The following is a 72,089-nucleotide window of genomic DNA, read 5'->3' as shown; positions in this document are numbered from 1 at the left end:
TAATACTTTATTATATATTACTTTATAAAGTATATTAAACATCACACGTATACTATTTATTATTATACAATATGCTATAAACCATACCATTGACCGTCGCGTGAAAGGTACTAAGAGGCAATGCCAGCGAATGGACTGCGGTCTGAAAGTCACCGTAAAACACAATCAAGAATCGAAATGGTTTATCACGCCTTTCCAATGATTGCTGAGCCAGGGTCCATCTTCTTGGTTGAGATTGTCTCTGTGTTTGTGTGTGTGGATTGCCTCATGAGCGAATCTCTCATGGTGGCCGGATGGCTTGTGGAGGACCTCCGTCTTGGGGGGGGTCGGTGTCATGTGAGCCCACTGAATTGTGGCAGTGGTCTGCCGCGGCTGAGGTGTTCGTCCTGCCGTGTTTCGGGTCTGCTTTGTGTTAGCGTAGGCGGTCCGATACGTGTCGTTTGGTTTCTCCGGTTTAACTGCTACCACAGAGGCAACTTGGTTTGTGGACGCCCAGGTACTGTATGTCTGGAACCACATCTTTTGCAGACGGGACCAGATCACGGGTTCTGTGTATTGTGTTGAGTCGAACCTGGATCTTGTGTTTATTCAGGATTTTGGAGATCATTTTTGTGGCCCCCGCAATGTAGGGTAAGGTGATGGTTTTGAATGGCCCCTCAAGAGGATCGTTCTTGATGGTTGGAATTGGAGTTACATGCTAATTTCTGACTTTATCATCCTGCTAATCTCTCACATTAACACAGCTACTTCAATGCTAAATTCTTCTGTTGACATCTAAACTTCTTTGTCAAGGCGCTCTGCTCCTCCCACCCAGCTTAAAATACGCTGCCAAGCTTAGCAGTGTTCATTGGAGCGCTGTTGTCCCGACAGTTCTGTTTCTTCACCTGAGGACGGCTACTTGTGTTGTGGCTGAAACGTCGTGAGAATTTTATTGTGTTATTTTATTATTTTATTCTCATTCTACGTGACCTTACCGAAAGAACCAAAGAAGAAGACAATATTTGCTTGGTGGACGACGCGCACATTTGACCAGGTGTGGTGGTGGTGATGGTGTTTATGCACGTCTATTTTCCAGGGGCTTGGAAGGCGTGTTGGTGATTACAGCGAGATGGAGTGAACATGCGCTTGGGACATTCAATTTGCATAGGAACAAAGTGGTGTCTGTAAAATGCATGACACTCAATATATACCGTGACAGCAATTAGGGTATGATCGTTTCCTCTTGTACACGTGGTCTCCTGTGGGGCATCCTGGTTTCCTGTTACAAAGCACAATGTAATGCAAATATATAAACAACTAGACACCACACCATGTTAGTCATTAACGCTACATTAAAGAGGAAGCAATAAATATATAATGGCTAGCGTTTGTGGCAATGGCACTTCTTTAGAGCAGCAGTAGACTTTTAAAGTGTGCTCCAAGAGATTCCTGAAATGTCTTAACACATTGGCCAGTGTGTGGTTGTGAAGGCAGGAGTCAAAGACGTGGGAACATAGAAGTATACTACAACCATACATTTCGCATTGTTGACTACAACATACCCCCGATTATGATGAATGGAAAGAAAATGAGGCTGATCAGCGTGGAAGAGTAGGCCAATTACCCTCGAGGAGATCTTTAGAACTGCCTCTACTCGAGACCCTTCCACCAGCAGTGTCATGAGCAAGCACTTGCAGGGCTGCATCTTTACCATCATAATATATATAGATACGCAAACACTGTCTCTTATATAATTATGTCTATGTGCACAGTTAATTAAATACATTATTACACAATTCATCGCCTCCACGGCTTTGCGGAGCGCCACGGTGGCTATGAGATGTCAACTACCTCGCCTGGTATACAGGAGGTCTGTGTCTCTCTCATCATCACCACGGTGGCTATGAGATGTCAACTACCTCGCCTGGTCTACAGGAGGTCGTGGGTTCGATCCCGACCCTGACGCCTGCTGTATATTTGGAGTTTGCACGTCTCCCTGTGGTTGCGTGGGTTTTTCTCCGGGTGCCTCAGTGTTTTCCTCCACATTTGGAAACACACGTTTAGAGCATTTGGCTGCTATGAATTTCCACATGATAAGCCACTTCGTTGAACAATCATTGTGGCCAGGTCGCATCTGAAAAAGACCTATATAGCTCAGTGGGCCTTACTTGGTTAAAAAAATAATCAAGATAATATCAGCAGCATTGATTCTGTACAAGGAAACTCTGGACCGGTTTCGACACACTGTTTCGTCAGCAGAGGCAGGCTCACGTATTTTGAGTAGCGGAGAGAGAGCGAATCCGTTACTTTGCAACGGAAATACGAGGTAGCTGTCATTCGCATCGCCTGATCCCAGTCCTGTACGAAGCACGAAAAGGAATCTGTTATTATATATACAGTAATAATATGCCAAGATAATACGTACTGTGATGTTTTATATATATACATTCTTTAGGATTTAAATACTATTCTGGGGAAATAATTCGATTAATAGCACAAATAGAAAATTAGATAAATGTTTAATTAACTGTGTCAGTCTTCTGCATTCATCACTCCCGCCTCTTTCGAATTTATTCTACCGTTTTAATTCAATTCAAGTTTTTTTGTTCCACGAAAAAAAATCCCTTTCAGCCAGCTACCCCGCTAGCTTCGGTGGCAACGGCCCACAGCGACTAACAACAGGAACCCAGCCAGTAGCCAGCCAGGACACTCGAGGAATATCATCATCATCACGATCCATGGACAGAGAGCCCATAGTTATCCACTGCGCATTTATTTATTTGCTGTTTCCACTTTCCTCTCCGTCTCGTGCCAACATGCTCAAATAGTTGCACATATATCTCCCACGTCGTCAAGCCATTCTCCGTTAGCTCTCCCTCTCTTCCCGGCTCCTTCCACACACACACAAATATTATTGCCGTGATTAGATACTAACGGAGGCCTCTGGGGCCGTCTCTGAGCCACGTGTGCCCCCAGGGCTCCACCACGTCCGTGTCTCTGGGGGGGGGGGGGGTTGCTGCTCACGACTGATGCAAGGCGACGAGGCAGCGGCGAGCACGAACTTTCTACCGCGGCATCGACCGCGTGGCAGCAGAACGCGGCGCAGCGCGGCTCCTAAAAATAACAGCGGCGGTCGATAGCGCATCCTGGTCCTGCACGCACTCCACGCTGTCGCCCATGGACACGCCCGTGTCCCTGCGTGTGTGGCTGTGTGTGCCTGTGTGCAGGGAGAGTGAGTGCTGCAATACGAACCCGGCGACCCGAGTTCGATTGTCTCAATCGGTTCTGGGCCTCTCCTAGGTCGACTCAGCCTCAAATGAGTACCTGGTGCGGTGTGTAAAAAACGCCACGAGGGAGACAAAGGCGGCTGGGTGTGGTGCTGGCCACCCACACCCTCGTGTGCCGTGCCAGCTTTCATAGGCGCTCGCTAACAGCACTTGCCTCAACAGTCTGTTAAGGCTATACGGGGGTTCTTTGCCTTTGTGTGTTGGGGGGGAGCGGTGGTGCAGCGGTTAGCGCGCTGCGCTCACGAGCCCGGCGGCCCAAATTCGATTTCCGCTCACGACCAACACCAGTGATGATTATCTGTACTGGTTGTGGACCTCCGCCTAGGTCGACTCAACCTCAAATGAGTACCTGGTGCGGTGTATAAACACCACCAGGGAGACAAAGGCGGCCGGGTGTGGTGCTGACCACCCACCATCTCGTCTGCCGTACCGACCTTCATAGGTGCTCGCTAACAGCATTTTTCCTAAAAAGGATATGGATTTAACCGCAACTGCTCGGACTCCGCCATAACCTTTATAGGTGCTCACAAACAATAATTGCGGTCAGTCTATATAAGGCTACACGTTTATGTAGTTTGCAAACCGCGCCTACGACCCAGTGACCTGCGATCGATTGCCAGCAGTGACTCACAGCCTACGTGGGCTCCTGATATCTGATCGTGAACCTCTCGGTTAACTTGGTCAGATACGACCACCAGGCGATATCGTGACACGTTCACACAAGCGACGGGGGCAGACAAATACAGGTAGTCCCCGACTTACGACGGAGATGCGTTACGACGACCCCGTCGTAAGTCGGGGACTATCTGTACCGACGCCTCTGGCGCTTCCCGCAGTACGAGCGGTCGACGAGGAGGGTGACCCCCACTCGCCAAATCTAACACTAAACTCAACTAAGTATTCAGTTGAAGCTTTCGTGACTGCAGGAATCCATACTCTTTGGTTCTTTCGGTAAAGTCATGTAGGTAGAAAAATGAAATAAATAAATAAAATATCACGATGTTTCGATCGCAATACGAGCGGTCGTCCTCAGGTGGATAAAATAATCCAGCAGTGGTGCTGCGGAACCAGCGAGAGAGCTGTTACAACAACAAGGAGGTTATAGATGTAGTGAAGGGTGAACACAGCGAGAGAGCTGTTACAACAACAAGGAGGTTATAGAAGTGGTGAAGGAAGAACACAGCGAGAGAGCTGTTACAACAACAAGGAGGTTATAGATGTAGTGAAGGAAGAACACAGCGAGAGAGCTGTTACAACAACAAGGAGGTTATAGATGTAGTGAAGGGTGAACACAGCGAGAGAGCTGTTACAACAACAAGGAGGTTATAGATGTAGTGAAGGAAGATCACAGCGAGAGAGCTGTTACAACAACAAGACGTTATAGATGTAGTGAAGGAAGAACACAGCGAGAGAGCTGTTACAACAACAAGGAGGTTATAGATGTAGTGAAGGGTGAACACAGCGAGAGAGCTGTTACAACAACAAGGAGGTTATAGAAGTGGTGAAGGAAGAACACAGCGAGAGAGCTGTTACAACAACAAGACGTTATAGATGTAGTGAAGGAAGAACACAGCGAGAGAGCTGTTACAACAACAAGAGGTTATAGATGTAGTGAAGGGTGAACACAGCGAGAGAGCTGTTACAACAACAAGACGTTATAGATGTAGTGAAGGAAGAACAGCGAGAGAGCTGTTACAACAACAAGGAGGTTATAGATGTAGTGAAGGGTGAACACAGCGAGAGAGCTGTTACAACAACAAGGAGGTTATAGATGTAGTGAAGGAAGAACACAGCGAGAGAGCTGTTACAACAACAAGGAGGTTATAGATGTAGTGAAGGGTGAACACAGCGAGAGAGCTGTTACAACAACAAGACGTTATAGATGTAGTGAAGGAAGAACACAGCGAGAGAGCTGTTACAACAACAAGGAGGTTATAGATGTAGTGAAGGAAGAACACAGCGAGAGAGCTGTTACAACAACAAGACGTTATAGATGTAGTGAAGGATGAACACAGCGAGAGAGATGTTACAACAACAAGGAGGTTATAGATGTAGTGAAGGAAGAACACAGCGAGAGAGCTGTTACAACAACAAGACGTTATAGATGTAGTGAAGGAAGAACACAGCGAGAGAGCTGTTACAACAACAAGGAGGTTATAGATGTAGTGAAGGAAGAACACAGCGAGACAGCTGTTACAACAACAAGACGTTATAGATGTAGTGAAGGGTGAACACAGCGAGAGAGCTGTTACAACAACAAGGAGGTTATAGATGTAGTGAAGGGTGAACACAGCGAGAGAGCTGTTACAACAACAAGGAGGTTATAGATGTAGTGAAGGGTGAACACAGCGAGAGAGCTGTTACAACAACAAGACGTTATAGATGTAGTGAAGGAAGAACACAGCGAGAGAGCTGTTACAACAACAAGGAGGTTGTAGATGTAGTGAAGGGTGAACACAGCGAGAGAGCTGTTACAACAACAAGACGTTATAGATGTAGTGAAGGAAGAACACAGCGAGAGAGCTGTTACAACAACAAGGAGGTTATAGATGTAGTGAAGGGTGAACACAGCGAGAGAGCTGTTACAACAACAAGGAGGTTATAGAAGTGGTGAAGGAAGAACACAGCGAGAGAGCTGTTACAACAACAAGGAGGTTATAGATGTAGTGAAGGAAGAACACAGCGAGAGAGCTGTTACAACAACAAGGAGGTTATAGATGTAGTGAAGGGTGAACACAGCGAGAGAGCTGTTACAACAACAAGGAGGTTATAGATGTAGTGAAGGAAGATCACAGCGAGAGAGCTGTTACAACAACAAGACGTTATAGATGTGGTGAAGGAAGAACACAGCGAGAGAGCTGTTACAACAACAAGACGTTATAGATGTAGTGAAGGAGGAACACAGCGAGAGAGCTGTTACAACAACAAGACGTTATAGATGTAGTGAAGGAAGAACACAGCGAGAGAGCTGTTACAACAACAAGACGTTATAGATGTAGTGAAGGGTGAACACAGCGAGAGAGCTGTTACAACAACAAGACGTTATAGATGTAGTGAAGGAGGAACACAGCGAGAGAGCTGTTACAACAAGACGTTATAGATGTAGTGAAGGAAGAACACAGCGAGAGAGCTGTTACAACAACAAGACGTTATAGATGTAGTGAAGGAGGAACACAGCGAGAGAGCTGTTACAACAACAAGACGTTATAGATGTAGTGAAGGAAGAACACAGCGAGAGAGCTGTTACAACAACAAGACGTTATAGATGTAGTGAAGGAGGAACACAGCGAGAGAGCTGTTACAACAACAAGACGTTATACATGTAGTGAAGGAAGAACACAGCGAGAGAGCTGTTACAACAAGACGTTATAGATGTGGTGAAGGAAGAACACAGCGAGAGAGCTGTTACAACAACAAGACGTTATAGATGTAGTGATGGAAGAACACAGCGAGAGAGCTGTTACAACAACAAGACGTTATAGATGTAGTGATGGAAGAACACAGCGAGAGAGCTGTTACAACAACAAAACGTTATAGATGTAGTGAAGGAAGAACACAGCGAGAGAGCTGTTACAACAACAAGACGTTATAGATGTAGTGAAGGAGGAACACAGCGAGAGAGCTGTTACAACAACAAGACGTTATATATGTAGTGAAGGAAGAACACAGCGAGAGAGATGTTACAACAACAAGACGTTATAGATGTAGTGAAGGAAGAACACAGCGAGAGAGCTGTTACAACAACAAGACGTTATAGATGTAGTGAAGGAAGAACACAGCGAGAGAGCTGTTACAACAACAAGACGTTATATATGTAGTGAAGGAAGAACACAGCGAGAGAGATGTTACAACAACAAGACGTTATAGATGTAGTGAAGGAAGAACACAGCGAGAGAGCTGTTACAACAAGGAGGTTATAGATGTAGTGAAGGAAGAACACAGCGAGAGAGCTGTTACAACAACAAGACGTTATAGATGTGGTGAAGGAAGAACACAGCGAGAGAGCTGTTACAACAACAAGGACGTTATAGATGTGGTGAAGGAAGATCACAGCGAGAGAGCTGTTACAACAACAAGGAGGTTATAGATGTAGTGAAGGAAGATCACAGCGAGAGAGCTGTTACAACAACAAGGAGGTTATAGATGTGGTGAAGGAAGAACACAGCGAGAGAGCTGTTACAACAACAAGGACGTTATAGATGTGGTGAAGGAAGAACACAGCGAGAGAGCTGTTACAACAACAAGGACGTTATAGATGTGGTGAAGGAAGATCACAGCGAGAGAGCTGTTACAACAACAAGGAGGTTATAGATGTAGTGAAGGAAGATCACAGCGAGAGAGCTGTTACAACAACAAGGAGGTTATAGATGTGGTGAAGGAAGAACACAGCGAGAGAGCTGTTACAACAACAAGACGTTATAGATGTAGTGTAGGAAGAACACAGCGAGAGAGCTGTTACAACAACAAGGAGGTTATAGATGTAGTGAAGGATGAACACAGCGAGAGAGCTGTTACAACAACAAGACGTTATAGATGTAGTGTAGGAAGAACACAGCGAGAGAGCTGTTACAACAACAAGGAGGTTATAGATGTAGTGAAGGATGAACACAGCGAGAGAGCTGTTACAACAACAAGACGTTATAGATGTAGTGAAGGAAGAACACAGCGAGAGAGCTGTTACAACAACAAGGAGGTTATAGATGTAGTGAAGGAAAAACACAGCGAGAGAGCTGTTACAACAACAAAAGATTATAGATGTGGCAAAGGGCAAGCAGGCGGGGTCTGAGCTGGAAAGGAATTCCATCCCCACACGCAAGCACGTCAGTTGTGTTAATGGGGGAGAGAGAGATTAGGGAGAGAGAGATTAGGGAGAGAGGTTAGGGAGAGAGATTAGCATGAAATGAGCTTCTGTCGTCGCATGAGTATCGTCCCCGCATATGCGCACAGCAGCAGTGTTGATGGGAGATTAGCGCTATGTTGATGGGAGAGATTAGTCAGAGAGATTAGGGGGATTAGCAAGCTAATGTCATGTCTATGTGTAACACAAGCTGCTGCGGCGCTGCCAACTGCGCTGTGAGAGGCAAGCGCGTCCACGCAAGAGAACGACGCAACGGTGGTCGCGCCAGTGAGACACAGCCCATGTGTTCTACCTACGGTGGTCGCGCCAGTGAGACACAGCCCATGTGTTCTACCTACGGTGGTCGCGCCAGTGAGACACAGCCTATGTGTTCTACCTACGGTGGTCGCGCCAGTGAGACACAGCCCATGTGTTCTACCTACGGTGGTCGCGCCAGTGAGACACAGCCCATGTGTTCTACCTACGGTGGTCGCGCCAGTGAGACACAGCCCATGTGTTCTACCTACGGTGGTCGCGCCAGTGAGACACAGCCCATGTGTTCTACCTACGGTGGTCGCGCCAGTGAGACACAGCCCATGTGTTCTACCTACGGTGGTCGCGCCAGTGAGACACAGCCCATGTGTTCTACCTACGGTGGTCGCGCCAGTGAGACACAGCCCATGTGTTCTACCTACGGTGGTCGCGCCAGTGAGACACAGCCCATGTGTTCTACCTACGGTGGTCGCGCCAGTGAGACACAGCCCATGTGTTCTACCTACGGTGGTCGCGCCAGTGAGACACAGCCCATGTGTTCTACCTACGGTGGTCGCGCCAGTGAGACACAGCCCATGTGTTCTACCTACGGTGGTCGCGCCAGTGAGACACAGCCCATGTGTTCTACCTACGGTGGTCGCGCCAGTGAGACACAGCCCATGTGTTCTACCTACGGTGGTCGCGCCAGTGAGACACAGCCCATGTGTTCTACCTACGGTGGTCGCGCCAGTGAGACACAGCCCATGTGTTCTACCTACGGTGGTCGCGCCAGTGAGACACAGCCCATGTGTTCTACCTACGGTGTTCGCGCCAGTGAGACACAGCCCATGTGTTCTACCTACGGTGGTCGCGCCAGTGAGACACAGCCCATGTGTTCTACCTACGGTGGTCGCGCCAGTGAGACACAGCCCATGTTTCTACCTACGGTGGTCGCGCCAGTGAGACACAGCCCATGTGTTCTACCTACGGTGGTCGCGCCAGTGAGACACAGCCCATGTGTTCTACCTACGGTGGTCGCGCCAGTGAGACACAGCCCATGTGTTCTACCTACGGTGGTCGCGCCAGTGAGACAGAGCCCATGTGTTCTACCTACGGTGGTCGCGCCAGTGAGACACAGCCCATGTGTTCTACCTACGGTGGTCGCGCCAGTAAGACACAGCCCATGTGTTCTACCTACGGTGGTCGCGCCAGTGAGACACAGCCCATGTTTCTACCTACGGTGGTCGCGCCAGTGAGACACAGCCCATGTTTCTACCTACGGTGGTCACGCCAGTGAGACACAGCCCATGTTTCTACCTATGGTGGTCGCGCCAGTGAGACACAGCCCATGTGTTCTACCTACGGTGGTCGCGCCAGTGAGACACAGCCCAAGTGTTCTACATACGGTGGTCGCGCCAGTGAGACACAGCCCATGTGTTCTACCTACGGTGGTCGCGCCAGTGAGACACAGCCCATGTTTCTACCTACGGTGGTCGCGCCAGTGAGACACAGCCCATGTGTTCTACCTACGGTGGTCGCGCCAGTGAGACACAGCCCATGTGTTCTACCTACGGTGGTCGCGCCAGTGAGACACAGCCCATGTTTCTACCTACGGTGGTCGCGCCAGTGAGACACAGCCCATGTGTTCTACCTACGGTGGTCGCGCCAGTGAGACACAGCCCATGTTTCTACCTACGGTGGTCGCGCCAGTGAGACACAGCCCATGTTTCTACCTACGGTGGTCGCGCCAGTGAGACACAGCCCATGTGTTCTACCTACGGTGGTCGCGCCAGTGAGACACAGCCCATGTGTTCTACCTACGGTGGTCGCGCCAGTGAGACACAGCCCATGTTTCTACCTACGGTGGTCGCACCAGTGAGACACAGCCCATGTTTCTACCTACGGAGGTCGCGCCAGTGAGACACAGCCCATGTGTTCTACCTACGGTGGTCGCGCCAGTGAGACACAGCCCATGTTTCTACCTACGGTGGTCGCGCCAGTGAGACACAGCCCATGTTTCTCCCTACGGTGGTCGCGCCAGTGAGACACAGCCCATGTTTCTACCTACGGTGGTCGCGCCAGTGAGACACAGCCCATGTTTCTACCTACGGTGGTCGCGCCAGTGAGACACAGCCCATGTTTCTACCTACGGTGGTCGCGCCAGTGAGACACAGCCCATGTTTCTACCTACGGTGGTCGCGCCAGTGAGACACAGCCCATGTGTTCTACCTACGGTGGTCGCGCCAGTGAGACACAGCCCATGTGTTCTACCTACGGTGGTCGCGCCAGTGAGACACAGCCCATGTTTCTACCTACGGTGGTCGCGCCAGTGAGACACAGCCCATGTTTCTACCTACGGTGGTCGCGCCAGTGAGACACAGCCCATGTGTTCTACCTACGGTGGTCGCGCCAGTGAGACACAGCCCATGTTTCTACCTACGGTGGTCGCGCCAGTGAGACACAGCCCATGTTTCTACCTACGGTGGTCGCGCCAGTGAGACACAGCCCATGTGTTCTACCTACGGTGGTCGCGCCAGTGAGACACAGCCCATGTGTTCTACCTACGGTGGTCGCGCCAGTGAGACACAGCCCATGTTTCTACCTACGGTGGTCGCGCCAGTGAGACACAGCCCATGTTTCTACCTACGGTGGTCGCGCCAGTGAGACACAGCCCATGTTTCTACCTACGGTGGTCGCGCCAGTGAGACACAGCCCATGTGTTCTACCTACGGTGGTCGCGCCAGTGAGACACAGCCCATGTTTCTACCTACGGTGGTCGCGCCAGTGAGACACAGCCCATGTTTCTACCTATGGTGGTCGCGCCAGTGAGACACAGCCCATGTTTCTTCCTACGGTGGTCGCGCCAGTGAGACACAGCCCATGTTTCTACCTACGGTGGTCGCGCCAGTGAGACACAGCCCATGTTTCTACCTACGGTGGTCGCGCCAGTGAGACACAGCCCATGTTTCTACCTACGGTGGTCGCGCCAGTGAGACACAGCCCATGTGTTCTACCTACGGTGGTCGCGCCAGTGAGACACAGCCCATGTGTTCTACCTACGGTGGTCGCGCCAGTGAGACACAGCCCATGTTTCTACCTACGGTGGTCGTGCCAGTGAGACACAGCCCATGTTTCTACCTACGGTGGTCGCGCCAGTGAGACACAGCCCATGTGTTCTACCTACGGTGGTCGCGCCAGTGAGACACAGCCCATGTTTCTACCTACGGTGGTCGCGCCAGTGAGACACAGCCCATGTGTTCTACCTACGGTGGTCGCGCCAGTGAGACACAGCCCATGTGTTCTACCTACGGTGGTCGCGCCAGTGAGACACAGCCCATGTTTCTACCTACGGTGGTCGTGCCAGTGAGACACAGCCCATGTTTCTACCTACGGTGGTCGCGCCAGTGAGACACAGCCCATGTGTTCTACCTACGGTGGTCGCGCCAGTGAGACACAGCCCATGTGTTCTACCTACGGTGGTCGCGCCAGTGAGACACAGCCCATGTGTTCTACCTACGGTGGTCGCGCCAGTGAGACACAGCCCATGTGTTCTACCTACGGTGGTCGCGCCAGTGAGACACAGCCCATGTGTTCTACCTACGGTGGTCACGCCAGTGAGACACAGCCCATGTTTCTACCTACGGTGGTCGCGCCAGTGAGACACAGCCCATGTTTCTACCTACGGTGGTCGCGCCAGTGAGACACAGCCCATGTGTTCTACCTACGTGACTTTACCGAAAGACCCAAAGAGTGTCTACTAAGTATGTTAAGTATGTTACCAGGTAAGGCCCACTGAGCTAGAGAGCTTTTTTTCAGAAGCGACATGGCAATCAGGAACGATAGTTCAACGAAGTGGGCTTATCGTGGTGAAATTTATACCATCCAAATACTCGAAACGCGCGTTAATTCTAAACGATGACGATACACTCTTTGTCTGAATACTTCGTCAAGAACTTGTTTCGTGTTGAACCAATGCGACCGCAGTGATGCACTCCTAAGAAGGCCGTGTGGCGGATGTGATGTGTACAAATACAATGTGTGGAGGTACATATGTGTAATGAATGTATGTAATTGTCTGCCGATTGATTTCGTGAACCCATGAAGATTGTCTCACCCAAAACCCGCACCTCATTGCGCCACCGCATCCACCTCCACGGCCTTCTCGGGGCTCGCTTCGACACCCCCGTGGGGGTCACAGACCGAAGTGCCACAACCTGGCGGGGTGACACTGAATAAGAGGCATGAGGAGTGGCGGCGAAGGATGAAGGATGAAGAGTATGAAGGATGAAGGATGAAGAGCATGAAGGATGAAGAGTATGAAGAGTATGAAGGACGAAGAGTATGAAGAATGAAGGATGAAGAGTATGAAGAATGAAGAGGATGAAGGATGAAGAGTATGAAGAGTATGAAGGATGAAGAATGAAGAGTATGAAGGATGAAGAATGAAGAGTATGAAGAATGAAGGATGAAGAGTATGAAGGATGAAGAGTATGAAGAATGAAGAGTATGAAGAATGAAGAGTATGATGGATGAAGAGTATGAAGGATGAAGAATGAAGAGTATGAAGGATGAAAAGTATGAAGGATGAAGAGTATGAAGAATGAAGGATGTAGAGTATGAAGAGTATGAATAGTATGAAGAGGATGAAGAGTATGAAGAGTTTGAAGAGTATGAAGAGTTTGAAGAGTATGAAGAGTATGAATAGTATGAAGAGGATGAAGAGTTTGAAGAGTATGAAGAGTTTGAAGAGTATGAAGAGTATGAAGAAGATGAAGAGGATGAAGAGGATGAAGAGTATGAATAGGATGAATAGGATGAAGAGTATGAATAGGATGAAGAGTATGAAGAGTTTGAAGAGTATGAAGAGGATGAATAGGATGAAGAGTATGAATAGTTTGAAGAGTATGAAGAGTTTGAAGAGTATGAAGAGGATGAATAGGATGAAGAGTATGAATAGTTTGAAGAGTATGAAGAGTTTGAAGAGTATGAAGAGGATGAATAGGATGAAGAGTATGAATAGTATGAAGAGTATGAAGAGGATGAAGAGGATGAAGAGTATGAATAGTATGAATAGTATGAAGAGTATTAATAGTATGAAGAGGATGAATAGTATTAATAGTATGAAGAGGATGAAGAGTATGAAGAGGATGAATGTTGCGGAGTGCCCCCGTTTCGCTGCGATATCATTCTCTGCTGGGGGTGCTGTCCACGCCTCAGGGTTAGCGCTCTGCTCTTGCAATGCAGTACTATGGAGAAGGGCCATTGCCCGGACCGTCACCTACATGGGTATATATAGATATGTCTTGGTGTAAGAACACGGCCTTATTGACAAACGTGTGGAGATGTTTTTGTTATTGCAATGACGAGGTGCGCCGGTTCGAGTCCGTCTCCTGGCACGGCAGTGGAAAAACGTCGACCGCGACTTTCCAGCAGCAGCAATGGGCGCACGCTCGCAGTTCGTCGATGTGAGAGGGTCGGTCAGGTACCCTGCAGGCGGCCTGCTCTGCGCACTCTCTCTCTCTCTCGCTTCCACCACAGTAGTGGCGTGAGAAAGCAATTGCAGGGCTGCACCTTTAGCATTGCCGCGGACTGCTTGACGGCGTGAACAATCGACGACTGTCACTGCTCTGTGTGAGCCGAAGAATGGAACGCGCCCGAGAGGGCGTGACACGAGGAGACGGAGCGCCGTGTTCACGAGCGAGGTGGACTATTACATCATGCTCGGGCGAGTTTACAACGTTAATATTTATAATCGATAGGTAACAGGTCAATTTCATAGTTCATAGTTTCATTTATTTGGTATAGCCCTGTGAGCCATTCGGCTCTTGAATCGGGTGCAACCGCAACAAACAAAAAAACAAAAACATGAACAAGAAAACATCTTAAAGTGACTTTGTGCATGTGCAAACAGAAATTCCAGGAAAAAACATCAAAATATTCCTGAAATAGCACCGTACACCAACGCTGTGTGCAAAAATCCCAGTGGGATGCAAGTCAAACAACAACAACAACAAGAAAACTTAGATTAAGGCCATCAGTCTAACTCCGTACTACAATAAACAAAAACATGGTCAAACCAAAAAACTTTTAGAAATCACCAAAATAAAGCCATAAATGCAATGTAACAATGATCATAGGAACTGTGACCGAATTTTTAACAATAAACTACATAAATAACATGTAACACCAAACCCAAGAGCCATAGCTGGCTGCATGAGTCACTCCACAAACAACAGGAGCATCAGTCGGAGTATCACATTTTTCAATGCACCTTTAAGATCAGCACACTAAATCAAAATACAGATAATCCTTTGCAGCGGTCATCCGGAGCGAAACATTTTATTTTATTTTAGGCCACTGAATAGCAGCGGCAGCTAGGGGTGTACAACTCCTCTGGAGCAGTTTTGAGTGAAGATCTCATAGGTAGTGATTCAAGTTGCAGTTTATTGGCAATAGCATTCCAGACCCTGGGGGCATCAATAGCAAAGGCCCTTCCTCCGGTTTTTGTACGGCAATAGGGAATGTGAAGCTGGTAGATGAGCGAAGACCTGAGGTCAAATTTGTTCTTTGAAACAGAGAGGAGATCCAGCAGGTAGTCTGCGGATTTTTTTGTAAGTACATCGTGAATAAATAAGATCTGGTGTACAAGCCGTCGAACATTAAGAGATGTTAAGTTTGACCCAATGTAGAGATCACAGTGGTGAGTCCTATATGGGCAGTTCAATGCAAATCTTAAGGCCGAGTGATAGATGGAATCAGAATTCTTCAGTACAGTACTTGGGGCTGATTTATACACGATATCACAGTAATCAAGTAGAGGCAGTATGGTAGCTTTTATCAATTCCAAACGGAACATAGGGGGGAAGCAGTGCTTGTGTCGATACAGAAAACCAATTTTTATTTTTGTCTTTTTACCAATATTATCAATGTGATCTTCAAAATTCAGTTTTGAATCCAGGATGACCCCAAGATACTTATCGAACTTGACTTGCTCTATTTGATCATTATTTAAGGAATGTAATTTGGGAAAAATAACTTCCTGCTTTAGTCCCGGTGAGAAGCATAGCACCTTGGTTTTGGAGGTATTTAGGACTAGTTTAAGAGCAACTAGCTGATGTTGTAGTTTGTTGAAATCACCCTGGAGCTTAGCAATCACGTCATCCGGAGAGCGGCCAGCAGTAATCAGTATCGTGTCATCTGCAAAAAGATTTACCTTGGAATGATCCAGGTCAGTGCCCAAGTCATTGACATAAAGAGAGAACAAGAGGGGGCCGAGGATGGAACCCTGTGGAACCCCTTTTGTTATCTTAACACTGTTTGACCTCCAACCATCTGTGAATACAGTTTGGGTGCAAGAAAAGAGGTAATTTTTTTTACCATTTTACTGTGTTTTTGGAAAAACCGAGGCAACTTAGTTTACCAAGCAGGGTGTTGTGGTCTACTGTATCAAAAGCTTTGGACAGGTCAAGAAAAAGACAGGCACAGTACTGCTTATTATCAAGGCTACTGTAAATTTGATTCAGAGAGTCTAATGCAGCAGATGTGGTGCTGCATTTTTTTCGGAACCCAGATTGTTTTAGATGTAGTAGATTGTTGGTGGACAGGAAACTGCTAATTTGGTAGTTCAATAATTTTTCAAAAATTTTCATCAATGGGGACAAAATTGAGATAGGTCGGTAGTTATTGGGATCATCTTTAGGGCCCCCTTTGTGAAGTGGACGGACATAGGAATGTTTCCATTCTAGAGGAACTGATGCTTCTTTGATGGACAGGTTGAAAATATGGGCTATAGGTTTGTATATTAGTTGACCAACAGTTAGTAGAGCAAAGACGGGAAAACTATCTGCTCCGGTAGAGGAGGACCCTTTGAGGTAGAAGAGCTGTTTCAGAACACTACTTTCGTGGATTGGCTGGAAACTAAATTCGTTTAATGTTTGGACAGGGGTGTAGGAATTTGCATGAGCAGCGGTGACTCCCAATACATTATCAAAAAGATTACCAGCTTCAGAAAAATGAAGGTTAAAATTGTCAACTATTTTTTGGGGATCTGAAAAATATTCCCCATTTCGGTTTAGCTCAACGGGCAGATTGTCTGTTTTGGATGCCTTTTCGATACATTTGATTGTTTTCCAAAAAATCCTGGCATTTCCATGTGATTCCAGGAGAGTGGAGGAAAAGTAGGAATTTTTTGCATGCCGTATTTTTTTGACGCATCTATTCCTTAAAATCCTGTACTCTAGCCAGTCATTTACCAAATTACTTTTCTGAGCACATGCCCAAGCCTTGTCCCTAGTTTTCATGAGCTTTGTAATCAAAGGATCATACCATGGTAGACGGTTGCCTTTAGTTTTAAATTTATCCAACGGAGCATGGTTGTTAAGAATTTGGAGAAACGTGTACCTGAAAGTCTCCCAAGCCGTAGTCAGGTTGGGGATATCACAGACCTTGTCAATATACGAGTGAAGCAAATCATTAGTAAATGCCTGAGTGCTGAAGTGCCTCAAAGAGTGCTTCTCAACAATTTTAGGGGGGGCTTTGAGTCTGGCTGATGATCTCACCCCAAAAATGAAGGAGTGATCAGTAAGGTTATTTCCCAGAACACCAGTCAGTGCGAAATTGTGAGGGGCATTTGTCAATAGGAAGTCAAGCAGAGTTGACTGTCCCGGATTTTTTAGGTTGGGTCTTGTGGGGACATTTAATAATTGAAACAGGTTAAATTCATCTGTAAAATTTGTGGCCACGGCCGGCGGATTTAGCCAATTCCAATTTAGATCACCCACTAAAACTATTTCACCTTTTGGGAGGCCCTCAAAAAGCTCTCTCAGTGCAGATGCAGCTTCAACATCCTTCCCACTAGGCGGTCTATAGCAGCACATTACCAATATCTGTTGATTATTTGGGAGAGTTATTCTGAGAGCTAAACCTTCAAAGCAACATTTTTTAAACAAGGAGTGAGCTGGTGAACATGCAATAGTATTACGAACATATATGGCAATTCCACCTCCTTTAGATCCTCGGTCAAGCCGAAAAAGGTTGTAGTTGTCAATCGTAATCTGCAAGTCATTGACGGCAGGAGTGAGAAATGTTTCTGTTAAGCAAAAAATGTCCAGGTCAAGATTTGCCACTTCTAGTTATAGTTGACTTAATTTAGTCACAAGCCCTCTGATGTTGACATGTAGAACACCAACACCTTTTCTGCCAGAAAAATCTGCAGAATTATACGAGTTCTTTACATTTGGGCCAGCATAAAGTTCAATACCACCCAGAAATAAGAAAAGTGGAATTAATAGTTTGCACAAGTATTTTCTGTGAAAGGATGAAGAGCGGCGAACCTTGGACGAATAGTAAGCAGCTCGCAGATGGTGTTATTTTTAAGAGCAGAATGAAGTTTGGAAGGAGTGCTGGTGAAGTAATGGGCAAAGATAGGGTTTAAAAGGATACAAAGATGGAGTGTAGAAGTGTCTATGAGCTGTTTCATTTGCAGGTGTAGTGGCAAATAGAGCAACAAGTATGGACGCAAAGTAATGAGGGTAGCTGTTTGTAGAGTTGAGTGTAGCACTAGATATGGCCGGGAGGGACAGCAGTCGTAATTTAAGGGTACGGGTGTTTAACTAACCCTATTTTTTTACGAGGTTGGCCTGTAATGGGTGGCGTAATGGGTGGCGTGATGGGAGTGTGGAGGGTGGCGGCACGTGTCTCGAACACCGCTTTGTGAATCCAGCCACGCGACTTCAGTTTCTGCCCACGGCTGACGCCAGTGGCGAGTTGTATTCGAGCTGGTCCCGCTTCTCATGTCTCCAGAAAGTAATAAGTAATGATGCACTCCACCGAGAATAGTATGACTGAATCTCAAGACTGTTTTGAGAAGGGTCCTTCTGGTATTATTGGGATGTTAGTCCGTCGCGGGAGGTCAAAAACCTTGTCATTCGGTTTAACCAACCATATTCCTTCGAGGCACATGTTTCTAAGGTGGATAAACGTCATTTTTCTACCTAAAAAATATTGCATCGCTTCCTGTCACCTGCTGACTTGGAAAGACTGGTCAATGCTTTGTGTTGTCCCGACTCGACTACTGCAACGCCTCACTGGCTGGGATATCGAGCAAAGTAGTGGGCAGACTCCAGCTTGCTCAGTATGCAGCTGCTAGAGTGCTCACACCACGTACACCATTCCGTGAACACATTACACGAGTCTTCTTATCTCTTCATGGGCTGCCAGTCAAATTCCGAGTGGATTTTAAGACACTGCTATGAACTTATGAGGTTGTAAAAGAGCTCACCCCACATTACTTGCAGGAACTAATACATTTATATATTCCATCAAGGTCCTTAAGATCTTCTGATCTCCAGCTGCTCAGCACTCCCAAGGTGTAGGTTGTGCTCTTTTGGTGATCGGCCTTTTGTTAGCGTGGCACCCACAAGCTGTGGAAGGCAATCGGAGTCGGCAGATAGATTCAAAGTCCGCTTTGAAACCCCATCGCTTTAAAGTGGCCTTCCCTCGTCAGTTTTGTCGGTTGTCCTGGTTCTGTTCTTGTTTCCTGCTGTTCATGCATTGCGCATTGAGATCCTAGGATGGAATTCGCATTATACATTTGAATTAGAAAATGTTTACATATTTACATTTTTAAAAAAATTATTGAAAAAAGCCTACGTGTTAAATTGAATTATTATTTTACTGTTTGTCATTTACATTGATGATGACTGTTTGGCACGTGAAAATAATCTGGAGTACCCGGAGAAAACTGACCGAACAGACGAGGGGATAACACTCACACAGATAGATGCCAACATCAATTGTATCCGAATTCTCATCTTCTGGCCACCTCGCAGCACAAGTTTACAAAACCTCGTTTCCCCAAGAAGTCACCCGTACAGATGCAGGACAGTGCTAAAGCAGCCTCCACCCCGATGAGCTTCTGAGATTCGACAAGAACGGGAACATTCCTGCCAAAGTGATTCTCCCTGCTCAAAGGAGTAAACTAAGTGGCGCTCCTCTGTTGAGCCAGAGGTGGAAATTCCACATTCCCATGGCGGGTGGTGGAAGTGCAGCCATCCTTCTACAAGACTACTGTCGGGCTTCCCCTAAAGTGTTAGTTCTTACCTTATCGACCCTGAGGGAATGATGGCATATGGGCCATTCCACGGTTATGGAATTACAGGGCAATGTAGGTGCGTGAAATTCCATTACCTTTTTTCGCACCAACCTCGTTGTGCGAGATCATTCAACCATCAAGATCATCACCTGTCATCAATTTACGGCTGAATGAAAGCCTCTCGAAGTAATGTCATTGATAATGACATACAAGAGGCCACACACGTGTGTGATTTACACACACGTGTGATATACACACGTGTTTGGTGATTTACACACACACGTGTGTGTAATATACACGTGTGTGTGTGATTGACCAGATGTACTGTCCAGTGCTCTAATTACGTAACCACAGCTGCAACATTAGCAGGAAACAAACACCATTAAATGAATTAGCTTTGAGACGACAGCTCACTTTTGCCCTGAATCTTTGTCAGGGTTTAGTCAGTCGTCTCGTCTCTACGGCTGTGTTTAAGGAACAGCCGTAGCCAGGATATGAGTACTTCAACGCCTCCTCGTCTCGACTTTAACTTATTTACACATTCACATCGGTGCCGTGCCTGTCACGGGATATTCCCCACGAAGCTGCGTCGGGGCTTCTGGCTGCTCCTGTGTGTGTGTGAGTGCGTGGAGAGCCGTATTAGCTACTACATAGTAGCTGCTACATGTGTAGCTACATGTGTAGCTACTTGTTCTACATATGTACTACATGTGTACCTACTTGTTCTACATATACATATGTAGAACAAGTAGCTACACATGTAGTAGCTACGGGCCCCGCACTTTCAAGAGTCCCGCGCTAAATAATTTCAAGCAATCAATTCCGGTTCAGTGATTCTGCACTTGCTCTATTACTATAGTACTATACTGCCTTCAACTTTTATGAACGACTGGGTGTTTAGAGTTAGCGATTTGTCGTATTATCTGGCTGTATAGCAAATGAAAAAATACAATTAAATTTTGATTTAAAGCTTTCGTGACTGCAGGGATTCATGTTCTTGGTTCTTTCGGTAAACTCACGTAGAAAGGAAACAATAAAATAATAAAAATATAAAGCAATATTGTTTTATATTTTTTTATTATTTTATTGTTTCCCTTCTACGTGACTTTACCGAAAGAACCAAGAGTAAAAATACAATTACTTTACTATGCAAGTAAAACATGTATTTTTAATGTGTATGTGTTTTTTTTTAATTGTAGGGCCCCTTCATAAAATATGCTACGACAGTCCAGTCTAGTACTCAGCCCTCTACTCGCAGACTAATGCCACAGGTGACTCCCGCAAACGTGGATATCCTGGTTTGTGTGAGTTTTCAGCAGGTTAAACTAAAATAAATGCCACACACTCGATAGCCCCTCCCTGGGTTAGATTCCCGACCCGGGCTATCGGCCGGTGACATTGAGCGATGACATCAGCGCGTTGCGCTCAGCCTCTCGTGGTGCCGTGGGTGATTGCAGGAAATCAGAGGCGACCAGGCGGGTGTGTTAGCGACATTCGCCCATTCGCTAATATTCCCACTTACAGTTTTACACGTGTGTGGGGAGGGGGTTGCAGATTGAGATTACAGGGGGTGAACATGCCAACGTAACCGACAGGGCAGCCGAAGTTCAGCCGTGGAAGGCAAAATATTTTTTGTGAATGAGTCACCACCGCATGAGGCTGGGCTAGATTCAGGTTTTGCCTTCGGGCCCCCCAATGTAGGAAATACGCCGCTTACAATCTCACTTGACTGTCTCACTTCTTACTATCTCACTCTTACTATCTCACTCTTACTATTTCACTCTTACTATATCATCTTACTATATCGTCTTACTATCTCACTCTTACTATCTCATTCTTACTATCTCACTCTTACTATCTCACTTGACTGTCTCATTTCTTACTATCTCACTCTTACTATCTCACTTGACTGTCTCATTTCTTACTATCTCACTCTTACTATCTCACTCTTACTATCTCACTCTTACTATCTCACTCTTACTATCTCACTCTTACTATCTCACTCTTACTATCTCACTTCTTACTATATCGTCTTACTATATCATCTTACTATCTCACTCTTACTATCTCACTCTTACTATCTCACTCTTACTATCTCACCTCTTACTATCTCACTTTTACTATATCACTCTTACTATCTCACTTCTTACTATCTCACTCTTACTATCTTACTATCTCACTCTTACTATATCGTCTTACTATTTCACTTCTTACTATCTCACTCTTACTATATCATCTTACTATCTCACTCTTACTATATCATCTTACTATCTCACTCTTACTATCTCACTCTTACTATATCGTCTTACTATCTCACTCTTACTATTTCACTCTTACTATATCTCACTCTTACTATATCTCACTTGACTGTCTCACCTCTTACTATCTCACTCTTACTATCTCACTCTTACTATCTCATCTTAGTATCTCACTTCTTACTATATCATCTTACTATATCACTCTTACTATCTCACTCTTACTATCTCACTCTTACTATTTCACTCTTACTATCTCACACTTACTATCTCACTCTTACTATATCACTCTTACTATATCACTCTTACTATATCACTCTTACTATTTCACTCTTACTATCTCACTCTTACTATCTCACTCTTACTATCTCACTCTTACTATCTCACTCTTACTATATCACTCTTACTATATCACTCTTACTATATCACTCTTACTATTTCACTCTTACTATCTCACTCTTACTATATCACTCTTACTATTTCACTCTTACTATCTCACTCTTACTATTTCACTTCTTACTATATCGTCTTACTATCTCACTCTTACTATCTCACCTCTTACTATCTCACTCTTACTATCTCACTCTTACTATCTCACTCTTACTATATCGTCTTACTATCTCACTCTTACTATATCGTCTTACTATCTCACTCTTACTATCTCACTCTTACTATATCATCTTACTATATCATCTTACTATATCATCTTACTATTTCACTCTTACTATCTCACTCTTACTATCTCACTCTTACTATTTCACTCTTACTATCTCACTCTTACTATCTCACTCTTACTATATCATCTTACTATATCACTCTTACTATCTCACTCTTACTATTTCACTCTTACTATCTCACTCTTACTATTTCACTCTTACTATCTCACTCTTACTATCTCACTCTTACTATCTCACTCTTACTATCTCACTCTTACTATCTCACTCTTACTATTTCACTTCCTACTATATCGTCTTACTATCTCACTTCTTACTATATCATCTTACTATCTCACTCTTACTATCTCACTCTTACTATCTCACTCTTACTATCTCACTCTTACTATCTCACTCTTACTATCTCACTCTTACTATCTCACTCCTACTATATCATCTTACTATCTCACTCTTACTATCTCACTTCTTACTATATCATCTTACTATCTCACTCTTACTATCTCACTCTTACTATATCGTCTTACTATCTCACTCTTACTATCTCACTTCTTACTATATCATCTTACTATATCATCTTACTAACTCACTCTTACTATCTCACCTCTTACTATCTCACTCTTACTATCTCACTCTTACTATATCATCTTACTATCTCACTCTTACTATTTCACTCTTACTATCTCACTCTTACTATCTCACTCTTACTATCTCACTCTTACTATATAGTCTTACTATCTCACTCTTACTATCTCACTCTTACTATCTCACTCTTACTATATCATCTTACTATCTCACTCTTACTATCTCACTCTTACTATATCGTCTTACTATCTCACTCTTACTATCTCACTCTTACTATCTCACTCTTACTATATCATCTTACTATCTCACTCTTACTATCTCACTCTTACTATATCTCACCTTACTATCTCACTCTTACTATCTCACTCTTACTATTTCACTTCCTACTATATCGTCTTACTATCTCACTTCTTACTATATCATCTTACTATCTCACTCTTACTATCTCACTCTTACTATCTCACTCTTACTATTTCGTCTTACTATCTCACTTCTTACTATATCATCTTACTATCTCACTCTTACTATCTCACTCTTACTATCTCACTCTTACTATCTCACTCTTACTATCTCACTCTTACTATATCGTCTTACTATCTCACTTCTTACTATATCATCTTACTATCTCACTCTTACTATCTCACTCTTACTATCTCACCTCTTACTATCTCACTCTTACTATCTCACTCTTACTATATCATCTTACTATCTCACTCTTACTATCTCACTCTTACTATCTCACTCTTACTATCTCACTCTTACTATATCGTCTTACTATCTCACTCTTACTATCTCACTCTTACTATCTCACTCTTACTATATCATCTTACTATCTCACTCTTACTATCTCACTCTTACTATATCGTCTTACTATCTCACTCTTACTATCTCACTCTTACTATCTCACTCTTACTATATCATCTTACTATCTCACTCTTACTATCTCACTCTTACTATATCTCACCTTACTATCTCACTCTTACTATCTCACTTCTTACTATATCATCTTACTATATCGTCTTACTATCTCACTCTTACTATCTCACTCTTACTATCTCACTCTTACTATATCTCACTCTTACTATCTCACTCCTACTATCTCACTCTTACTATCTCACTCTTACTATATCATCTTACTATATCTCACCTCTTACTATCTCACTCTTACTATCTCACTCTTACTATCTCACTCTTACTATCTCACTCTTACTATATCTCACCTTACTCACACAACCACAATCCCACGTGGAGTTTACACCGACTGGGGCACGTGTCGCTAACGATCCACGCGGCACATAAACAGACAAAGGTCCCCCGTACAAGGGCTGCTCGCGAGGAGCACCTGTGAAGGCCGGATCGGCAAACGATGACGGCGGGTGGCCAATACAACACCCGGCCGCCTTTGTCTCTCTAATGGCGATGTTTATAAACATCGCACGGAGTACTTATTTGAGGTTGAATCGACTTAGGGGAGGCCTAGGGCCGGTTCAGATAATTGTCACTGGTGTTGGCGGCCGGGATATTTGTATTCATATTTTATATTACAGGAGTTACAAAGCTAGAACGCCTGTAATCGGTGTCCGTGCTAGGTGCACGGTCGAGTTGGACATGGCAGGGTCGTGAGAGATAATGACGCCTTGGAGGCCTTCCTTCATCCAGCAGTGGATTGATCATGGCTGCTGCTGATGATGATAATGATGGGAAGAGTGTCTTTAACACCAAGCGTAGCCAACTATCATGAATCATAACAGATGCCATCGTTAATATTTAATTTATTTTCATTATTGTCATAAAATCTTCTCCATTTCAAGGTGGCATTTAAAAATTGATAGAAAATTGACTAAAGATGGACGAGCACAATTAGCTTGTATGTATGCTAAAGATGGCAGTTGTAATCTATATAAAACAGGTCTACATTAATTGGAAAAGGAAATTCATGGATCATGCATTCATGTTAATTAACGTTCGTTAAAATAAATGAAATAACCTTATGCGATTTGTTACAATATATAATAACCCTTTATGTTCTGGATTTTACGTAGCCAACCGTGCAAATTGAAGGTACGGGTGAAGGACAACAAACTAAACACAAAAGCAGTTTATAAACAAATTATTTTTCAACCGAGATTATTTAAAAGTGCAAAGCTCCGGCGGCTGTCTAATATCGGACGCAAGAGCGTTCCAGACGGCCTCCGCATCGCGCGTGGAAGCTCCGCGCGATGCGGAGGCCGCCTGCAGGGAGTCTCGCGTGCAAGGGGCCGGGCGCGGCACGGACCAATCAGAGGGGCGGATCGAACCCCCCTGAGCGTCCCCCTCCCTCCCCCTCGCGGTCCCTTCTACCCCCTTACTCGTGCTGCTGCTGCTTCGTCTTCGCCCGTCTTCCCCCCTTCCTCCCATACAAATCCCCGCTCCCGTTGGCGGGCCCCACCTGGTTGGGGCCAGGGCCACAGAGTCCGTGGAGTTTCTGTGCCCCCCCCCCCACCCCCCTTTGTGGTCCGTGCCGCGCTCGTGTTAGAATTCTAACACGACACATGGAGAGTGGCAGATCGAAACATTTCCAAACGCAGGGGATGGGGTCCAAAAATGTGAAGCTTTTTAGAATCAGGGCTCCGACTCAAAGACAAACCCCCATTCAATGCATGATCTATTGTAAATACATGCTGTGTATATATAATTAATATCCGGCGTGTAAGGGTCGTGTGGGTGGGGTTGAGGACAGGCATGCGTCACAAACCACTGGATCTTGAAGGGTTGGTAGTGGTGGTGATGATGCAAGGATTGCTCTCGGTTTGCGTGGAACAGGCATCGCACACGCGGAGCGAAACTCATTTTCTGCATTTGCCCAACTTTAGAAAATGGCCAGCATCACGCAGCAAAAGCAAAGTTTTAACATTTATGTTGGAGTAGAAAGTAGGAGTCGCAGACGATTCCCTTGCTACGTGGTCGTTGCGTAACTGAATCAGTTGGTGATGTGTGTAAGTGTGGGGTGTGCCATGGGGAGCGGTGGAGCAATGGTTAGCGCGCTGCGCTACGACACGCCAACAACACCCGTGACGATGATCTGAACCGGTCCTGAGCCTCCCCTACGTCGACTCAGCCTCAGATGAGTACTTGGTGTGATGTGAAAATGTCGCAACGAGGGAGACAAAGGCGGCTGGGCGTGGTGCTGGCCACCCACTCCCAAGTGTGCCGTGCCTGCCTTAACAGGTGCTCGCGAACAGCACTTGCCCCAACTGTCTGCCAATGGCTATATGGGGGATCTCTGTGTTGGGTTTCCCCCCCAAGTTTTTTGTATTATTCTTAAACATGACTACGTATATTTTTGGGGTATTTCCCTAAAGCCACGTAGATAGAAAAAATAATACAGAAATCGGTGTGGAAACCCTCCCCGTAGAGGTGGTTAAATCTTTACCTAAAGCTTTCGTGACTGCAGACCCAAAGAATGTGAATTCCTGCAGTCGCGAAATCTTTAAGTTAAGATATGACTACGGATGTTTTACCTTTGCCACATGAAACAGCTATATTAATGTATATATATAAACCCGATACAGTACATATGACTTAACACATTCGTCAATAACAGTGGTCTTAAATAAATATAATAGGCGACATTTCGGGCAATGGTCCTTCATATAGCATAGAGAATGAAGGGCAGTGTTAATGACGAACTTTGGTGAGTTTGCTACTTGTACTGTCAACGCAGCTGCATCACGGACTAATGTCAACAAGAGGCGGGCGGGCGGGCGGGCGCGCGCCAGTCCCAATAGCCTTGCAATGTTACATCACACGTAATGACGGACGCTTACAGGTGACGGGATGAAGGTGCTTCTCTGCCCACTCTCTACCTACGCATCAGTCATAATTAATATGCCACCTCGTCATTACATTGTCACGGGGGAGTCGTGATTATGTTAAATAATCGATTTATATTTTTTTCCACCGTGATGATCGTAGCGGATTCTAGTGACGGAAGGCGTAATGCTGGCCCATTAGCAGGTGGGTGGCTCTGTAGGTGGCAGCCTGTGATCCATGCAGCACTGTGGAGGCAGCGGCGAGGGTTGTTGGATCACACACGTGTCGTGAAACTCCCTTCCAGTGGGTGTCGAGGTGCCAGCCCCCTGGCTCGCCAGGAGAAGGCGATACAGCATGTGGACTAATCGCCATCGGTTTCCATCTGTACTAGGGGATAGAGCGTTGTCCCCTCGCACTTATATACACAAACAACTTAAAATAAAAAAACAAATGCAGGGCCCTCCTGCAAAAGGGTTCTAGAACTCAGTGTGCCTCTCCTGCATAAATAAATAAAGCAATGTAATAACATCTGCAATCATCCATTTGTTCTCGAGCATGTGTCGTGAGCGTTAGCATTTACTTTAATTGATGAATCCATTCAGTGTAATACACATCATTGTGTAAAGTTAACCAAATCTAGCACTGCAAGCAATAGAGTGAACGCATGAAGAGCGTTCTTTATTCCATGTGGTCATAAATTACGAGGTTTTTTTACTCATGGATTTGATTTTTTAATGGGCAAACGGGGCTCTCATTATCAGGGCTAAATTTCATCCGGAGCTGTCTGGGGCTGAACTACAGAAAACATTACATGTGACATTAAGCCTCGTATATTTATATCTTCATGTAAGTCTTCTTAAATTAATTAATTGATTAATCAATTACATGTACGGTATATATTTTGCTGAAATTTTAGCTTTCGGTGGAATGAAGTTGCATTGGCTCACAATCGGCAGCAGCTGCTGCATCAGTAGTACAACCACCACCATTTCCACAATCACCATCATCGCCTCGCATTATAAATAACATCAATCGTGTCATCTTCAGCGGCAGCAGTAGCAGCACACCCACAACCAACACAATCATCATCATTAGCTCCAGCAACAGCAGCAATAATCCTGTATTATTATGAATGGGCCTCTAGCGAGCGTGTTAATTGTTGAACGTGACATCAGTATAGTGATGAAATCGTGCAGACATCCACGTAAGCCGAGTGTGGGAGCGCGATGCTGGCCCGCCTGCGTGACTGCGCTGCCGCTGCTGCTCCTGCAAGGGCGGATCGGGTGACCGGGCACGTGGCTGTCACCTGAGAACTCGGCTTGAAAGCACGAGACTGGCTGCGCCACCACGTCCACCTCATCCACGTGCCTTTTGTTGCACTCTTCTTTTTTTTATACGGGTCTGCGTGGAAGGGCAGTGGGAATGGGGTCAGGCTGCAAATACTCGTATGAATTCCCTGTATCGCACGCACAACCGCATAGATAACGATGGCAAATCGTGGCGATGACAAGTCATTATCAGCAGCAGCCGTAGTCAATCTACTGCTGTTATAATGCCGTCACCACGATCCGACCATGTAACAAAAACACAGATTCCCCCGTATAGCCTTGAAATACTGTTGGGGCAATGGCTGTTAGCAAGCACAATGTCACAATCCACCTGCACACCGGCTGATCTCATGGCTCCATCTCATTGGCGGACTGCCTCTGGGACGCGTTCCATTTCTCATAGCTGCCACTCTGTCGGGTTTCTTAACCAGAGCCCTAACTTGCCCAGACGTGCCCTGCCCAAGCACGCTTATGTTTATGAACGGTTTGAATTGCCATTTACCTGCCTGCGTATGTTCTCGAAGTCACGTGTTCCTCTCCTTGTCTCTCAACCAGAAAAAAATGTATTTCATAAAACAAACATCTCAATAATAAATCGTATCAACAATGAAACACATCGTATTATCATCCGCTGTGATGTCTTCACACTGAAACGCATTGTTGTATGATTGTTTTTGTCAATTATAATCGCAATAACCATTATACATAGTAATCGCGACCGCTGCCTGCCACCATCTAAACAGGGCATTAATCAATCTGAGTGGCGTGGCACGCCGCCTGCCATGCGGCTCGGAGAAGGCTCGGGCCGGTGGATCATATCAAGATTTGTGAAACTCCCAGACCTGCTTGACTACTGACTATCCAGGAGATGGCAGTACAGCAAGCGAGTTCCTGAAAATACTTTCGCAGAAGTTTGTAATTTATAACGTTTGTTTTCGTTTGTGTTTTTATTTACCATTATATAGAGAGATTTGTATTAATTTGCATCGCACAATCACCAGAGACAAGTTGAAAAGCAGCCAGGCGGTGAGCTGGCGATAAACGTTTGCCCAGGCTCTGCAGTCCTCTATATTAAGATGTTTCATACAGTACTAGGCTGTTTTCAGTCAATTAATCTCAGTTTACACGTGCCCGCGTTTGCGTAGGGTTTCTTCTGGTAAATATAATCACAGGCGTGATCTTTATCATGTAAACATTATCGACAGCATTCTCACCTCCAAGAATGACTGGCGTTGCCGTATTCTCTGTAAATGTTAAAAGCAACCTCCACCCCTGCATTTTAAAGCAAAAGTTAGAGGTGCCTCTTATCATCCGGTAACTGTGTGTGGCCAGACTTGTATAGCTGTATTGACACAGGGCGTACTCTAACCGTGCGTCTTACTTTCCAGAGCGTCTTTAAATCCGGAGATTAAGACAGCTTCTCGAGTGTACGTCTCATCGTCTCACACGCACATGGGAAGTCGTTTTGTTTGCTCTGACGTCGCAACGTCTGGCTTCTTCACCGGCCCACGGGCTTGACGTGGCGTCAGAAGCTCCCGTGCCCCGGGTCAGGGCACCAGTTCCGAACCAGGTGGCAGGACAGACGACAGCGTGGCGAAGTATGCGCAGAACAACCGCAACTCCGCCACGACTAACAACGTCTTCATCCAACAGTGGATTGATCGTGGCTGCTGTTGCTGATGGTAAAGGGCAAGTGGTGATTCTACAGCTATGGCTGGGGGAGGCAGGAGAGGGTTTCGCGGTCTTTGTTGATGATCGGTGCGGTCGCAGCTGACCTCCGGCTCTGCGGCGCCTGTAACGTAGCTGGAGGATTCGCGCGCCATGTGTCCACGTTTCATCGTCCACGTTTTAGTTTGTTAACTCGGTGGGAACTCAGGGAGACCAGGACAAGAAGTCTCAACCCGCAAGAGTGATCCGGGTCACGGTCACGCGGAAAACGGAAAATCAAAGTGCACAAACGTCAACGAACATCGAATAACTCTTGCCCTGAAGCGTAAGTCGGCTCGGCCAGACATGTTTTTTTTTGTTTTACTTAATCACAGTACAACTACAAATTAAGTCACAGAAACATTAAACGGATGTATTGTGATGACAACACAAGCCTCCCGTGCAAGAAGGCCCCTCTCGTGTTAAGCTGCTGGCAGGTCCGAAATAATGAGCGGAGAATTTTTTTTTCGCATTCTGTAAAAATAAAAAGGAAACCGTCCACATGTGCGGAGCCGCGATGGCACCCGTGAATGAGGCCGGTGGCCCTCGAGGAATCAGACGGCACGAAGCGGTCCTTCGAGAGGCGCGGGTTGGCGATCCCTGAGCCAACCGCTATCCCACCACGAGTGCTGGAGCTGGCGTCGCTCCAAAGACAAAGATCCCCCGTGTAGCCTTTACAGCCTGCTGGGGGCAAGTGCTGTTAGCGAGCAGCACACGAGGCGGGGGTTGGATAAAGCCAGCAACCACGCCCGGCCGCCTTCGTCTCCCCCCCCCCCCACCCCCAGTGGCGACGTTTACACACCGCACCAGGTACAGCAACTAATTTGAGGCTGAGTAGACCTAAGCGAGTCCCGGGACTAGGCTCAGTTCATCATCAGCGGTCCACCCCCACCACCCTCAGCGGGCGACGGCTCCTCCCCTGGCCCTCCCCTCCCCTCCTCCTCCCTCTGCCGAGGCTATAAGAGCAGAAACGAGAATGCCAATTCGCGTACAGCGCATCACTGCGACAGTAGCCGCGAGCAAGCGAACGGCGTCCCCTGTCTCTGCCGCTCTCTCTCTCTCTCTGTGCGCGCACCACAGCTGCGAATTCAGGACGAGCGAATACAGGGAGCTGTTGGCATTTAGAGATAGTGTAAAGCAGCATTGTTCCAAACGAGCACTGTGAGTTAATTACAAAGTGCCAGCTTTGAATTGCCTTTGCGTGGCATCTTAGTCGTGGATGCTATCAGTTCGTCTGTGCTGTCGGCTGTATCGTCGCACGCGAATCCAGCCGATAGCTTGGCGAAGTTCGAAAGAAGGTTACATTTTAGGGTCTGTAAGACAAGTAATCGTACGATAGAAGAAGAAACGCAAGTAGGCTCCGAAGACCGGGCAGCTTTAAAGAAGTAACGACAGAAGATTTACAAATACAGAAGACTTTCAATGTGTGAAGATCGCTGCTGGGAGCACGCAGGATTCTAACCGCGGTAATCAATGTTATCCTTGGAGGGTCATCATAATCACAGCTACCAGCAGCAGCAGCAACAACAACAACACCATCACCACCATCATCACCACCCGGAGGGACACGTGCTGTCGGAAGGGAACATGCAGGCGACGCGGTTCGTGCTCTTCCTCGTCGTGTACGTCACGCCGGTGTTGCAGGTGAGGAGAGGCCCCAGCGGGGCTGCTGTGCGGAGTTCGCGCGGCCTCACTGCCGCTCGTCGAACGGCATCCGCTCGTCACTGCCAGCGGCATTCGTTTAACAAGACCGACTCGTGCCGATGAGACCCAGGAGGTCGAAACCGGCGCGGAGTTTGCGCGCTTAAACACGTGCTGCTGGATAATGTGCGTGGTGTGGAAAGCTTCTGCATGGGGCTAAATGATGAACGCAGAAGGAAATTCGGTTCGTCTATGATCTTGTACAATATGCGATGTATACAGCGTCTAAAACCAGGGTGATCAATTAATATACCGTATACTGTATAGTATACATACCCCACTAAAGTAACCTAAATGTCGCTAAGCCTCTACGTGTCTCCAACCAATCACAATACAGGAATACGCGAATTCAAATTGATAAAACTCTAAGATATGGAGCCAACCGCTTTCATATTAACCTAATTGAACTACGTGTTCTAAAGAGAGTCACGAGAAACCGGTCGGGTATGTATACATAGACCACGTTGTACAATAGCACTCGGTGATTGTTAAGCCGTTCACTTTGTACCTGCGACTCAGAATTGCCATTGGAGGCTAAGCGATCCGACTCGCTAAAGACAAGAGCAGACGTAGACAAATCTGTTTCGCAGCTGGAATGGTGGGCCCCACGTCATGATTCTGTAGCACGTATCGGTGGGAGATCGTGACTTGGTGAGTGCATGAGTGACTAATGCAGAGTTTAATGATGTCGACAGGGCCAGGGAACTGAAATGTGGCACTTGTAGCGGAGCCATTTGTTGTAACTAGAAACAACCAAATACAGTTTTGGCGTTTCCCAATTTGGGTCACCCAAAAACTGTGGTCTAGAGGTTGACTGCTTTCACACTTTTGAGGCAGCCTTGAGCGCTGCATGACTCTAAACCCCGTGCTAAACACACACCTGCAAATATAGATGCGGTCCCACTTAATCGGTCATCGGTACCCATGATCAATCCACTGCTGGATGGAGGCCTCCCCAAGCCGCCGCCACATCTTACGATCTTGCGATGCAACAATCCATCCGACACCTGCACGTAAACCGATTTCATCGCTCCATCATCATCATCATCTCTTCATCGGTCCACCAACATCATCTCCTCCCCGTCATCCTCGGTGGGTGTCCCCTCGTACGCGTGGCATAATCGGTGAACTGAGTAATTCGTCTCCTTTGGAGTGTAACCTACACAAGGTTGGCTGGCGAATCCCATTGCCGGTGAATTTGTTGAGTAATACAGAGACGATGGTTCGATGTGACTCCCAGCTGCATCTCGCAGTGTCAGTTGGGACTCCACCACAGAGTGGATGGAGTGTGCTGTGCTGAACTGGAGTCGTTTTAGTCGGTTGCTCTGCCATCCATAGTCCACAGGCAAAAGCAGAAATCGGTACCACCTAAGGTATCGACAACATCTTTAGAAGCATCCATTTATTTACACGGCTGATAAGAGCGAATTACTTGACAATCCCACTTGTTTTGAACTGTCCTTACGTTAATTCATTGTTAATGTCCACATCGAGAAATTGTAACCGCCACAATTAATGCAAGCTTCATGTGGTACCAACAAGTGAAATATCAAGTCTGGGCTCACAGGACATTCATATTCTCCACCATCATAACCCAGTTTCCAAGATTAGACCGGGTTTTTTTTTATTCTCACAGCAACCACGGGATATTGAACAAAGTGACGACAAAAAATATCTTTGCTGATGCTAGGTCGATAAAAAAAATTGTCTCTCAGGACTCCCACAGTGAAAAAAAACGAGATCATGTAATTAATTGGGTTGCGTGTGAGTCCTTCATTGGCGTGGATTCATGCCGGCGTTTGTCAAATAAATTAATAATTTAGTGTTTTACTGCTTCTTATCACGCGTTATCACGTGCTATTTAAATCAATGTCAACTTCCAATTCAACCGTGGGTTGAGTGAAGGTTCTATTCGGCTCCCAGTTACATCACACTTCATGGGCAGCAGAAGCCGCAGCCATGATCAATCCACCGCTGGATGAAGGTCTCCCCAATCCCGTCCCTGTCATCTCTCACGGTCCTGAGATGTCACAATCCCACAATTACATGTTCTAAAATTGCATACCCTGAAAAGGGCCCAGCATACCGAAACGTCTATAGATTTTCCATTTTGAAAAGAATAAGCATGGAACCTCAATCGATATACCATCACTGGACAATCCACATAGTAACCAATGTGTATATATATCCACACACACATATACATAATGGGGAGCGGTAGTGCAGTGGTTAGTGCACTGGCTGACGAGCCCGGCCCTCCCAAGTTCGATTCCCGCTCACGGCTACCAATACGAGTGGCGTTTATCTGAACCTGTCCTGAGCCTCCCCTAGGTCGACTCGGCTTCAAATGAGTACCTGGTGTGATATGTAAACATCGCCACTGGGGAGACAAATGCGGATGGGCGTGGTGCTGGCCACCCACCCCCTCGTGTGCCGTGCCGGCCTTCATAGGTGCTCGCTAACAGCACTTACCCCAACAGTCTGTTCAAGCTCTAAACAGAGCTTTTATAATTGATTGATTTGATAGGAAACACATTGGCATTTGACTTTAACCCAGACAACATCCATCATGTATCATTGTGTATATGTGTATTTAAAAGTGGTAAGTTGTTATCGGCTCAAAAGGAACTTTAAACAGCGCTGTTGAGGGTTTTATGATTGTGTGAGTGTGCCCAGGGGCTACGTGCCTGCAGGAACGTAGCGTCTGAACACCGCACAACGTGGCGTGCAGTGCCTCACCCGCTCTTACCCGCGGTCAATGCGGGAACTACAGTGCAGTTCCCGTGCTCTCCGCCAGGCGGAGATTCACGTAAAGCCATTACAGGAGATGCATTGATCGCTCTGGTGTGAGTGACTCAGCCTCAAATCAGTACCTGGCGCGGTCTTTTAAATATTGACACTCGGGAGACAAGGGCGGCCGGGCATGGTGCTGACCACCCACACACTCCTCGTCGTGTGCCGTGCTGGCCTGCATAGGCACTCGCTGACAGCACTTGCCCCAACAGTCTGTTAAAGGCTATAGGGGGATATTTGTCTTTGCTCTGCTATGAATAAAGGCCATTACCTGAAATGTTGCCAGATACTTTATGTGAATATATTTTTTCGAAGACTTTGTGTGTTTTTATCGTGTGCACTGCTGCCAATGCAGTTATATCGTTTTTTATATGTAATTTAAGAGATATATAACATTTAATAACCAGGGAATTGTCCCCAAGCCTTTAAGTGGCTAGCTAGTAGGCATTGGGCTGTACGATGCATGTGTTATTAGTGCCCTGCGACTCTGTGTTGCAAAGTTCACGGCAATACAACTTATAAGTGCTGATCGATTAAACACTTTTTTTTACAACTTTGATTGTAAAGATATCTCTCAAGATCTAAACGTTTAACCCATCATTAACCTACTTGCTGTACTGACCTGTGCAAGCACAATCCCCCTATGACAATCAAAGTCTACAGACAGTGTAATTGCTGCGAGAAGCTTTGTGTGTGGGTTTTTTTTTTACACCGCTTGGGAGTGGCAGGAACTGCTTGGGAAAGTATTGTGTGCACGTATGTAGAACTTCTTTCGCACCGTACATAGTAGCCAACGGCGCGAATCGGGGGTGCGGGGTAAAGGCAACACACTCGACACAAACGGCAGCTCGAAAGAAATGGATTTTCAATCTCGATTTTAAAAAAGATTTTTCCATGAGCGGTGTTCAGCCACACCTGGTGTTGATTTTTCCATTGGGGCGCTCAGCCACACCTGGTGTGTTGGGAAATGCTTTGCGACTATAAGATAAAGGTGCAGCCCTGAAATCTCTTGCTCAGCAGGACCTTCACCTCGAGGAGACTGTAGGGTGCCCCCTCTACGGGGGACCTTGCCTTCGGCTCCGCGCTGGCCAAGATGTCTCGGAAGAGGTGGGAGGACCCACACTTTTAAGTTCGAAGGAAAACAAATAAATGAACTCGCTTTGGTAGACAGAGGTGTTAATCACGCGGTGACGTAAATGTTTCTCCTAATCGTCATTTTAGATAGAATGTGCACCCACAGTGGGAATTTGGAATTTCCACCGCTGGCTCAGGGCCACTAACGGAAATGAGCGTCACCCCTTTGCTCGGTTCGCCAGAAGACACTTTCGCTTAATTCATGAGAAGCGTCTTTTATAATAATAATAATAAATCGCACGACAGGTCTCCAACGTGGTTTTGGGTGGTACCGCGCCCCGTTCGGCATGATGTCCGACGTTTTGTTCCACGCACCGGGAGCTTCTTGAGGATCCAAAAACGCGGGACATCCTGCCGAACGGGGGACGTGAACGCACGCCGGTGGAGCCGCGCGGTATCACAACTGCGCAAACTTGCGCGGTAACGCGAGAGATGTTGAACAATGCATCGCGTGCCAGAGGGGCCGGGTTGTGGGTGGGGGGCCGCGGGGGTGGGGGGGGGGGATTGCAACGGCGACGTGTCACGGACAAGCCCAACCACGGCGAGGCAGGGAGACGGTTCACCGTGGCGAGTGCGGTGTCGGGGCTGCCTGCATTGGTGACCGCAACTGTGAAATTTAAACAGATTGGGGAGGATGTAGTTGTCACTGAGTTCAGAACATCGCGCTGACCGAGTTGGAAATGTGGAAGGTGGCTGAAAAGACTTCTGCTTGGGTATTTTTTTTTCCTTCCGCCGAATTTCATTCCCAGAACCGGTGTGTAGACAAAGCGGGCGTAATCAAATAACGCCCCACACGGTCTTTATTTTCGCCAGACACAATAGCGAGCGCCCTGTAATCACCTGCGTTGGCCTCCGCGAGCTGTGGAAATTTACCAAACCCCTGCAGGCCGACCGCTTGCCACCACTCTCTCGCACGCCGCTCAACCCCCAGCCCGACCACGTCGCGTTTCCTGGGCCGTGCCGTGCCTGACCACAGCCCCCTTCTTCACAGCCCGGCCATTTCCCCGTTGCCTTATCTGCCATTCACGCATAGATCGGGAGTCAGCCAGAGTGAGAGACGACGCTCGGATAACGCCTCTCGATTAACGGGGAAAATACGGCGCATCGTGGCAGAGCGTTTCACATTGCCCAGTGCTCATTTGAGCCGAGAGAAATGTTGGTTTTTACTGTGCATTCTTTATATTTTTACGTCATTTTGTTTAGCTTTTAGGTACTCAAAAGTCCCTCTTTCCTAATTCAAAATGCATTTTTCCTTTATAAACCACTGCCAAACATTTCAGGATTTGGGTTCGACAAGATGTCGGTTGCGGTTGCCGTCAGTGGCATAGCGTGGTTGGCATGGGACCTGGTGGTGGTGGTGCAATAAATGAATGAAATGGGAGGGAGGGGGATGAGGGGGGTAGAAGGGGGGGGGCATGTCTAATTCTCCCCCCACCCACCCACCCAGCTACCCAGCCACCTCAGGCTCTTGGTAGCCCGGTGGCTGGGCCCCCTCTAGCCGTGTGGCCCAGGGCAGTTGCACCGTCTCCATGCTCTCGATGGCTATGCCGCTCGTTGCCTTGCAGAGCATTTTGCAAGCCTTTGTCGATTTGCTGCGTGAATACAATTGTGTGGGGGGAGGTGTTTAAAGTGCTACGATTTCGCCTGTGCGCGATATGCTGCAGACGGGAAAATGAAATGCAGGGCAGACGTTTTGTGATTGGAGGTGGTTTAAGTGATCCATTTTTTTTCTCTCTCTGTACTTTTCAGGCCAAGAGCCTCGCATCTCGCCGTTCAGTAGAAGGTAAATCTCTCCACATTACCCGCCGTGTTGTGATACAGCCCTCTGCCTATTCACCGCAAGATGAAATACCTCGCCAACACTCCCACTACATGGGAGGGGAGTTAGTCGTTTGACCAAACCTCGCCACGCTGGTCGGTGCATACTGGTAAAGGTGGGGGAGGCCGGAACTGTTGAACATCACCGTTCATCGGAGTCGCCCACCTGTAAGATGCCAAACGGCGCCGGTCTGTTTGGGCACCAGGGTGACCGTAATCGCCGAGACGAACAGCAGTAGCTTCAAGTGGAAAAATCTACTTTTGATGTTAAATAAACCGTGGATATTGGAATTGTAAACATTCGAAACGCACTTTTAAGGAGGGTTGGGTGTGCCTCAACGTGTCCCAAGCGCCCCCGGTTGGGCGAATTGAATATCGTTTTGTAATTTTTAAAACCTGGCAAAACACGTTTCTTGCACGCAAACAATGTCGCATACAAACGAACACATGCACATCTAAAACAAACGACGAACAGCAACAGCAGCAGGTTAGCGATAGTGACGGTGTGGTGTAAAAAATATATAATGCTCATTCACTATACTGGCATGTGTCAACATTTTCTTTAGGGGTAACGCAGAGGGTCAGGGACGTGCAGTGTACCTTTGACCTCAACGTCACGTGCTCAACCCGTGTGTAAGTTGGTAGGCTGAACTCCTGTAAGAAGGTTATTGAGCCAGTTGGGGCTGTGGACCACACCGGTGGAGAACTTGATTTGGTGCTTTCGTGACTTCAGGAATTACTCTTGGGTTTTTTCTGTAAAGTCACGTATAAATAAGAAATAATAATAATTAAATACAATTCTTATTTCTACGTGACTTTACCGAAAAAACCAAAGAGTAACACCGGTGGAGGTCGGTATATGCCCGGTCATCTCATAGGTTCATTCTATTCAGTGCAGTCGAGCAGGGGGAGCCAATGCCTGTGAAGTCATCAGTCGACTCGGGGCCCCGTCGTCCCTCAAGGGTCAATAACATGAGCAGCACCTGGTGAGGTGCACTCAGCGGGGTCACGCCGGCAGTGGCTCTCCTCATGAGAGCTGGAGCCTCTGATCCATCATCGCCATCGTCATTATCAACCGTCATCAGTAGCCATTACTACCCATCACCATCAGCAACCATTATCTCTCTGGGGTTTGTCACATGAGCTCCCCTGGATAAACAGATCGCCACCGTAGGACCATGGAAGTCTGGGCCACCAACAGAGCGGGGCTCGGCCCAATTGCTGCGTTACACACAGACACGCTTGCACTGCTGACCACGTTTGAGCACGAGCACCCACACGCGCCCGCACGTACACAACACGTACGCACGCGTTTTGACGCACACATTAACGTCCACGTGCGTGCCCTGTGGCGTGGAAAGCAGTGGTGCCGCTGGAGCGGGTGATGGAGCGAAGCGCGTGCATGCCCCGCGAGACGCTCGTGAGCGTCGCTGCGGAGTACCCGGGGGACACGGACATCCGCTACCACCCGTCCTGCGTCGCCATCATGCGCTGCTCTGGCTGCTGCAATGACGAGACGCGCGAGTGCCTTCCCACGGCCAAGTCCAACGTCACACTCGAGGTGAGCCTCGTCAGCGCTTGGCGCTGCGCTACAAACCCGGCGGACGCGAATTCTATTCCTGCTCGCGACCGGCACCAGGGACGATTGTCTGAACCGTTCCTGGGCCTCCCCTAGGTAGATCATCATAGGTCCTCACTTACAGCACTTGCCCCAACAGTCTGTTTAGGCTATACGGGGGATATTTGTCTTAGTCTTTGTCGTCTCTCGCATCTTTCTCCTCCTCCTTTGCCACCCACCACTCGCCCTGCCAAACGCCGCTCTAAGCTATTTAAACTAAACTAGTTTTTTTATTGTCGCCAGGGTAAGACCTACTGAGCTATATCGCTCTTTGTCAGAAGCGACCTGGCGATCACAAACGATAGCCATCGCCACAGACGCACGGCCACCTTTGTATCTCCAGGATTCGATCTTGAAACCCTCTGCCGTCGAGCCACGTGACCGATGAGTCAATTTCCTGGAGAGCAACAACGGAGGGAGTCGCCGAGATGGTGCAGCGCGATTGGCCGCCAGGCCGGAGGCTAGAGACGTGTGAAACGTGCATTCCCACACCCTCGCCGCCAACCTTGAACTCTGCCCACGAGTGGAAGGTTCCCAGTGGCACACGACAGCTATTTATGGCCCAGACAAGCAAATATTGGTCCTGGTCCCAGTGTTTGAAATTCCAAAGTAGCACGCGCTCGCACACACAGCGGCGTTCTAGAGGCCGTCGTTCCAACGGCGCGGTAGCGTCGTCGGGTTCGTCGTGTCCCCGATGGCGCCAGGGCACGTGTCTGGATACGCCGCCTTGCAGACCACGTTGCGGCACCGCGGTGTCTCCACAAGCACGACGATTGTAATCTTCTACGCGAAGCGAATTGTTTTTATTGACATTATACCACGGGTACAGTGGAAGGTGAATTCTGAGCGCATCCCTGACCTGAGCAGCGTGTCATCACGTCAACGCCGGCGGGGTGATACAAAGGGAAATTCTGAACGCTACTTTGCATAGAAGCACACACCACGGCTGTGCCCCCAGCTCACTATTTCATAAATACTCCATCTACTCTCCTGGAGTGAAAATACTGCTCTTTGAAGTGCGTTTTTATGTAAATAAATCACCTCTACGGTTATAATTACTCGAGGTAAACCTCCTGGACTGGTAATGGTATATTGCATTTCACATGACCGTGATCTTTGACCTGCATTGGCATAACCATGCCATATAAACCTGTTAAGCATTACATCTGAGCAATATGAGAGTAATGGTACGAATAATAATACTACTTTCAAGGAAAGTCCGATGACAATCCACTGCTGGATGAAAGCCTCCCAATGGCATGTTAGTCGTGGTAATTGTCTGACTATAAATTTTGATTTAAAGCTTTCGTGACTGCAGTAATTCATATTCTTAGTTTTTTCGGTAAAGTCACGTTGAAGAGAAACAACAAAATAATAACAAAATATATATAAAACAATAAAAAATTCTCACGACGTTTCGACCATAACTCAAACGGTCATCATCAGGTGTGTCGGTTTGCATAAATTTATTTTGAAAACGGCATATTTATTTATTTGTTTCTCTTCAACGTGACTTTACCGAAAAAACTAAGAATATGTCTGACTATACTTCACCCCGCTGGTCAGTGGTGGGGAGGGGGTGGGGGTGGCTCAGGCCCGGTTCAGCTGTAACTCGCCAATGATGGTGGGCATGGCCGGTCATCAATTTGGGGTCATTGGGTTCTCCGCGCAGCAGCACGCTAACCACTGTGCCAATGTTTCACTCCAGCCTATTAATAGCGGAAAATGTCCTCTGCGCCCACCACGTGAGGTTTAAACGAACCTAATAAAAATCATGACCTTACATCCGTCTAAACAAACAAATGTTAAAATACTTCCGCACCCAAGCTCAAACTTTTTGGCTCATCGGCATGGGTTTCACGAGTTTGGCAGCCAAGGGGGAAGATCCAGGAGCAGATGATGGGAAGAACTCTTAGGGAAGATTTTGGAGGTCGCGCGTCGACTGCGCAGAAGGTCGACAACGATGCACCAGCGAGGTTTGGTGCCGTTAATGGATTTGGCCATGACGTAATTTTGATCTTTGGACGCTCCGTAGCAGGGCACGTTTCAAGCCTACTTTGTTCAACCAGGCGAGAACTCCGGACGTAGTGAGAGCCTCATTTGCAAGAGTGACGTGGGTCACCAAAATGGCAAAACCAATCGCTTAAAATAAATTGGTTCCGTTCCTGAGACCCGTTCCTAATTTGAACGGTTCGTAAGTCGGAACAGAATAATCTGCTATATTTAAATGCACATACGGTCAGTGTTATGAAATGTGTCAAGTCGAGGACTATAAAATACAATAAAATAAGCGAATACACATCAGAGCAAAGGACTACCAAATAGAAATGAGAGTTGCAAATGAGCTAAACGCAGCTGAGTAGAGTTGCCCCATATCAAGAATGCAAAGAACAGTGATTTTTTTTCATGGCTGTGGCAGCAATAATGCGTTGTCCTCGCTTCGTGGTGACAAGCGGCCGTGCCCGCTGTGTGTTTCTTGCCTTTTGCAGGTATTTAAATTGAACGTTTTCCACAGCGGAGGCAAAGAGCAGATGTCCTTCGCCCAACACGACAGTTGCAAGTGCGGGTGAGTAGTCAGCACCGCCGTCGCTACGCTAGACACAACACAGCGTGCCCGCTACCTCACGGCCATTGTGCTTCTATAACGAGAGAAATTATTATACAGGGTGACCGATTCACAGAGGCCCTAGTGATTTCGAATCACCCTCTTACCCTCTTTCTTATGGACAGATGGTTGAATATTGTGAAAGCGATAACTAGATCTTGTAGAGGTGGCATTGATAAAAGATTTAATGGGTGTATTATTGCAAGTTTGTGGGGGAGATGTCGAGGCTTTGAAATTAAATCTTGTTTTTCTCTCTGATATTATCACTGGTATTTTAGTGGGGCATCTATGAATGGATCACCATGCACACTCTCTCCGACAAGTATTAATACTCTCTCAATGCTCGTCACAGTGCCATTTGCAAAACTGCTTTCGTTTCCATGACTCAAAAGCCCCCAGGCCATGCTAGTGCTAGGCACTGTAATAGGTACACTTACACATTAACTAAAGATTGAACGTAAGCTAACGAAGGCAATAAACTTAAGTAAAAAGTTAAAGGTGCAGCCCTGCAATTGCTTAGTCACCGCCACTGTTGGCAGAAGAGCCTCCTCTACAGGGAGCTCGAGAGAAGCCCCTCTGGATAATATTTGGCCTAATCTTCCGCAACGGTCAGAAGTCTTGTAATAGGTGGGCGTTACCCACACTTCATCCCACCACACGCTACCTGCCGATCGACTAACTGCGGCTGTGCCCATTTACATTGCTGGGTGACAGAGGCGGTGGTCGGGGGATCTAAGAAACTTTAACCATCGCTTCAACAGCTGCGCCAGGGGGGATGGGTCCGATGTCTGGGCCGCTAGCCCAGTGTGCCGACTATTAGAACCCCGGCAGCGTCCCGAATACGTCACGGACCACACCGCTGAGGGGGGAAAGCCGCCATCTAGCAGTGGATAAAGCATGGCTGGTTTTCGAGTTTCACTTTATTTTAATTAAGTGCAGTCAGTGTGAAAGCAGCTGATGACAGCAGCTGTGAAGACGACGACGATGATGATGATGATGATTATTATTTGTGAACCGTGACCCCCCCCCCCCATGCGAGAGATTATTTTCGAGCGTTTGAGCTCACGTCTTTTTGCCGTCCGTCTGCTCCGTGCTTTGTAGGTGCAGGCCCTGCTCGGGACCGCGGTTACAACAGGACCCCGACACCTGCAGGTGCAGCTGCCGCATGGTGTGCAAACACAAGCTCCTGCTCAATAAACACACCTGCAAGTGAGTGTCTGCGTGGGAGGCAGAGCCGTTTTTGTGAGCAGCATCTCCTTACCAAGTTCTGCATTCTCGTCAGAGCCAGGCGATTCCTAGGGAAACAATATTAGTCTCCTGGAAATTCCCATGTCAAAATCTTTACATTCGTGTGAATGGAATGCCACAGTCGATTCAACAATACCAAGCCCCTGACCCCGGCATCTGCAATGCATCGTCAGCATCATAATCATCATTAGCCATGGTTAATGCACTGCTGGATGAAGGCCTCTCCAGGCCACCGCCAGTGTGACTCAATTCACGCTGAAGCTCTTGTTTAAAGGATTCGTGCAATAGAATGGTATTCTTTTGCAAGCTTAGCTAAGCTCTGCCTGCAAAGCTTAGCTTAGCTTAAAAAAGGTCTGTGCTCGGCAACTGATTAAAAAGAAAAACACCACAACAACAAGAGTAGTATTATGAATGAACATTCGTCATCGTTACACTCGAATAGCACCAATCACTCCCCCAGGACTCCACCTCCCAGCGCACCTTGGCATGATGTCAACATTACTTCACGGGTTTTCTCCGCGTAACTTTTCATCCTTGGCAGCGAGGTCCATGTAAGGCTCGGATTGGCGCAAAAAATTTTCATGTATATAACAAAATGCATTCCTACATTGCTGAAGAGACAAAAATAGTTATTTTTCTTTGTGAAGTCCCCAGATGGTTTGTTGGTGCTACCTGGAACTCTTCTCGTTCATTGGCCATTGTTGCTGACAGTTTATTAACACTGCTCAAGGCCACGTAGCCTCTTTTCAACCAAACACAACGCATATACATTAATTCACTTTGAGATTATTACCTACACTGTTATATTAACTACACTAATAGGAAGATCGCGTCCATGCCAGTATGGTTATTAATATACCTCTCTCACCTGAAGACGATTGCCTGTGTTGCGATCGAAAAGTCGTGATCTATTATTTGTCTATCTACGTGACTTTACCGAAAGACACAAAGAGTATAATATGCTGTAGTTAACCATATGAAAGTTGCTCCAATGAAAGTGTGCATTATAGTGCTTTCAAGCTATTTCGTTTGTGAACAAGTCACTTTATTCACAATTCAATCGCAAACAAATTAAAGATCATGTCTCTCCGTGACAGGGCCTAACCTTCATTGCTCCCTCTCTCCCAGGTGTGAAAAGCCACGGAGGTGATGGATGCTCAACACGGAGCTTCTGAAAGCGTTTGGCTCAACGGCATCTGCAACACATCGTTAGCATCATCATCGTCATCTTTAGCCATGGTTAATCCACTGCTGGATGAAGGCCTCCCCCAGGCCGCCGCCAGTGCGACTTAATTCATGCCGGAGCTTAGAGAAGATGAGGCCACTTGGATGCTTCCCCAGTCTCGGCGCTGCTGCAGGCCAGCGGGCTCCAGATTACTCTTGTTTACAGCCCAGCACGGTGGCCACAGACATGATCACAGAAAAGCATTGTCAAAAGTTACGTGTATGTATCTGCAAATGAGGTGTGCCCTCGTGGATTCTTTGGACAGGACCATGTGAATTGAAGAACGTAATTTTTACGACAACCTTGAAGCCTGGAATTGATTGGAGAGATGTGTAAGTGTGGTTGGCTCCTTACGTTGCGAAAGAAGTTCAACGTACATACGTACATACAACTGGTTAAAGGTTTCTGCTTTTCGACATCCCTGAACACATTGGAATCGAAGGAACCAAAATGTAAAACTACGTTGTCGTCGGTGGGAAGTTAACTCGTGTTGTGGCTTTCGAACGTGTTGTGGACACAGACGTGACGTGGGAGTGTGTGTTTCGTGTGGAGCGAGTCGTATCAGTGGTTGAGTGCAGAAAAATGAGACATCGGGGTGGGGGGAAGTTGCACAGCAGCAGCACATCTTTTAGAGTTTAAACGCTTCAATAAAAATAATGTTTGACAACTAACAAAATAACCCACTTAGGCATTTTTGTTTATCTGTCAGCGCAATGAGAAATACATTTTAACAGTATTTTAATAAATAAAAACTAAAAGAAAGAACTTGGAAAAGAAGCAATAATAAAATGTATACGAGTTTTTTTGTTACGATACAGAAAATCGAATCTACGATTGATAGTGTTCAGCAAAATGCGTGACAAGGTGACCAATGCCACGCTTGAGACCAGTCTCGCCAGAGACCATTACTGTGTCGAAACACCTTGAGACAAGGCCTTTGAATAAAAAGCTGAAGTCGAGAGCAATTGCATTCCTTTCAGCGGGCTGGGCTTACAGATGCAATCTGTAAAAGTTGCTTCAACCAATACACTTGTTACTGAAAAAGAATAATCCATGCATCACAAAAGTAATGATTGATGCATTCAAATTATACAACAAAAAATGTCTCTTGTATATACTCTACTGCAGAATACGAGACGAGGAATGTCACCCAAAAAGTGCGTAGTTGTGTGGGGCAACTGCTGTTTTAACATCACACATTTCAGTTCACTTTAACCTCTATAATTGGTCACGACCATGGCTCTCTGGGGTAGTATTTAGAAAGCTATGCCAGCTGACTGCTTTGAAATGGAACAATTTTTAACACTTCTATTTGATGGACTGCCAACAATGCCCCATGTCTCATTTCTAATAATAATATAAGTACAATACGGTATAAATGTTTGATTTTTGAATGGGCATTTATTGTTCATCGTGGAGGCAATACAACTAATACTTGGGGTAAAAAAAGTTGTTGTTTTTTATTCTTTAAACATATGGTAGGATATTACGGCCTCATGACATTTTTTTTTAAATATCTCCGTTGTATTTAGTTTATGCAGCTTCTTCTGATGCTGGACCAGAATTAATAAGTTAATGGTTTATTATCATGCGTATTTGTACTTGTGAGAATTACCAACATCAGATAACTTTACAGGCACTTTTTTCCAGAGATACAATGTTTGTCATCTGTAAACATTCTAGTATTTATTTTATGTGTATTTAAGGCAATATTTATAAACACAACTAAATTTCGTTACCACATTGTAATTAAAACATGTAAGTTATTTATATATATTTTTTAAAAAAATATCACGTTTCATGAAACACGTGAAATGTATGTACTGTTTTATGCATTTCAAAGAAAGTGGGACTTGAAATACATTTTTATTTCTAAAGACGGCGGTTTGTGTATATATTTGGAAGTGTGTGCATGTGCATCCGATACTTCAATGCTCCAGGGTTTAGCGCCTTTGCAGGTCATTATATTGGATACGACTGAAAACACAACAGATCTTTCATATCACATCAAATGTCTGTGAGTGAACACACTTGTATATGTATGTAGAGACATTCTAAGGCGTGGTGAAGCAGTGGCACAGACGGTAGTTCACGTATTGTACTATTAGCCTGGAGGCCTTAGCTAGCAGTGGCAAGTTATACTGGTAGGAACCTCTGGTTACACCAGCCCACAGGGGATTATTGTGTCCCTCCGTCGTGCATCCAAAAATGGGTGGGGCTGGGAGGGGCTGGGTGGGGAGGGGCTGGGTGGGGAGGGGCTGGGTGGGGAGGGGCTGGGTGGGGAGGGTGGGACTGGGTGGGGAGGGTGGGACTGGGTGGGGAGGGTGGGACTGGGTGGGGAGGGTGGGACTGGGTGGGGAGGGTGGGACTGGGTGGGGAGGGTGGGACTGGGTGGGGAGGGTGGGACTGGGTGGGGAGGGTGGGACTGGGTGGGGAGGGTGGGACTGGGTGGGGAGGGTGGGGAGGGGCTGGGTGGGGAGGGTGGGGAGGGGCTGGGTGGGGAGGGTGGGGAGGGGCTGGGTGGGGAGGGTGGGGAGGGGCTGGGTGGGGAGGGGCTGGTCACCCCGTGGTGCCCTTATAAAACTCAACGTTTCACCTACTCACGCCGGCTTGTGCCCGCCCTCACAGTCGGGCATATTTGCGGAATACACCACGCCGCCGTTGACCCTGGCCATTGACCGAGTAACCCAACGTTCCTACCAGCTCCCTCCGCAGGAATGTGTTAGCTCAACTTGTCCTTGGGCACGCCCTTCACCAAAGACAAAGATCCCCCGCATAGACTTAAAATATGCTGTTGGGGCAAGTGCTGCTAGCGAGCACCTACGAAGGCCGGCACGGCACACCAGGGGGTGGGGGACCAGCACCGCGCCCGACCGCCTTTGTCTTCCCAATGGCGATGTTTTTACCATGCCAGGTACTCATTTGAGGCTGAGTCTACTTAGCAGAGGCCCCGAACTGGTTCCTGGTTCATATTATCGTCACTGGTGTTGGCCGTGAGCTAGAATCAAACTCGGGTCCCTAGATTCTTCGCGCAGCGCTAACCGCGACACAACCACACCGACACTGCCAGTCGCTGTGAAGCATTGGCACAACGAGCTTCATGACTAACGTGCCGTGGTGGAGAGTTCTTCATCCAGCAGTAAATTGGCAAAGGGATGCTAATAAAACTAAACAACTTAGCATTGTACCAGGTAAGGCCCACTGAGCTATATAGCTCTTTTTCAGAAGCGACCTGACCACAAATGATCGGCCAACAAATTGGCGTATTGTGTGGATATTATTAGCAGGCAAATACTCTAAATGCACGTTGATTCTAAATGTGGAGGGGAAAACCGGAGGACCCAGAGAAAAATCTACCCGGCCACGTGGAGACCATACAGATTCTAAGGCGTCAGGGTCGGAAGCGAACCCATAACTCCTGGATACCAGGCGAGGTAGTTAACATCTCCCCCACTGTAAATGATTATACGAAATCTTGATTTGAAGCTTATACGAAAGTCTCAGAACTGTAACGTTATCTTGAAAACACATTGTCACAATAGATCAAGTCAAATCAAAGTATCTCTGCTCAAGTGAATGTGGAGCAACACTCATTCTTAATTGGTGGGCCTCCGCCAGTGGTGGAAATTTCACGTTTGTATGGCAGAGACCTGTCTATCCACAGGACAAAGGCTGGCTCCAGTACAAAGTGGGGCATTATTTAAAGATTATGGTATTCGGCACATCCCTCCTGCACATTATTCGATGCTGATGATGGATTATTATGATGGTGATACTTGATGTAATGATGATGAGTATGATAATAGTGATTGATGTTGATGATTAATAGATGATGGACATATTATAATAATGGTAATGATGGTTGCGATGATGATCTTAATTGATGGTGTGGATAACAGTGATGAATGTGGTGATAATTGATGATGTGGCTGAGTCGACCCTTGACAGGATGTAAACTTATAATCTCATAGCTGCGGAGCCTTGCTGCTATACCAACGGAGTTGAAATCTTAATCACATAATTACAGCCCACGTGCATTGCAAGTTACTGTAATAATAAAAAAAATCCGTAAGTATATTGAACAAATATTGAAAAATGGCCACCCGAAAGTAGGACGACGACCGCGATATGGAATCGGGCGGCTGGAGTTGGCTTCGGGTCATACTTGGAAGGAATATAAAACACATCACCGCGGGCTGGGTTAGCCAGCACATGTTTGGCTTAAAAGGGTTGCTATTTATATAAAGGCGCTTTAATATCAAGGGGTTGTGGTTCAACACGTGCGAGATCCCCATGACATGGCTCGGTTTGTTGTAGTTCGTGCGTCGTGAAAGTCAGACGCGCACACACACACGTGTCTGTGACACGTGGAGGGTACAGAAACACTCCCCACATCCAGTATGGATTAGGAACACGCGGCGTTTATGCTTTTCATTACAATATTTACATCACATGTTTTTTTACCCACATCGCTATTCTTTTTTTTGTTGCGGTGAATTCTCGTCAACATGTTGAAGACTGTTACTGAAGGGTTTGTTGGCTCTCAGTATTTCCATGTGTTGTGTGTAGGATTGTGCTGGGTAGAATTTCCACGTCGTCTTATGACGCTGGCGTGGTCTAATGGTGAGCGCACTGGACAGGGCAAAGCCAGAGGTCACCGGTTCGATCTCCCACCCCGGCAGCTGCAACATCGGCGGTGCACATTTACCTAAATCCCGCCGCCTCTATCCGCCCAGCAGTATTGTGCATGGGTAGAGCACGGTCGATGGGCAGGTTATGTGTGGTGGGGTAAAGTGTTGGGTACTCTCCCACCCCTTACAGGATGCCTGGACGGCGTGGGAGAGCAGGGAAAATTCCCTTTAGGAGCGGAGCTCTTGAACACTCGACTCGAGGCTGTTTCACCAGCGGTACTGTGAGCAGGATATCGCAGGGCTCCGCCTTTACCTTACTTCACGGTTTAAAAATGAAGAAACTGTGACCAAGTTTAAACTGGTGAAGACATCAAACTGCCTAACAAAACCTTGTAACCAATCAGATTAATTACGGCCCTTTACCAATCAATGTCTGGATCTAAGCCTTCCCCAGCCTTCTCGGTGATAGAGGTTATTTTACTCTACTTCACCTCGCTGGCCAGTTCGTGTTGGAGACAATGGGTGGGTGGGAACCGAGGGCTGCTTCAGATATCACCTGCCACTGGTGTTAGCGCTTTGACTGCAAATGAAAGGGATCATGATTCAAATAAAATATTTTTAGGACACTGTTATTGCCAAATGTGTTGAGTTTTTTTTTTGTATTTGTGCTTATGCACCACTGCCAACGTAGTATCACAAAAATATGTACTTTACACGAATCTTAATTCTGCGAATGTTCAGTTATCGGCGTGATCCTCTCCTTCCCATGGGTCTATGCATTCCTTCTTTTTCCACTTTTCAGCCTTTGATCCCATGCCTTTAGTTACCCAGTAATTATGACTTATATTGCACGGTATTGCAAAAGTGCCCGGTGAATGTTCCTCGATTGAGATCAAATTACTCAATTGGATTTGACATAACAATCATGGCCCCCAATTGTGAAACACGATACAGGAGTAATCTTGTCAGAGCCATGGGATCCATGAGACAGAGAGGCTTTCCATTCCTTTTTTCTGGTGTACAACACTGTTTATTTGCCGTCCTTAAAGTAGCTTCTTTATAAACCTTAATTCAGCAGTGGATTGACCCTGACTGCTGCTGCTGCTGTTGATGACATGGGTAACTGGTGTTAAACCCATACTTAATTAGTAGGGGGATCACAGCTTTGTGAGTTGAATGGCTTGGAAACCTAAGAATCTCAAAATAATCCCTTGCCCAACCCTCCACACTCTGCACGAGGCGAAACATGCGAGTCGTGACGTCACCGCGCTTCCAACGTCATGACGTCACGCGCTCCGGCATCAGCGTCGTCGGCCTCACAGGGCGCCAAACCACCTCCGTGCGTAGATTTCTGACGCCATCGCGTTTAAGTGACGCCATCGCGCTGACGGGTACGTTAACCGCGTTCTGATGAGCCGCCGCGTCGTGACGTCACCACGCACCGCCTGGCACGAGGCCAGTTGCTCCCTCGCTGTCAGTCGACGCGTTTGTTTTTAATTTATATTGAGCGTAAATATAAATGAGAATTGCGAAACACAGAACGGAGTTAATGGTCAAGGTAATCGCCTGCGTTTAATCAAGACAGAATACTCGCGCGAGTCGGTCGCTGTGTAAACGCGCCAGCTGGTGAGTAGCAATCTTAATGCTCTACTGTACGTGTGTGTGTGTGTGTACAGTGCCGTCCACCATTGCTTCATTTAAATTAAAACTATTTTTCATTTAATATTGTATGCTTGTGCATACGGCACGAGCCTTTTGCCTCGCTGCTATATGCGACGCTTGTTAAATGGGTGTGGTTTCTGTGCGTTGCTTATAAACAACGCCGCGGTGCCAGTGCTCATCCCGGCGATGTTGATGTGAATGGTTTGGCGAACTGTCCATTGTTGACGTTTGCTGATTTTTTTTTGTTTAATCTTCACAACTGCCGTGTTTTATTTGAGCTTTTATGTTGAGTGTCTAAAGCCAGCCCTGAGCCTATTGAGTCGAAATGACTCACAAGTGAGGCTTTAGTATTTTACGACTTCCACTCATCTAAGCAGCAATATCCCTTTAACGCGTTTAATTTTTTACAACTGAGTTCTGGGATTGCGTTACATTTTTAAAATAAAATAATTGTAGATTACAAGTGCATCGCATACGGTATTGTATGAAACCACTTAACTGTTGCTTTGGTTTATAATTAAAACCATAAAACGGATTCACTGAACTTCCTTCGCACCGTTCGCAGCTAATCGGTGTTTACAAAAATGAACCCCTCAAATCGGCTGAAAGTCCTCGGAGCCAAAATGGCTCTTTAATAAATAAGATGCGAGTTTTTTTTATATAATAAATACCTCAGTCTCACGTGTTGTTTAAAACAAAATTTGTATTTATTTTCGCACAGAATGACTGGCTATTGGTGATATTTAATGTCAAGACCTGATTTTCAATTCGCTTTGCACTTCATTCTAAAGTAGAAAGTCTGTTCCACCATTGTGAAGATCTCCTTAATCCGACCGGCTGCTATGTAAAATTATGTACTGGTTTTAATTCGTGTTATCGTGTTTACTCGAAAATTATCACCTATTTTATCCAGTTTCTTAATGTTATGTTTATATCTTTGCAGTAAAAGTTGTGCCTGTTTTATATCTATAGAATGAATACTGAATATGAAAATAGTTTTACCAAAATGCCACACGCTCATGAATAAAATAGAACAATCAAACATAGAACAATTGTTAAGTTAAATTAAGTTATAATTATAAAAAAAACAATTCCAATAAGAAAGTAATAGGACTTTTCAAATCGAAATAAATCGCAACGTTTGCGATTAGCTAATCGCATTGTTTCAAATTGCGATTTCGATTTGAAATCGATTAATCGTTCAGCCCTACTATATACGGGTAAGAGATACAATTGAGAAAGCATAACATGCTTAGGGGTGATGTAGTTTTTTTTACAAAAAGCAAAACTTTAACAATGCCATCTAAATAATGGTTATGTTTTAGGGTTTCGATAAGTTCAGTAATCCAGCACAATTTGTTCAGTTCAGAAGTTTTAGGTGGATTAGCACTTTGCTATAGAACCTTTTACAGAAGCAGGATACCGTTGTTGTGTCTAAGTAGCAAGGAGCCAGTGATTTACCACTAAGCACACGCACACATTTTAAATTCTGAGGATCTGATGCAACATACGCTTAGTCCTGCTCCTTTTGTGTGTTTTTTTTCCACGGGAGAACAAGATGCCTTTGTAGATTAGAGCAGCCGTGCCATTCACTCACATTGTACTCTTAATGTTTTTTTATATTGTGTTGATTTTAATGGGGATGCTTTGAGACTTATTCAATAGGTACTTTTCCTTCATTCTTGTCAATACAAGCTATTTCTACATTATACTTGATTGTTTTATGGATTATAAACATGGACATTGAGAAATACAATTATATAATTATCTGAAAAGTCCACAAAGAAGCATAGAGAATTGCACGTTTGGAATAACCGTTGAGATACAGATTGAAGAACATGAATTAGAGATATTTTTTTCAGAAATATTAAACTTACGAGAAAGCTATATGGCTGGTGGTCCAATCTATGCCCTGGATGACATCAGCTGTGGAGATGGAACAATGATATCACCTTGTGTGCAGGAGCTATATGGATTGTTGCACGAGGCATGGCAATGGCCATGGCTCTCCCTCATGATCATGATGCATAAGAATACAGTATTTCAATTAATCTTGAATAAGGAACCAGTGTGTAGTCCTGGCACGCCAGTCTACCATCATCATGAACACTTTGACTTTAAACCAGGGAAGAAGGCATTGACACAAGAAGCTGCTATTGCAAGGGGCACATGGGTCAATACAATTCTGACATTTTGTGCAGTTTGGTGTGCCCCAATGAACTAATTGCACATTCCCAACACCAACTCCTCAATCAGATTAGCTGAACTCTGCAGACCTATATTTGTATTATATTTCACTCTGTGCCATTGTGACAGAAACCTATGATGATTGTTGGAACATTGTAATAGATAAACCACACTATTAGAGCAAGGATTTTAAGTTCTTTATTAGCCTAAATGCTTGATATTAAATACATGTCACTCAAATTTGCTATAATTGCATCTAAATTTACTCATCTGTTCGGTCTTACCCTTTAATATACTTTCATATACATTTGAATAATTTTAGTCAAAGTGGGCTTTGAAAGGAAAAATATCAGTGGCATTATGGGCACTAAATGTCAATAGTGCAGCGTTAAAACAGGTTCACAACCAGCTATCGTTAGGTATGTTGTGACAACACTGCAGGGTTTCTTGCGAAGAACTTTAAACACAAAGTCTGTCAGGTTATTGGCTATGTAGCGACATCACCGGGTGTATTACCAGCCCTAGAGGAGCCCCAAAATAAAGCTTGACAGGTACATCCTTTAAAATCATGCCAAAGAAGAAAATCTTAAACGAGTCCTCTTGCCTTAAGAGCCAACATAAACAGTATACATGGTTTCTGTATTATTATGGCAGATTTTGCAATTGCAATAGCAATTTGTATGCAGACCCAACTTGCTACAGAAAAAAACAATTTATATTTTCGGTTTTCAAAAGTGTAACCATTAAAAAAAATGTATACATGGTTGTATTGTTCATTAAAAACAACGTGTGCACACATTAATGCCACTTTATATAAAACCCGATTATGCTTTAGGTTAAACCTACTAATATTTAGCCAAACAATGGAATACAGTCCAAGAGGATGTATACAGAGAATGTGGAATGATGAAATCAGTTAGTTGGCAAGGCACAAGTTGAATTAGATTGCAGGATCCAGAGGTGGCAGAAGCTTGGGGAGACCTTCATCCAACAGTGGATTAACTAGAACTGATGATGATGATGATAATCCAAACCCGCATGTTAACAGTATTAAAAGTGAAATCAGCAGAAATGTATTTACGTGGCTAGCCTAAAGCGCAATATTGAAACAACCTTAATCCAGCATAATGCATCACGTTTTCTTCGTGAAGTAAAGTCACCACATTTAAGGGGCGTTAAGTGTAGTGTGTCAAAGCTTGTACCAGACCCGCTGAAGTCTACATTAGTAGCATTCACAGCAGGGTGTTACACGTGTAGTGACAGACTAGAGAGACCCTATATCAGGAGGCACTCCGTTTATTTATAGCCTTCGCAGGCACAGGGAATACTACAGTAAGGTGAGGACAGCATTGGGCTGCCTGACACACAACGCTGAAGACAAGGGTAAGACGATGTTGTTGATGACGAAGACTTGACTTGATGGGACTTGACTGGCTCCAGGGGTCCACTCCAGCAACGGCCCTGAGTCCTCTCTGGGGTCCTTATATATCCCCCCAGCGTAGCCTCTCTCCCCCTTGGCTACGCCCCCTTTCTAGAACCTCCTAGAAGGTTCCCGGGCTTCTCCCATACCCCCTCCGTCACCTCCCCACATCCCTTCCTCCCGCCTACCCCCTCACCTGCTGGCCGGCAGGGTTGCCATGGCAACCGAGCTCCTTTTTGCCAGCACCCAGTGCTACATGCCATAGTGACCCAATCTATATCACTACATTAGCCCCCCCCCAGTGAAAAAAAACAGCCGTCCCGGTTGACCTCTATACCTCACGTAGCGGGATAATAACAACAACCACCAACAACAGCCGCCATCCCACTCGCGAGTCAACACAAAAACAAGAAGAAAAAAAACATTCGCGAACGCACCGTAATAATCCAACCCCCAGACTATATACAACCCCGACGACCGCTGGTATGCCACAGCCCACGAACCCAGGAACGACCCAGTTCAGCTGACAACCACAGCCCGGCTCGTGTCTGTGACCACTTGCCAGATGGTGGCGGAATAAATAGGACGACCGGGGTGGTTATTTAAACCGTAGAGTTTTTGAATGGGTCCTCGTTGCTGGGCCCCCAGGCGGACAAGGGCGGGTTTCCCGGGGACCCCGGGGACAACTTGATGAAGGTGGCCTAACGGGCGCGGCCCCTCCCGGGAAGAAGATGAAGGGACAGAAGAGGAACCGGGAGGCAGCCGTTCTGTCCTCCCTGTCCACGTACGCACGCAGTTTTGTCGGGGTCCGTGGCTATACCGGATTCGCTAACAATGTGCCACAAGTCGCAAACCAATTTGTGCAGGAGGTGACACTTTTGAGGTTTTAATTTAAGGTAGGCCGCCCGTACTCTGACGAACACTGCCCTCAACCTCTGTCGGTGCTCTTGGAACCTGCGTCTAAAGACGATCACGTCGAGATAAATAAGGCATGAGTCCCATTGGAGGCCCGTCAAAACCAGCTCCATGAGTCATTGGAATGTGGCCGGGGCCGAGAAATCCCATGGGAAATTAATTAAAATGGAATAATCCCTGTGGCGTTCGGAACGCGGTCTTTGGTTTAGAACCCTCGTCCAAGGGCAACTGCCAAAACCCTCACAACATGTCAAGGGTGGAGAAGAACCGCACACCTGACAGGGTATCCAATGAATCATCCATCCGTGGGAGCGGGTATGCATCCGCCACGGAGACTTTGTTCAACTTGTGAAAATCAACGCAAAATCGCAAATTCCCATCATGCTTTTTAACAGGCGTGATGGGAGCTCCCCTCGAACTGGTGGAAGGGAAGATGATGTCGGCGGCCACCATCTCATCAACTGCCTGGCATACGTGGTCCTTTTCTTTAGGGCTAAGCCTATATGAATTTTGGTGAATGGGAGCAGCGTTACCTGTGTAAATGTGGTGCTGCATCAGGGACGTGCGGCCAATGTCATATATGCCCTGACTGAAAATATGCGAGAATTCTCGGAGCAAAGTACGCAACTCGCTTCGCTACTCGCCGGATAAATCAGGATTCTCTGAGCATAGCGCATCCATCCATGATTCATCCGGCTCGACTCCCCGCTCCACCGTGGCCACAACCTGAGTGGTCACATCACTGGTCTCTTGGCAAAACGCGGCTGTCGCATGTGCGAGAACCGTACCTGCCTGGATAAACGCGGCACCCAGCCCCACATGTACCACCTGTAGGAAGGGTTCCTGGTCCCCATCCACTATCGTTTGGGCCCCCACCAATGTGAGACCCGAACCGCTCTGTTGGAAGGGGTCAAAAGAACTCCCCCCGCGGTGTCTGCACGACCAAACCGCAAGGGCACGGGACTTGACAGGCTCCAGGGGTCCACTCCCAGCGTAGCCTCGCTCCCCCTTGGCTACGCCCCCCTTCTAGAATCTCCTAGAAGGTTCCCGGGCTTCTCCCATACCCCCTCCGTCACCTTCTCCCCACATCCCTTCGTCCCGCCTACCCCCTCACCTGCTGGCCGACAGTGTTGCCATGGCAGCCGAGCTCCTTTTTGCCAGCAGCCAGCGCTACATGCCGTAGTGACCCATTCCATATCGCTACACACGTACTAAAGTCTGTTCTAGTCATATGTTAAAAAGAGGGACCTTGTCGGTAACACCTGGAAATTCTCCAGCATTGATTAAAGCAAGCCTGAATGATGATGAGACAACATATTTTAAAGCCGGTCCAGAGTTTTTCGTACTGAATCAATTCCGCTGAAATGATGCACTCCCTCAAAAGAATGTACAGCCGATGGGTTATTGTGTTTTACATGGAGAGACGGATACATTAAGGAGAAGTAGTGCATGATTATTGATTTTGTGACTTACATTTATCACAGTGATGCTAATGATTATTTCCTATTCTGGTCTGAGATGACCCCCCTCAGAGCTAGCTCTGTTTTATTTACCTTGGGCAGGAGAAAACCTCATCCAATTCGTCTCTGTTATTAAATATTTCAGCATGGTTCTGCTGATGCATTAATGCTCCATGCATTTTGCTCTGATGCTTTTTAGAGTTTTACATTATTCTGAATAACACTTGGTACAAGGCAAGAGCCCATCACAAAGATAGAGTACTATACAACGGAACCCCCAAAAACCCATGCAGTAGCATTACAGATTCCAAACTAAACTAAACAATTTTTGAGAAGCATCCTGGCCACAAATGGCAGCTCAACAAAGTGGATTATCATGTGGAAATTTATAGCAGCAGCCAAATACTCTAAACGCGTGACGTTGATTCTAAATGTGGAGGGAACAACCGGAGGACCCAGAGAGAAATGCACACAACCACGGGGAGAACATGTAAACTCCAAATATACAGGCATCAGGGTTGGGATTGAAACCACGACCTCCTGTATACCAGGCGAGGTAGTTGGTATTGGTTGGCCAAGGAGGAACCAGTCCTGTCGACAGTCTCCCCCCCTTGTGTTTGGAACACACCTTCAAAACTGAATATGAGCTTCGCGTCAAATGGGTTCATGTTTAGCTCCCATGTGTAAACACTTACTGTGCCATGACAAGGGTATAAAACAATTCATTTTCAACCAGCTGTAAAAATGTTTATATTTAAATCACTTACTTATACACGTCTGAATGATATGTTTAAAATGTAGGTGGTGTGCTATCGTGGAGCAGTAGTATGGTGGTTAGTGCTGCTATACAAATCCGTTGAACTGGGTTTAATCCCCAGCCATGGCTAATGTCAGTGGCGAATATCTATCCTGGTCCTGGACATCCTCTATGTCAACTCAGCCTTAAATGAGTACCAGGTTGCATTATGCAAAACATCAGCACAGGGGAGACAACAACAGCCTGGCGTGGTGTGGGCTATACCACCCCTTTATGTGCCATGCCGGTTTTCATAGGTACTCGCTTACAGCACTTGTTACAACAGTCCATGTCGACTATAGGGAGTGTATTTGCCTCCTGTCTTTGTGTGGCGTTGCAACAGAGGTGTGCGGGCGGTGCAGCGACGCGCGATGGAGGCTGTGCACAAGGAAGGAACTCCACGGTCCACGCTGCCCAAGGCCACAGCTCCTACCAGCTCTGCTTCTGAGCAGGATTCTGGATTCTCTGGTAGCTTTCCATTCAAAAATGCACGTGATAATCACTGACCAGCACATGTGGTTCTGTTTGCATTACATCTGCTTTTTGTATAGCCTGTATAGTGATGTTAATCCCAGAACCCTTGTGATTGTATTTCATTTTTTGTTAAATTTATCCCAGGTTTCCCTTGAAAATTATATATGGTGTCTAAATGAAGTCTCACCTTTTATAATTTAAATGGGGTCTCACATCAATAATTTTAAAGACCAGTTTTCTATCTACCTACATACCTGCATAACCGTGCACCTACCATATCGTCAGAGTACCTATGCGTAGGCCCGAAAAAAATTGAAATAAATGCCTAATTCAGACTCTTCATCTTTTTTACTTTAATTTCCTATACTGTTATGTAACTCTCTCAAAGAGCACTCAAGTGAAATTCAGTCGACACCGAAATTCACGTCAAGTCCTGTCGAGTGTTTCTTTTTTGTCTCTGTGAATAACAATGTTCGAGTGGCTTTGCAGAGATTGCTTATGTGCTGCGACTGACCTTCAGCGACAGCCTGTTGCTGTGAGCGCTGCTATAAATACAACCACAAAGGGGACAGGCATGACTGAAGCCCATTCTCTTGTCCCGCCTCTGGGACTGCACAAATATCCATCCATATTTCCCACAGAGCATTATGTGATGGGTGAACAGTGGTTTTATCACCATTGTAAGGCATCCACACTCGTGAAATTAATGTTATAGAGCATTCAGTCGAGGCTATAAATAGCCTCTATAAATAGCCTCTCCTAGAAATAGCAGGTCACATGACCATTAAAAAGATTGGTTGACCAATGATTTTAAATTGGTTGACCAATATTTTTAAGTGTCATGTGACCTTCTGACTGTCATTCAGAAGAATCATTTGAGCCAGAATTTGTCAACAAAGGGAATATAATTTATTCATACCTGGAGAGCTATTTGTGAACACAGTGAAACTCCTCTTCTCCGCACTGATACAGGGGGAGTTTTTTAGTCAATTCAGTTATCTGTGCTTATTCCCGCATTTAACACCTCATCCCCTCAAAGCAGCATGGACAATAATTTGAATTTTTAGGGTTACTCCTTTTTTTTCTGGCAACAAAACAGGTGTTAAGATTTAAATTTTGATTTAAAGCTTTCGTGACTGCAGTAATTCATATTCTTAGTTTTTTCGGTAAAGTCACGTGACTTTACCGAAAAAACTAAGAATATGAATAGGTGTTAAGATGTTAAAACACCAAACTGAAACTTTTTGCAAGGAATCATGTCTGCATTAACCACAGATACTTGTGGTGAAAATACAAACAAAAAACATGTTCTGACAGTATATGCATTGTCTTTGAAACTGGAGGTCCCATGGTGTTACTCCTTACATTCACTTGAGCGTGAATAATTGAATGAATGTTAAACTTCGAGTAGACAACTTTTGGGTCACTGTCAGGTCAGGTCAAACCCACGTATAGGCATTAGGGTGAATATTTCACCAACTTCCACGATACTTCTCTTATCCGTGACAAGCCGAGGATGATACTAAAAATTCGGCACGCTTTTCGTATGTGCGGAAGCTATTACGAACAGCCTTGCCACCACCCACTACTGACCGGGCCAGCGCAGCACCATCACCAGTACCACCACCACCATCACTACCACCCGTACCTTCACCTCTACCACCATTATTGCTGACCTTTATTGTAGGGGTGTCCTGAATTTTCTCTTCAAATATGGAATATGGCCAGAATCTAGCCAGACATTTTACATTCAGATCTGGCCGGATGGAAAATTAATAAGTAATTCGAAGGAGGATATTTATATTTTTTGTGCAGCGCCGTAATCACATGACCACAGCAGCCAGCGGCTCTTGCTGGGTGGGGCTGGAGGACGGGGAACGGTGGTGCATCGAGAATGCTGCGGCGAACGGTAGCAGAAGTGGAGGGGTCGGGATGGAAGCTGGAGAGAAACAAGGGAGATATGGAGCCAGAAAGAGGGATATAGAGGATGACAGGAAGTCGGAGAGGGAGGAGGTAGATGGTGAAAGGGAAACAGAATCAGAGGTAGACAGACAGAGAGATAAAAGCGGCAGACAGAGAGTGGATACTCTGCAAGCCCTCACTAGGTGATGGGGGGTGGGCCTGGGGGGTTAAGGGCTGTGCTGGGTATATTACTTCAAGACAGTAAGTAAAAGCAAGACATTGTGAGCGATATGAGGTGTTGAGGAGTGTGGTAAGTGGTGGCAGGGTGTGTGGTGAGAGAGCCTGGGTGTATGATGAGGGGGTGGTAGAATGAGGGATGGTAAGGTATTTGTTCGGTCAGTTGTGGGCTGGAGGGGGCAGAATCTCTTGAGATTTGCCTTCACACTCAGATCCACAACATACCTTATGAAGATATTCGGCACCATAGGAAAAGTGCGATGCATTGCACAGTTTATCGCTGTCTGGAAGTTCAATGCAGTCTGTAGATACACGCACAGTGGGATGAATTTGGCCTCACTTCCAGGTTACTTCTCTTATCTGTGGGTAAACAATATAATAGTTAGACTAAGCAGGCATACAATAGAAAGTTCCACCCATGCATTCAAGGGCCATGGATATCAGGAAGAGTGAATAACAGTTGGGTGTATATCAAAAAATATATACCTTTTTATGAGTTGTTGAAGGCTTCGTGTGCATTAATATTGTACAACACATGTCCATGCTCACAGGTGAATGGAAACACGTGCGCTGTTACTGATATGAGCTAAACACAACACGAACATTTATTTACTAATATAGCATTAGCTTACGTATTTTGCAATTACAAGGGGAGATTAGAATGGCCAATTATAATTCTATTTCGTATGTTTTAATAGTTCTATGCATATCGATTTATGTACAAGTCTTGTAACTCATTAACATTATAAATGATATGTAGCCCTTTGTCAATCCATTGCTGGATAAGGACTTCCACGTGTCGTGCGGCTGTGAGGCTATTTGACTTTCACCACGCTGGTGAGAGTGGGTTGGTGAAGGCAGGGAGCATAAGCGTGGGTGCAGAGACGTGCGATACACCCAGTGGATTTCACTGCACTGCCCTGTGTTGCTCACCACGTAGCTTCACAACCTTAGGACAACCTGATTGTGTATTGTTGTCACCCACACGAGCACTATCCAGGCTCAACCCTGCTTATCTTCTGAGAACTGACAAGATAAGATAAAAAAATGTAACTTTTTATTTTACCAGGTAAGGCCCACTGAGCTTTCTAGCTCTTTTTCAGAAGCGACCTGGCCACACATAATCGCATGTTTCTAAATGTGGAGATAAAAACCGGAGGACCCGGAGAAAATTCCACGTAACCACGGGGAGAACATGCAAACTCCATATATACAGGCACCAAAATCGGAATCGAACCCACGACCTCCTGTATACCAGGCGAGGTAGTTAACATCTCACCACAGTGGTGCCCAGATGCATTTCAGATGATTTGGTCATAGGTAATTGGAATATAATTGGGTGGGTGGCAGGATTGGGGAGGGCGGGTGGGGGGCGGCAACTGAAAATAATTTTAATAAACCTGCGCTGCCCACCTGGTGCCTGGCAGACACGAGCTCGGAGCATCACAGCCTGGTGGAGTGCAGAGATGGAGGCGTCCGCCGGCAGGGGTTGGACAGCGGCGACGGGGCTTGTGGTGGCATGGGAGCCAAGCCCCAGGCGGTCGCGCAGTCCACCAGCACCTTCGCTCAACCTGGCCTGCACTCCTTCTACATCTTCAAGAACATCTTCATCAACCAGGTGAAATCATCGCAAAGCGTCTTGTGCACGGTTTGATGATTTATTGTGATTTGAGGGTCACGATTCAGTTCACAAATGGATTCGTTTTTTTTCTCCATATGATACGACGCATGCAGAATTTTTTAGGCACAAGTTGATTTCTTCACCGATTTTATATCTGTAATAATGCAACCTTGTGATATTGAGCAATACCTTTATCGCACTTAAAAACTGGAATCACCAGTCATAATTATGATGGTAGCACTTGCCAGGATTTCAATGTTGTCTGCTTATTATGCAGTGACATCTGGATAATGACAACTCCAAGTATTACCAGCCCTGGTATCAAGGTTATAGAATGTGATACCTGTCAGTTTCACGCAGCCCTATTAGAATTGACTTTGTCCGTTGTGTGTACTTGTATGATTGTCCTTGAGCTTCATTCTAAACTGGTATTTACATGTATAAATGTTTTAACTTGCGTTCCCCCACGGTAATGAAATGGCACATCGAGAGTCGGCACCAATTCCTTTCAGTCCGTAGTATGTTACAACAAGCAATTAAAGCATGCTCAATGAGCATTTCATTTTTGTTTTCATTCATTCTGCCAGCTCACGGTGCACCATTGCAGGCTTTATAAGTTTTAGCTACTGACATACAAACTATTTCTGTATTTAGCATCTCTATTTCAAGCAATCCTCATAGGCATTGTCAACATTTGTTGTTGTTGGTAAAGAGCCTTGTAGTAATGGCAGGTGCATCATCATTGTTCATAGACCAGATTTGTTGTTTAAGAAGTAACTATATGTAAAAATGGATGTGTGGGTGCCCCGGTAAGCGTCTAAGGAATGAGATGTGAACTGCAGTAGCCCCTGAGCGCGTGTGCTGTTGTGTGATTTCCGAAGGGCACTGGGGGTGGTGGATTCATGGCTCCCAGCCGGTCTGACAAATACCCTTTGGCTGCCCTCTACGGTCATGTGTTCACCGGCGTGTTCAGACGAGACTTTTTTTTCTCATGCGCGTTGGGCTCACGATGAACGCTTTTAACCGGTCATTTCAACTTTGAAACTGGGGCGTGTTAGTAGAGCAACTGTGTACAATTGTGTTTGTGTACGCAACTGTGTTGTTGTTACATCTTGCCTTGTTATTTAATTTGATACATTTTAGTAATCGGTAGCCTTCTCTCTGCGTTTATAATGAAGACATTTTAGAAAAGTAATGTTCGAGCTGTATGTATGTATGTATGTTGAACTTCTTTCACACCATACGTATCCACCCGTGCTAATCGGAGGTGTATGGCCTGCCAGTACCTGATTTCCTGCCATCTACTCTTGTTTATATCTATCTACCACTCTAATTACCCACCTACCCATAGTTATAGGCAGGGAATTTGTGTACAAACGGTTACATTTTATAGAATATGAACCGTCTTACAAAATATGACGATGGCACAAGACAATGTAGGCCACTTCAAAAGTCTGCCGTAGAAAAGCACAACACAGCAGTCGTTTAGGTTTTCCCCCCAAGGGGAAAGATGCCGCATAAAGGGCATGCGTTGCATTTTGTTCATGGTTGTGGTCATGCAGTTTTCATAGACCCCAAATAATGGGCAGCAGATGAGTCACCCAACACTTTGAGAGGGATAACATTCAAACATTCGTACACACAATGTTCATCAGCGCTCAATTTGCTATACTGCCTCTTTTGTGGCCACCTCTTTGCCCTGCTTGTACAAGTCCCGGACACAATGATCTCTGTACTATTCACCGACCCGCCTCCCACCTGCAGAAATGATGCGTTATGTGTCCACACCAAATTTACTTGCATGCGGGGTGGTGCTGCATAAAAGTTATTAGCTAATACATTAGTATTAAATCTAAATTAATTAGCCTTGACCAAATCAATGGGCAGCGTGGAAAATTTTGAGTGTAAAATGCAGCAGCTTTTAATTATCATGAGCCCTTCCAAGTTTCTTTGTGTTAAGTTGCCCCATTATTGTGCGTCTGTGTCTGGTGTCAGAAACTCACCCGAGTGCAGTGTCATGCAAATTGAGAGATACTGCAAACAACGTTGGCCTGTTGTAGGGGAACCAATAGCTGTGTTCGGCTTGGGGTGTTTACAGTTGTATGTTGACGACGTTACCAGCAGCCGTTTGCACGCACCGCACGTAGGCACTCTCATCAAAGAGCTCATACGTAGCCGATAGGCTAAACAACTCACTTGGGCAAAAAAGTAAAAAAGTTATTTTGGTTTAACAGTAACTACGAATAAAAATTAGAAACCACTCCCCTACATCGCATTAAACCCAGCTGTCTCAAATACTCCCAGTTCTAACTATACTGAGCAACATTCATAAGAATGCGTTCTAGATTGCAGAACTGACACACATGCTAAACACTAGTATTGCAGTCTTTCCCCTTCATTAGACGAGAGCATCTGAGAATAGTTGGCAATGATTTAAAATGGTGAAGTAAAAAAATGCAATCATATTTGAGCCTGGTAAAAATCTCAGTTTTTAAAGCAATACATTGTAAAAAGCAGTTGTGAATCTTTGGAGAAGATAGCAAAATAAATGCCCTCCTTCCAAATGTGTCTCTGCACATAATGAATTGGACACAGGCCTTCTGGGAAGGAGGAGACATTATTTTGTTTTTAACATTCCACACAACATCACTTCATGATTATTTTTTGGAAGGTAAGCATGTAAATGTAATACTTAGGGGTGACACTAAAATGTCTACAGGAGTGTTTTAAGTCTATAGCAAGCCTGGTGTTTAAACAGTGAAATATGATTTCCTGCTGAGTTTCATGTTTAGGAATACATTTACATTGTTAGTGCCAAATAATTCCTTGTAACCCAAATGCTTCAACTACAGATTCATCTTTAATAAAGCATTGTTTTCAGCAAACTAGGCAGGTGTTTGTTACACAGATTTACAATGGATTTCACTTTGAACTTGCGCGTCTTAAACTTTAAGGTTCATATCTATACAACTGTCGCAAATTTGGAAACTTGTTCTTCATCCTGTTAATCTGGTTTGATCTTTTGTTTATTCAACATTACCTTCTTGACTTATTTTTTTTATTTCTAGGGTGTGGCTTATTTGCGCAAAAGCCTTCGCAACATAAAACTCTAGTAAATTACCGAGATTGTGGGAATGTGCGAATGTCAGACTACACTTTGCCAAAAACATGACCTGTCTTTCACTGACCCCACTTTTCCTGACTCTGTCCCTTCCACCCTGACCTCCCCCCCCCTTCTTGACCCCATGCCTCTCTCTCTGGTTCATGTACGGCCTTGCCATGAGCAGCCCTTGTGCATGACCTCTGACCCCCAAGTGATGCACGCACAGCTGAAGGCCTGGAGTGGCGATCACTCTCAGATCCTCCTGGTCCCAGGGCCACCGCTGGCCACACCTCATGAGCAGCAGCTGCTGCCACCCTCACCCTCCTCCCAACCGAAGCCATGCGCCTACCAGCCGCAGGCCAAGACGAGCGGCTACCTGCCCATCTTCAACTCGTACCAGCGCATTGCGCCGAGACCCGGCAAGGCCGAGGGCGCCGCTCCCGAGTCAGTAGTGCCACCGTCTCCGCTATCGCCGCTGTTACCGTCGGGGTCGCCTCCTCCTCCACCGCCTCCTCCTCCTCAGAGTCGCGTGGACGGGGGGCCGTGGAGCGGCAAGCGCCCGCAGTTCGCGAACGGTGAAGGAGCCCGAGCTTTTATCGCGTCAGCAGCCGGTGCTGCGAGCCCGATGCCACCGCAGCAGCAGCATCAGCAGCAGCAGAGCAAAAAAAAAGGAAGCGTTGTGACGATGCGTGATACGCACCTCACGCCTCGGAGTAAGCACCAGCATGCAGCGCAGCAGGAGCAGCATCAGAGGCATCGGCAGAAGCACAGCCGCAGCCGCCACAGGCACATGAAGAAGGTGTCGCACAGGGACCGCACACCGCTGAGTCAGCAGTTTACCACACTTGTATCTCTCCTCAATTCAGCGGGGCCATCCATCCCGATTGCTCCACTTGCAGAGCCTCGGGGGGCAGCGCTTGGCATGGCCGGAGCTGCGGGAGCTGCGGGAGCACCAGAGGAGGAGGTGGTGGTGGCGGTGGTGGCAACGGCGGTGTCGGCAGCAGCGCCCCCTCCCTGCGCGGCGTTTCCTCCCCGCTCACCCGCGGTGTCGCCCCTGTGCTCGCCGGCCCCGTGCAAGGTAGTGGCTGACGACCCGCTGCTTCCAGCAGCGATGGTTCCATTCATCGCACCCTGTGTGCCGGTTCCAGTGCTCTGCGAGGATGAGCTTCAGACGATGGACTTCCTCGATGAGGTGCTGCCCCTAGGGCCTGAGGGCATGGGGGCAGCAGCAGGCGGCCACGTGCACGGTAGGGCCCATGACTCACTCACCCACTCACTCACTGAATCACTCGTGCGCTTGCTCATTCACTATTGCACTCACACTCTTTCACTCCTAGTTGCTTATTCGCAATCTTGCTCACTCCATCGCTCACTCTATCATTTGTTCTTTGGATCACTTACCCAGAAACACTCGCATTCTTTCTTTGGCCCCCTTGAGGATGTACATTTGTTCGTGCGATTATGGTGTCTACGTATTTGTCATTCGTCCTTGTCTGTAAACCCACAGTACCTGAGTGTCCCCCTTCCGTTGTCCAACTTTTGCCACCTTCTTGGCCTCAAATCGTACCTTGCCTCCTGCCAAATTATGGTAGTTCCTGTTAGTATCCCCCTGTCTCGGAGTGCACATGAGTGGCAATCATAATCTGAACCTGTTCCAGGCCCTGGCAACGTTTGAAAATTAGCACTGAGGCTGCCGGGTGTGCTGCTGTCTGTATCACCCCCTTCTGTGCTGTGCTGACTAACAGCATTTGGTTCCCGCAAGCTATAACGCAAATGGAAGGTGTTATGGTGTGCAGCGCCCTGTTAGGTGCTTTGTGTTAACAAACACAGGAAGATGTAGCGTATCTTAATAGGTACTCACAATCAGCATTTGAACCTTGCTTCAAACTACATTTTCCACATCTATTCTCTCTCTGACCAATATCACCTGTGGTGAACCCAATCTTGTCATATCTGAGAAGTTAAACAAGTTGAACCTGAATAGTGCAGAGGGCATTGTGGCAAAATCCATCGTTTTGCACTCCCTCCACCTTCTCCAACCCACACTCATCAGCGTGGTGAAGTATGGTCGCATATGCACCACAGACATGGGGAGGCCCTCATCCTGGAGTGGATTGACAACAGGCTGTATGTATGTACGTGTGTTTTTGTCAAGCAATGGCTATTTCTCAGGTGATCAACCTCTCAACGGTTTCGGGCTCCTCGTTGTTGTGTGCCCTGCTCGAGGCTTTGTCTGCACTGCCGTGAGCCCAGCATGCGACACCTAGCGTGTGAGATGAGGGGGGGGGGGCAGTGTTATCGGGATCTGGGAGAGGGAATCGACGTAATCACTCTGCGAGGGGTTAAGTCATCCAGTCTGCTGACGCTGGCACAGAGACTGCAACCTTTGTACAAGTGCTGTGTGAATGACAGGAGTGCCAAGTTTGCGTTTTTCAGTGGTAAGATAAACCGCTAACAAACATTGGTCAGCCCCAGTATCAGACATCCCACTGCGACCTGTAACTTAACACCTAGGATCAGAATTATTGAGGCCAAGGTTGGGTTTATATTTATGCGATGGTCTCTGGAGTTTGGGTGAAGATACATCATAAAAAAAGCTCATAACGTAAAAAAATGTCGTGAAAGCTAAGCAGGTGATGGTGTAAAAGTCACGAATCCTTCAGCGAGTCATGCTGTAGTTGCAAATGTATAATTGGTTTGGGTGTTTAATGGTCGTGATGATGGAGGACCGGCCTTGGGTTTGCCATAGTGTTCCTGTTATGTGTGCAAAAAAGGTTTTATTCATCTCTATATGATACGAAATAGAGTGGCATGAGAGATTAAGGACAGCGCATATTGCTTCAAAGTGCACGGTCGACGTAATACCCTACAGTGGCTCGATCATGGTGTCTGGGACAAACTGTGGCACTGCGAACATCAGTGCCTTTTTAATTCTAAACCAGATGGAAAGATTCCTATCATCGGGACTGAATAGGGCCCAAGATTGGAATATGCATCGAATGATAAGTAGCGTGGTTATAAATAAAGATGGAAAAGAGAGGTGGTGCTGGGGGCGGATGCTGTGCACGTGTTGGATCACAGGGCCAGCACCACGTAGATTTACGGGTTCACGTGTTGAATCACAGGGCCAGCACCGCGTGTTGGGCAGCCGCCCAAGATTCAGCCAGTTTTCGCAGGTTTGATTACGTGAAGCCATAAAAAAAATCGTAAACGTGTGCTTTGGGTTTTGATTCAGTTAGCCCCGTGTTGAGACATCCTTTGTGTATAGGGCACCATGGTGACGAGATGTTATCTCCCTGACTTGGTATGCAGTAGGTTGCGGGTTTGATTCCGACCCTGACACCTGTATATTTTGAGTTTGCACGCCTCTCTCCGTCGTCATGTGAATTTTTCTCAACGTCCTCTGGTGTTCCCCTCGATATTTAGAAACATGTGTTTAAATTATTTGGATTTTATAAATTTCCACATGATGAGCCACTTCCTTGAGTTATCATTTTCAAAAGAGCAAATAGCTCGGCGGGCTTTACCTGGTAAATAGAATAGTAAATAAAAAAATATAACTGTCCATTAATAATAATATAATTAATAACAGTCCTTTATCAGTCATCCACTCCTGGATGAACGTCCCCCTGCACTGTTTTGATCATGGGGGGTTGTTTGACCATACTTCACCATCACGGTCAGTGCAGGGTTGCTCAAGTGGGGATGAGCCAGTCCAGTTTAGCTGTGCCCAGGATTTGAACTCGGGGTCACGGAGCTCCTACTTAGAGCCACTGCTCCTCTTTGTATTTTACACAGAAAGCATTGAATGCGTCTTCACAAGTAAGAGCACACAGTTTTGTGATTGTGTGAGATAGACCGTTAAGTCGATGCACTGCGCAGGCTCGAGATATAATTTTCAGGTTATTGCGCAATGTCTGTAGGGAGATTAGCAGTGTAAATGCTTTCAACACATACTTGATTACCAATAGCTCTGTTGGGATATAGCTGGTGAAATCATTAAAACAATAATTGTGCTGTGGCCCCAGTAGGTTGAAAGTACTTATAAAAATAAACACGCAAGGTATTGGCTTCCTCGCCAAAATAAAATAAAATTTCCCTCGTCCACTAAGCTTTCTGGACCCCGGGTTTTAAGAAATCCTACTGGGATGCTTGAATAATGTAATTTATTGACAATAAAAAGCATCAGTTTGTATGAAGGCTCTTTGGGATCTTTAGCCGGTTCTTGTTTAATGATTATTTTGCATGTGGGAGGAAACTTGAGCGTTTGAAGAAAACCCATGCGTGCCAAAGTCCACACAGACGGGTTCTCTAACTCGCTTGTTCTGTACTGTCAACCGACCACCTCGCAACACAAATGGTTGAGTAGTCCACCCATCCCTTGATTCCAAAGCGCTGGACTAGAGGTTTGTGCCACAAGTGTTCCAAGCATTCAATATTTGTTGTAATCTGTATGATAAAAAAATACTGCCTGCTTATGTATCATAAATTCTGTAAAAATATTTCTGTGATGTACTGTATTTTCCGGCTTTACACATCAGAGAGCTATACAGTACAGCACAACCACGTATGTATGTTTAGCTTCTTTTGCACCGTACGTAGCCAACCACACTAATCCGAGGTGCGACGTAAATCTACAAAGCAGTAATGACGTGCTGCCCGTCGCTCTCAATGACTCAGGAGGGGAGGAGCAGAGTCGAGGGAGCAACGGATCGGGGGATGCCGCCGGCGCCGACCAGGGCGGCGGCGGCGGCAGCAGCGACGGCTTCTCCGCCGGAGGTCACGAGCAGCGCTTCCACAACACGGTGTCCATTCTGAGCCGCTCGGGGCTGCTCGACATCACGATGCGCACCAAGGACCTGCTGCGACGCAACGGGCAGGCGCAGCGCGAGCTCGAGCACCTTCGTCAGCTGGCGCGCCTCTTCTGCAGGGCGGCCCGCTCGCCCGAGCCCTCCGCCTGGGACAGCCTGCAGGAGGCAATGGGCGCGCTCGGCGGCAGCGCCGAACCGGCCGCCGCCGCCACTTCGTCGTCGTCTTCATCTTCCTCCTCGTTGTCGTCGTCCATCGCGGAGGTCGGAGGGCCCGGCTCGCAGGACACTGGACTTGTGGGATGTGATGGCGGCGGCGGTGGCGGCGGCGGTAATGTTGGAGAGGCCTGCTTGCCGTGGGCTGCATTGACGGATGCGTCGTGCCAAGGCAGCATCGGTGTTGTCACTTCCTGGGCAGCGTGATTGCCTTCTGTCTCGCTCGCGCACCGGCTGATGTGGGGTTGGCAGACAATGCACAGCACTTGTACGGCTCTCGAAAAAAATGTCCTGTCCCGTTTGACATTGATAAGAGGAATTTGGGTAGGACAGGAGGCATGTTTCTGCAGTGACTGTGAAAAGAGCAACTATTGTACAAGCACAAGCAACCTCATTAAAATGTAGTCCAGGAGTTTAGTTGAAGGCAGAGGGAACCCAGTCATGTAACGTACAACAAGGTGGTAGGTGCTCACGGATGTGCTGATTGAAGGGATTCAGCTAATTGAACAAGGTGCGAGGTTCACATTTAAGGCGTGCAATACATTGTCTTAAATTAACATTATCTTAATGTGTCTGTGTGATATTAGATTTGTTGTGAAGGGTGTGTTTGTCCTCGAGTTTTACTTTTGTCGTTCTGAGCCAGATTTTGGGCCGTACTTGAAAGAGAGCCTTTTTGTTGTTATTATTCTTACACGTTATTTATTCCCCCCTCGAAGCCCCTCGTCTATGTATTATTTATTTCGTGAATTACGTGGTCACTGGCGCATTGGAACAAAAGATAAATAGCCGTCAAGGCAGCGTGGTAGAGTTCACGTGTGGAATCGCTCGAAGAAGCCGGAAAAGAAACGCATGGGTTGGAGAACAAACAAGAGCCTGGGACGTTGTTCCTCCGGCTTTGAGAAAAGTGCTTTGAGCAGCACTCATCCACTGGAAGAGATGGCAAATAATGAATAGAACTAGTGACAGACCACTGAACCAAGGGGCAGATGGAGCAAGATGTGGATGGGGAACGATTGTTGCTTTAAAGCTGTAAAGTTGATTTATCACAGTGAAAAACTGAGAAAATTACTAACGAGTTAAAATAACAAAGATGAAACTAGTAAAACAATTACACGTGGAGGCATGCACCGTTGTTTTACAATGCTCCATGTGCTGAGATATGTGCAATGGCGCAACGATGTTAATCTTGCAAATCAGATGTTAATCACGTAACCCTATTAACGGACATTGCTGAAGTTATTTTAAATGCTCACTCGCACGCACAAACACAAAAATAACTAACACGTTAACATGGCCGCATTTCTTTTTTCACTTTCAAGTCCTGACTTTTGTCTAATGTCAACAGCTCCCTGCTATTTGACACATTTACAGCACTTTGTTCTGTGACATTGACACGTTTGATAATGGGTTTGCCATTAGAATGAACCAAGATTGTATTCAAATGTCGATACCTTCCTTGTAAATGTACTTGCTCGGGCAAAGCCGTTTTGTCTCCCCGATACGTGGTGGGCGTGTGACGGTGAGCTGGTAGGAGATGCTTTAGAGTTGCCGCCTGCCGTAGCAAGTATAAGCACAAGCAAGTATCCTGCACGTACGTCGCTTTTATGTGACGCCAGAAAAGTATTATGAAAAATGTCCAGAGAGACTATATTGATGCTACATGAACCCAAATGATATCGTAACAAAATGTCGAAAGTTGACTTACCGTCGCAGAGATTGTGTATTTATGTGTACGTCTGGTGTGTGTATTTGACGTTGCTTAAGAAATCGCACGTGATCGGCTGGATGTATTCCCCGTATACAAGTTTACTCCGGTCAAGTACATCTTCCCGTGTTAAGTTTGTGTCGACCATAAAACGTTGAATGTCGTATTAAAGGTGCCTCGTGGTTTGTACACGTGGAATCACTTTCGCCTTCCTGTGTCGGGTATATTTTTTTATTTTATAAAATCTATGAGCGTGACCTATCCGCACATGGTATGCTTTCCACATTCGTTACTTCCTTTTTGCCAATGATTAACAGAAGGGAACCTGGGATCATGATATGTGTGCTTTACTTGCAGCTTATCTTAGGTGATAATCATAATAATTCATTTTATTGACGTGGGAGTAGTGCGGTTTGCGCACTGCGCTCTGAACCCAGTTTGGTTTCCAGCAACGTCGGTGGCAAGTAATATCTGAACCAGTACCACACTGACCCGCGTGAGGAGCAATTGTGGTCTACCATCCCCTGCGACCGACGTGGCCTTCGTCCAGCATTGGATTGACAAAGTCACTGTGAGATACCTCTTGATCCAGGAAACGTTCACAGCATCGCAGGGCAGTATTTTCAAGAGCAACCTATTGGGCAAACTTCTTAACAAACATCTTACACGTGGTAAAAAAAAACATCCGAGTGGCATAGCACAGTACACGTGCGAGGGGACGACGATTGTCACTTAACACGGAAAAGGTGAGAAGCCGATTTGAGATCCTTCACGTGACCACCAGTCAGCTCTTGCCATTGAAGGTCGAGGGGATGCTGCGCGCATTGCAGCTACGAGGTCCGCCAACGGACGCCGGATCAGGGCGCGTGCCACCACACCCAGCCGCTGAATGGATCGCTCGCACCATGCACGCATTTGCATACGCATCAATATGTTCGTCATCGTAATCGGGTCAATCCGCTGTTGAAATGAAGGCCTTCCCAAGCCGCCGCTATACCTTGCGATCGTGCGATGCAACCGTCCGC

General features: G+C 46.3%; 2 protein-coding genes across 6 annotated transcripts; both read left to right on the top strand.

Annotated features, from left to right (window-relative positions):
* The first annotated feature begins 30,763 nt into the window (after positions 1-30,763).
* On the top strand, positions 30,764-45,804 carry LOC116948274 (placenta growth factor-like). Of its 5 annotated transcripts, none has more exons than XM_032964782.2 (7): positions 30,764-31,429; positions 35,300-35,386; positions 37,163-37,196; positions 38,593-38,792; positions 41,339-41,415; positions 42,556-42,663; positions 43,831-45,804. In XM_032964782.2, exons 1-7 carry the CDS (start codon positions 31,259-31,261, stop codon positions 43,850-43,852), a joined length of 699 nt encoding a protein of 232 aa, XP_032820673.2. In that variant the 5' UTR covers positions 30,764-31,258; the 3' UTR covers positions 43,853-45,804. The 5 variants fall into 5 exon arrangements, with proteins under 5 accessions (XP_032820673.2, XP_032820671.2, XP_032820670.2 ...); XM_032964780.2 differs by having other exon boundaries at positions 35,297-35,386; positions 38,596-38,792; XM_032964779.2 differs by having other exon boundaries at positions 35,297-35,386.
* Positions 45,805-49,957: 4,153 nt separating this feature from the next.
* On the top strand, positions 49,958-71,265 carry LOC116948273 (uncharacterized). Its single transcript, XM_032964778.2, has 5 exons — positions 49,958-50,184; positions 57,342-57,466; positions 61,039-61,229; positions 64,520-65,582; positions 69,016-71,265. The coding sequence occupies exons 2-5, from the start codon at positions 57,370-57,372 to the stop codon at positions 69,564-69,566; spliced, it is 1,902 nt and encodes a 633-aa protein (XP_032820669.2). The 5' UTR covers positions 49,958-50,184; positions 57,342-57,369; the 3' UTR covers positions 69,567-71,265.
* Positions 71,266-72,089: the final 824 nt, after the last annotated feature.

This window comes from Petromyzon marinus, chromosome 33, assembly GCF_048934315.1.
Source record: "Petromyzon marinus isolate PM22_M1 ecotype Great Lakes invasive population chromosome 33, UKy_Petmar_22M1.pri1.0, whole genome shotgun sequence".
NCBI lineage: Eukaryota > Metazoa > Chordata > Hyperoartia > Petromyzontiformes > Petromyzontidae > Petromyzon > Petromyzon marinus.
The sequence above is the reverse complement of the archived record's forward strand: the minus strand, read 5'-3'. Positions and strand labels throughout refer to the sequence as shown.

Excerpts from the sequence above, each read along its gene's own strand:
- LOC116948274 (XM_032964779.2), top strand. The coding sequence starts at position 31,259 with ATGTTATCCTTGGAGGGTCATCATAATCACAGCTACCAGCAGCAGCAG. Across the intron at positions 37,197-38,592 it reads ATCTCGCCGTTCAGTAGAAG|CAGTGGTGCCGCTGGAGCGG; the intron begins GTAAATCTCTCC and ends TGGCGTGGAAAG. Across the intron at positions 38,793-41,338 it reads AGTCCAACGTCACACTCGAG|GTATTTAAATTGAACGTTTT; the intron begins GTGAGCCTCGTC and ends TGCCTTTTGCAG.
- LOC116948273 (XM_032964778.2), top strand. The coding sequence starts at position 57,370 with ATGGAGGCTGTGCACAAGGAAGGAACTCCACGGTCCACGCTGCCCAAG. Across the intron at positions 57,467-61,038 it reads GCAGGATTCTGGATTCTCTG|ACACGAGCTCGGAGCATCAC; the intron begins GTAGCTTTCCAT and ends GGTGCCTGGCAG. Across the intron at positions 65,583-69,015 it reads AGCAGGCGGCCACGTGCACG|GAGGGGAGGAGCAGAGTCGA; the intron begins GTAGGGCCCATG and ends TCAATGACTCAG.